Here is a 72,089-nt window from a genome sequence, read left to right as displayed (position 1 = left end):
TGAGTGTTGTTGATGGGGTTGTCTGCGTTGGGAAGCTGTTGGTTGGAGACACAGCCCAACAGGAGGAGGATGATTTAAAGGGGGTAGAAGAAGAGATCGATGAGGGAGATGAGCTGTCAGATGAGGAAGAGGAGGCACCATTTCCTTGCCAGGAGACAGAGGGTCAAACAGAGGGTGTTCCTGTTGACCTATGCCCAAAGGAGACAAGTCCAACCAAAGCCACCTCCTCTCCCAAGAACATTCCAGCCACATCATCTTATCAGCCTATTCGCCGCAGTAGCCGTCTAGCCAGCTCTTCCAAAGGAGTGCCTCCGGTCTACAGGGTCGAGGATTCAGATTCAGACAAAGATGGTGAAACCCAATCTGCTGCTCCCTCACCAGACGGTTCAGTGCAGCTCCTGATGGCTAAAGTGGATCAACTGCAGCTGGACGATGTGGTTCTGTTGTCAGCTGTTACTTCTTTGCAGGAGCTTATTCACAAGATGCCGCAGGACCAGGCAGAGTTCTTCAACGACATGACAGAACGTCTTGCTGACATGATCATAGAGGAGGTGGCAAATGATGATAATGCTGCTCCTGGATCACCCCAAGCCTGACCCTGCTTCTTATGCTACCTTACCCCACCCCATATATTTTGCTCTCTGATAAACAATTACTTTCTTTTGGTCCTTGAACAATTTTTTTTGGATGTTTTGAATGCGCCAAGTTTATGACTAATGATCATTAGTGCGCTTTTCCTACGTTCTGATAGTTGACCCACACTGACATATAGACTTATTGCTTGTGTTGTGCTCTATGTTGCTATTATCTTGTTTTGCTTGCAGGGGTGCGGTCAAACTCGTTGATCGACTTGAGCTGCAAACTGCTTCTCGGTCTGTTGGGGTAACATAATTCTCTATTTCTTTCTTCTCTGTCTTGTGAAATCGTTTTTCAACTACCCTTTTTGATAATTCCAAAGGGGGAAGATATTGGGGGACAACTTGTGTTTCAAATAGTTGTATCTATACATAAGTTCGAAACCTCAGAAAGTGTTCCATCTGTTCCTAATTGAGGTTTGAGGTATGATTGTCAGCAGCACCTTGTTTCATTCCTTAGTCATTATCTGCATATTTTACTCTTATCAAGTTGTAAGGTTGTCATCATCAAAAAGGGGGAAATTGTTGATTCCTGAGTTTTGACGATGACAAACTTAAGCTATACTCACAACTGGTTATTTAAGGAATGTCACAGGTTTATATGAAACGATCAGCACACTTAGCAACAATAAGAATACAACGCTAACCAGCTGAGAAACCATGAAGAGAAGCAGTTCAAAACAAGGATTAAGATTGAATCATGGGCCAAGGAGTATGAAGCCCAGCAAGTCAATTAGAGTCCAGAAAGGTATAAGATCAGTAGAAACAAATACAGCTTAGTATGGGAACAGAATATTTCATAGAGTCCTAAATCAGTTTTATTTTATAAAAGATAAGTGTCGATTTACAAAACTGATTTTACTATTTTACTTAAGGTTAAACTCTTAAACGTTTTAAGTTAATTCACAACTCTCAAATCCGTAAGGATTGAGTACGTTTATCTAAACGCGTTTTAAAGATGTTATTTGCGAAAATATATCTTTTGAAAAGAGTCCTAAATTGGGTTGAATTAGAATCTAGGGTAAACTCTTTGTTTCCTATATATACACCTTAAGTTCTCTGTGAAAGTTTTTTATCAGACTTATTTACATTAACCGGAAGCTTTCAGGTATTACCCTTAAAGTCTTAATCTTTAAAGAGTTTGTTCCTGTTCCCATATAGAGCAGTATTTGTTACGTGGTCTTATATCTAGTATTTAGTATTAAGTTTAATATTACTTTGTTTTCAGTTTAAAGTGTTGAGATATTGTATGTTAAACCTGAGTCAGGCTTACTTGAGCAAGAGAGAAGATCTCACAAGAGATATGTGAGGAGAAGCAGTTGAGGGACTGTTTCTGTAAGGGAAGGAACAATGAGGGGTTGTTCCTGGTTATCTGTAGTCAGAGGAGACTAACAGATTGTGGCCCGAGTAGATTAGGCTTGTAAAGAAACTGAGTTGTTTTGCCTAATTAGTGAATGTGTTTAAGTCCCCAAAGGGGCCGTGGTTTTTTTCCTCTCTATTGGGCCTAGAGAGTTTTCCACGCTAAATCTCGCTTGCATATTTTACTGTTTCTGTTCCTAGTAGTTTAATTTTTATAAAACCGTAAAATATCAATTCACCCCCCCTCTTGAGGAACTCTGTGAAACTAACAGTCTTATTCACAGTGGCCATTTGGCACATTTGGAAAGCACGTAACATGGCAGTTTTTTATCTGAAAATGGTCAAGCCCTTTTCTGTTTATAATGCTTTTTTCGTAGATTATAGGGAAACTAATTGTCTCATGCAGGGAAAGGGAGCAGAAAATTGGTTGCAGAAAAGTCCAGCCTGGAGACCACCAGCAGCTAGATCCCTCAAACTTAATATTGATGGTAGTTGGAAAGGCAAAGATGAGGCAGGTGGATGTGGAGTTTTCAGGAGCGAAACGGGCAGTTGGTATATTGGTTTTGCCAGCAAGTACAATGCAGTAACTCCTCTTGCAGCAGAACTCTATGCAATGAGAGAGGGACTTCAAATGGCGGTTGATTATGGAGTAAAGTATCTAGAAGTGGAAACAGATGCAGAAATTCTTGTTAAGCTGCTCGGATCAGTGAATGAGCAATACCATCATGAGCTAGGGCCTGTTCTTAAGGATGTTGCGTGTTTGATGACAAGGTTTACTACTTTCACAATCTCACATCTTCCCCGTATTTACAACAAGTTAGCACACTCCTTGGGGCATTATGCAATTACAATGGCTGTTGGCCATAAAGTTTTTCTCAACCCACCTCCTTTTACGGATCTGGTTTACCAAGGGGAGCTGAAGCAAGTGAAAGACAGATTGAAACAGATAGGTGAATCTTCTAGTTCAGCAGCGACCAAGCAACATGTCATAGACTTGGAGATTCCACCACCTCCAGAAGATGCAAATGCTACAACAGTTACAACTGAGATCATGTTTGTCACAATTCCCACTAGGGTGACAACACAGATGGTGAATGCAAATCAAGGAAAACCAGTGCAGCAGCAACAATCTGCAAGTGGTACTGAGTAGTTGTGGGGTAGGATATCTCTCCTATTTTGGATGCAAACACATGGTTATAATTGTTGGGGTAGGAGGGGATCAGGGTATTTTGGTTTGTTTTTGGGTAGGAAATTGGTTAGTTTGTCAAATGCGGGATGCAAGTTTTTGGGCAATATCCCATTGTATTTTGGTGTACAGTTTCTAACGCTTTTGTGATTCTAATAGAATATCTTCTACTTTGCGTTAAAAAAATAAAATAAATGACACATGGTCCTTTAAAGCATATAAAAATAAAGAGCATCAAAAACCATAAAGACAACAAGGATTAAGGAAAAAAATTACCAAACCCTTTAACACATGGCAACACCAAAGACTAGTGGAGTACATGGAAAATGATGAATCATTCAGCCTACTTTAAACAACTTTTTACGATCTAAACCAAATTTCAAGTTATTTCACAAGTATATAAGAGCGTATAAATTAATATTATCAAATTAGAAAAATGGCAATCTGACTTAAAACTTAACAAACATATATGGCATGTGGGTGTTAATAGAAACAAATAAAAGCAACCATATAGCATGTTCTCTATTTTTTAAACACAACCCCAAACTTATTCTCCATGGTCACACCTTTATGCCCAAAACTCCTCATCAACTTCTCACCACCATAAATAAAAGGCCCAGCTAATTCATGAACTCGAACAAGAAATCCCAGCAACATTAAACCTAAAAACAACCAAATATAAGAGTACAAGGTTGATATAAAAAGGTCAAACTTCTGAAACATTTCATACTACTATGTTTCACAAAATCCATCGGGGTACAAGGATCTACAAAAAGTACCGATTCCACACAATATACAAGCAAGAATTTTCATCATGAATATAAAGATACTCCTTTCGTCCCAAATTAATTATTTAGTCACATTAATAGCTAGTTCATCTATTAATTATAGCAGAGGTAATAAATATTCCGAATCCGATCGGAAAACAATACAAGCTAGATTAAATGATGAAAAATAAAACCTTTAGATTTATGAAAACTGAAAGAAGTTTCAACTTCCAGAGTGTACTAAAAGAAGACCTTGTTAGTGGAAGAAGTAGGACATCCAGAGCCAAAGTAGACCCAAGTATACAAGTATACTAACACCAAACCAACTGCTTATATGACATTATTGTTCATTCCCAACTGCAGATCCTTTTTCAAAGCATTTTTAGGAACATGGAAATTCTACAAGCACAACAAATAATACCAACTTTGTGTCGATTTTCGGCTGCTGATTTTGCGTCATCACGACAATCCGTTAACGATACCACCTATATGGGCACATATTATGTAAATATGAATAAAAGTAAAACATGGTGCAACATCCGGGCCACACACTGGTTTTATTATGTAAGACTTATAAAAAAAAAAAGGTCTCTTAAGGTCCAAAATAACCCAACCCATTAGAGTTTTGACTTTCCCAATCACCACATAATAACCAACCACCTACCTCCGTGTCACATGCCTCTGCGTCACTCGCAAACACCTGCTTTTGCGCCAAAACCGACACCATATCCGCGATGGCGAGCTGTTACAAATCCGTCGCGATCTTCGCTGCTGATTCTGCCCAGCCGTTGAGAGTAGCAACCACCAAGCCTCAAGCCACAAAACCTTTGTCTAGCCGCCGCTACTGCAACCACCCCACCGCCGTGAGTGGGTTGACAAAGGAGAGATAAAAATAACAAAAACCCGAAAACTTAATTATTACTAATTGTTGTAATAATTGGGTTTTCAAGACAAAATACTAGAATAAGAATAAGAATGTGTTTAGAAAATCGTTGCGCCGTGGTAAACTAACCACTGCCTTGAAAACGAGATTCGGTGCAACCGGGGTGCACAATTGTATTCACCGATTCGTTCCCTAAGGTTTACACAACCCTCATCACACAAAGGCACTTTTGGGTGATGAGATGGAGCCACATAAACTTATGCCCAAAAGAATAAGAAGGGGAAGCTTGAAGAGATATGAATAATCATGACTTAATCATGAACTAAAAGTTTTCCATCCAAAACAAGAGGAAATGAGAAGGAGAGGAAGATATCAATCTTTTTTTGTCACAACAACTCAGAAAATGAAGAGTACTTATAGGATTTTTGGAGGAGACAAAACAACCCAAATAAATCAAAGGTTTCAAAGGAATTCAATGATATTAATCAACCATAAACCCATGATTATAAAGGCCGGGTTAATAACCCCATAATCAAGAGAAATAATGGACCAACTTAATCACCATAATCAGAATGATAATTGTCCATAAACCATACTTAAAAGGTTATCATAAAGGAGGAATCCAAAGAGAAGAACAAAAACGGACAACACAAAGAACCGATCTCGAAACCTGCCGGTTTTCCAAAACCGGCAGGTTTTCGGTGCACTTCAAGAAATGCCTTTAAAGTCCGTTTTTCAACTTACGCTCGAAACCTGCCGGTTTTGGAAAACCTGGCTGGCAGGTTTTGAGAAACCTGCCGGTTTGCCAAAACCTGGCAGGCAGGTTTTGAGCGCTTTTCCATCTTTATATTCCAACAATCCCCCACTAAAGATGAGAAAAGATACCAAATGAAAGAGAAAGATATTGGGCATAAGAGGAGCTTAATACATAACACTTGGTGTTACTTAAAGTAAATTGAAACCAAATGCTTAGTGAAGTGAATTATGACTTACAAACCCAAGGGTGGACGAACCTTGAAACTCTCAAGTTCTTGATCAAAGAGTGGACTAACCTTGAAACTCTAAGATTTAAGTCACGTCCTCACAACACATACCTTACTCCAAAAATTATGTGGACTCCGCAAAGTGTACGCATTTTAAGCCATGCGTTTACCTTAGATCTCATGGAAGCTCTAGGAAACCGTCCAAGTTTCCATAGAAGATGGCGAGTCTTCACAACCACGTAGGTGAATCCTCAAGTGCTTCTCAAAATAGCACTTAGTCAATAGGGTTAAAATATGTTCACTTTTAGTGAACCATCAAGAGCTACCACGTAGCTATATCAACCCCCACAAGACCATAGATTCATTAAGAACATAATATAATGTTCAACCTCTCAAATAATTTTAGTTGGTGAATCCACAAGTTGAATGCGTCCATTTCAATATGTTAGATTCATTAAGAGTTTATACAACTAACCCTCATACAAACGGTGGTTCTCTTTAAAGTGCATCTCAACTAGCACTCTACCATTAAGAGTTCAAAGATTCAACCTCATTCAAGCATTACAACACATGCCATAGGGATAAGCAAGTAATGCTTATTACTTTACTCAAATGGGCATGAAGCCTATCCCCCTCGACATTTCAACCATCAAGGATCATTACATGTTCCAATTCAATCTTCGTACCATAGTGCATAGCGTACCTTGCATTAAGATTTCCCGTTAGAAAGTATAACCATAAGCAAGGACATTTAAATGGTATATGCTCACTCAAAAGCACACATGGTAAAGAAATCATAAGATGCTTTGTTCTTGGTTCAACTAACACCAATTAAATTTGATGGGACAATTTTGTAAAACTCAATTTCACAAAAGTTCTTCATAAAATATGATCCTCAAATCAACATAGCCACTTTAGTGAAAGTACTTCATCAATATCAAACTTCTATAATTTGCATCGAAAACTTCAAAGTGACATACTTTGAAAACATAGCAAATAAATACCATTCGACCTTATCCATGGTACCTTTAAAATGAAGCAAACCCTCGTTCACTAAAAAATTTGTGAAATTAAAAACAACTCAATTATTTCACAGAAAATTCACAAATAATAGCTATGTCAAAATACCAACAATACATATCATTATCATAGTGGAAAACATATTAGCGTACACAACCTAAATCATGTTTTAGGTCCTTTTAAAGGTTGATGCTAAAAATTACATTCCACACATACCCACAAATGATATGATTTTATATTTCCACAAATCTTCTCAAAAATTAAGAAAATGACTTACTATGAAAACCAACCATTTGTTTTCATATATTACTCAAAACCATTTACTTAAATAACACTTTCAACTTTCAACTTTCAAGGGAGAAGACATAGAATTCAATGAAGGTTTGAAACTCAATATTCAACATGTGATGTAAAAATAACTTGAGCACATCACCCACATATCGAGTAAAAATACCCAACATAGTTATCACATTGGAAAACTAAGAATTGAAATTCTCCACCCAAGTCATTAATCTAAACAACTACGAGAATTCAAATTCTACACAATCAATATGCATCAAGATATTGATAAGGTACATGTACCATTACAAAGGTGGTAACCTCAACACACATAATGAATTCCATAAACACATAATTCTTATCCTCAAGCATGGGAACTCATCACTCATGGTTTTACCACTTAGAACAATCACTTTACATACCTATGATAAAAGAGCATGCAATATAGGAATGAAAATTACACTGCTCAAAAATCTAAGTGATATAAAACTTGTTCCCAAAATAATAAGAATAAGAAAATCTCACTCCCTTACGTTGATAAGGTTCTCCCAATTCAAGTATAGCCTTGAAACTCCTAATAACCATCCGGTGAATAGTCATCAAACCCTTTCAAGAAAACATCTAGATATTCATATTCCTTAGGTAGGTTGCGAAACTCACAAGTAAGCTTACCTTACTCCCAAAAGATTCCCCTCAAAGGTTAACGACAAAAGGTCTCCATTGACAAATCACGGAATTAAGGTCTTACTCATAGGAATTGAAAACACAACATAAATTCAAGGCATACATAAAAACGTCCTTTAGCATAACGGGCAATTCTCATGCCTTGAAAACTCTAACTTCAAGTCTCTTCTAAATTCAACTTGTTCACTACTAACAAAAGAATTAGAAGAAAATAGAACAATCAAGCAAGAGACACTTTAAACCCAACATGCATAGCCAAACAATTAATTGCATCATGCACAAACATGCTAAAAGAAGAATTACCGTCAAAATGAGAATACTCAAAAAAATACATACCAAAACTCATCAATAAGATGAACATCCCAAGAAGTCATGGAATTACATGCATAATAAAAAGAGTACATTCAAATAATACAAGGACCAAGAAAACAAGTCCAACATTGAAATATTAGGCACTTCCCATATAGTGGACTTAAAAGTCTCTTTTACATGACACCTAAAAATTTCGAATCTCGAATATTTGGACTTACAACCACTTTCCAAAAAACACCGGGGTCTAAAGGTTTCCCAAGAGAAACTCTCAAAGATACATGAGCATACAAAAACAACCCCCACATGGAAATAATAAGCCCAAACATTAAGATCATAAAATGATCACTCAACAAGGTTAAACTATGAGAAATGCCATAATAAAATTATGTACTCAACAATTCCCATAAAACCATTTTAAGATCAACAAACCCTTAAAACTCAAGTCTCAAAACTTTTGGCCAACTTTAATGAAATTCCAACACCAACACAAATAAAAAGGCTATTTAGTCTCAACCATAGAAAATTCATTAAACAACACCATACCAATCATGACAAGATTAATGGTCAAATTCCCAAAAGTGTAGTGACTCGAATAATCAGGTATACATCCAAGGAAAATATTATACGTAAAAACTCACTCAACATATTCCAAGGAAAAGAGTTAACATAGTTTGCTTCCACAAACTCAAACACTTATGTTCTAGGGGGTCATCACAAGCTTATGATAACTTGCTCCAATGGGTACACAAAAAACTCCAAGGAATTAAATATGCATATTTCCAACAATGCATAAGAAACCATTAATTATGAAGTTACATACCCCATATTCATGGTAATAAACAAGAACTTGGAATCATACGTATACACCAATATTACTATGACAAGTTAGCGCTTGAAATGACAACGTACAAGGCTAATAATCTAATCACTATTAGAATAAAACTACTTACTAAATACCCTTAGTAAAGCAAGTACACAAAGTCACAAGCCCAAAATTCCTCTACCAAGGAAAATATGACAATGCACAAATAATTCACATTAGTCTTTAAAAGCCTAAAAACATAACTCTAATAAAACTAAGGTCTCCTCATGAAATTAAACATGCATGAAACCAAAGTAAACTATAGAGTGCAATAACATGTTCATACATCATAAATAATTCAAATACTCTACTTTCTAGTAATCATTCCAACAAACATTATTTGACAATATAAAAATCAATTTTAATATTGTCATCTTCACAAAATATAATTTGTTGAAATGACTATTAGAAATGAACATGTTAGAATAATATCTTATTAAAAGAAGTAGTTTAGAATGAACCTCCCTTGATATTAAATCAAGTATGTGTATTGTAAGACATTCCAAAATCTTCAATCAATCCTCCATCACGATATCATGACCACCATTCATCAATCATCTTCTTCCAAGACGTTACTTTTGACTTTCCGTATCCAGAAAAATCAGGTTCGTTGTTGAAGTTGTAACTGACGATCGAGAACATCCAATGACAATCCGACCGTTTAAAATCAAGCCCAAGATGTCCCGGATATTGTGTCAAAATTTCAGGACAATCGGACCACGGATAACCCTCGATCCGGATCTATCTTTGAGACTGCTCCCAGAAAAACGTGAATGAAAAACATCGTTGGAAACCCTCTAAATTCCCTTTATCTTTCACTCAAACTCACAAATATAAATTTCCTCAAAAATCATAAGAAGTATTTAGCCATTGAAATATATCTCGTTTTCAAATTGTTGTAATAATTGGGTTTTCAAGGCAAAATACTAGAATAAGAATAAGAATGTGTTTAGGAAATCGTTGCGCCGTGGTAAACTAACCACTGCCTTGAAAACGAGATTCGGTGCAACCGGGGTGCACAATTGTATTCACCGATTCGTTCCCTAAGGTTTACACAACCCTCATCACACAAAGACACTTTTGGGTGATGAGATGGAGCCACATAAACTTATGCCCAAAAGAATAAGAAGGGGAAGCTTGAAGAGATATGAATAATCATGACTTAATCATGAACTAAAAGTTTTCCATCCAAAACAAGAGGAAATGAGAAGGAGAGGAAGATATCAATCTTTTTTTGTCACAACAACTCAGAAAATGAAGAGTACTTATAGGATTTTTGGGAGAGACAAAACAACCCAAATAAATCAAAGGTTTCAAAGGAATTCAATGATATTAATCAACCATAAACCCATGATTATGAAGGCCGGGTTAATAACCCCCATAATCAAGAGAAATAATGGACCAACTTAATCACCATAATCAGAATGATAATTGTCCATAAACCATACTTAAAAGGTTATCATAAAGGAGGAATCCAAAGAGAAGAACAAAAACGGACAACACAAAGAACCGATCTCGAAACCTGCCGGTTTCCCAAAACCGGCAGGTTTTCGGTGCACTTCAAGAAATGCCTTTAAAGTCCGTTTTTCAACTTACGCTCGAAACCTGCCGGTTTTGGAAAACCTGGCTGGCAGGTTTTGAGAAACCTGCCGGTTTGCCAAAACCTGGCAGGCAGGTTTTGAGCGCTTTTCCATCTTTATATTCCAACACTAATTATATTTTGACACAATTGTGGAAATTAGTTTGTTTTTCACAAAAATAAAATAAAAATTTGAAATTTTCATATTTTCTTAAATTATTTAATTAATTTTGAGGTTAAAAAAATAGAGGCAAAAAATAATAATTTGTGTGGCTTGATGCCCACGTTAAAACTTCATTATTTTAATAACCTAGAAAAGAATTAAGGGGCTGTTTGGTTGGAGAACGAGAAAGGAAAAGAGAAAGAGAATGAGAATCAAGGAGAACGAAATGAAAACCCTTTGTTTAAGAATGGTGTTTGATTTGTCCATTCTTCTCCCCTCTCTCCTAAGTAAAATAATAAGTAATAAATAATAAATAAAAATAATAATTAAAAATTATTAATAAATAATAATAATAATTTTTTTCTATTTTTTATTATTATTAATGTTATTATTTATTATATATCACTTATCATTCACAATTTATTATAAAAAGATGGAAACGGGAATGACAAACTTTAAGGGTGCTAGGGTATCATTGTAAAAGGATTTGGGAAAAAATGAAAAGAAAACAAAAGAAATGACAAAAACCACCAAACAAACAACAACAAATGGAATAAACCCCATCAACTAAACACCCCCTAAAATGGGTTTTGGGTCCTTTAGAGTTTAAAATAACTCTACAAGGTAGAGTTTGAGCATATCAACCATTGATTGAGAAATTAATGGTTCATTTATTATATTTCCAAAATCCCCCCTATTAGAATTTTATTAAAACTCTAGAGGATCCGAACTTTCTAAAATGTACTTCATATGTCAACTACAGCAAAAAAATCCCTTAAAAGAAGTTTAGAAATAGAATTGTGCAGGTCCGGGAGGCCTACACAAGCGAGTTCTGCAAAAGTAAGCAGCGTCTCAACTTGGCTAGCCTATACCCCCTCCAAAAATTATTGCGCACCAATTTATATTGATAGACGCTGCGGTCGGTTCACACCGCCCGCTTTGTTTTCCTTGCTCATTAGTTTAAGGCAGTTTGTTTCATTAGTCAAAACTCCTATTTATACAACCCCAGGCCCAAACCAATATCCTCTTACTTTTTGACCGATATGGGACAAATAAAACACAAAACTTTCGATATTTCTTTCCAACCAAACCAAAAACAAATGACTTAAAACTTAAAAGTAAAGAAATGGAGACACAACAACAATACCAGTCATGGAAATTGATATTTTCATTTAAAAATGCAACAATTGTAATTTGTTTTTTTTTTTTGTTTTTTTTTTATTCCAAAGCAGAGAGAAGCTCCAAATGAAAGAAAAAATTACAAAATCCAAACCTACAAAACAAATTAAAGAGGAGCTTGACGTGGCAAAGAACCAATTGACTGTTGGTTCAGTGGTGATTGAGGCTGAACTTGGTAGGGAGGACCTGTGTTCGATCCCCCGCAACAACAATTGGGAGGGGAATGAAACCTATCCACTCAGAACTCGCCCCGAATCCGGATTAGCCCTAAGGGTGAACCGGATGGTACACCAAAAAAAAAAAAAAAAACAAATTAAAGAGGAGCTTGACGTGGCAAAGCCACACCCCTAATGTCCTCATCTAGAATACGTGTAAGTTCTAACGGAATAGTATCTAAAATAACGAGCCTGCTTTCTTGAAAGACGCCATAATTTGCAAGTCAATCTGCCGCCCTATTACCTTTACGATAAATATGTTCTACCTTGACTTCCCATTGGGGTTCTCTGATCTTGGCTCGACAGAAATTGAGTTCATGTGCACAATCCCCCCTACCTTCCTCATCTGATTTCAGGAACTGCACGCAAGAAAGGTTATCTAGATTTATTTCTAGTTTTGTAACATTGAGATCACTAGCCAGTTCGAGCCCTCTAGCTAACGCAAGCACCTCCGCCTTATATGCTATGCAATGGCCAAAATATGCACAGTATGTTGTCACCAGAGTGCCCCTGTGGTCTCGAATTACTGCTCTTCCCCCAGCTGGCCCAGGAGTACCTTTAGATGAGCCATCACAATTTAGAGTGTACCACCCAATATTAGGGGATTTCCAGCGAACGTATTTCTGAACTTTAGCAACTCTTTGATTGGCACCTGCCTCTTCTTCTTCCTGTATGCAACGTCTAGCTTCATCAAAACGTATTTGTAAGAATGCCCCAACATCTAAGGGTAGGTTGAAGTTTATGTCATATACAAATCCATTCCTCCACTTCCAGAGCCACCAAATCACAATACCAAAGTAGGTAGCCCACGCTTCTCCCTCCTCGCTTCCACCACCCTTGCAGTTGTCAGTGATCCAGTCCTTTAAGGTTGCTTGGTGGAAGGAATTATGCACTGCTGGTCCGCCAATTTTGTTCCATATGACTCTTGCTGTCGGGCAATCTCGGAGTATATGCAATGTGGTTTCTTCCTCTTCTCCACATACATAGCATCTAGGGTCATCAGTCATATGTCGTTTGAATCTCGGAGTATATGTATTGTAATTTGTTAATTTGTTGAATTTGGTTACTGCTCTTTTCTTGCTTCAGGGACTTTTTACTCCCGAATCTTCTTCTCGTAGATTTCTTCAAGATCATCCTAAGTCAGGTAAACCAATTAAACTATCTTAGCAAGCAATTTTCCACATCAAAGATCCAATCTTCAGTTTTAGATCAATTAGCAAATATGTACACAGCCACAAACTTTGCTCGAATCCGTATCAGTTGAAGTCCAATAGGTTCTGGATGCCCTCAAAATAGAAGTGCAAAGTGATTTTGTAAAAGCTTTTGTAGTTTATGGGTTATGATGGTTGATTTCCTAAAATTTAGAAAATCTGATTTATAAGAGTTTTCTTTTGCTGTAGGCTGTAGCTGTTGATGAGTGTTGAAGTGAGCAGCATTTTGTATTTTGATCAATTTTATTTCTCAATTTACTTTGGAATGATAAAAGAGATTGCAGATCATCTGTTGATTGATTTTATTATTTCATGAATGAATTTGTTGGAAAACGTTACTTTTTAACTTTGATTGTTGCACATGAATGAATTTGTTGGGTTTTCATGAATGACTTTTTCTTGAATTGGGTTTCAGCTGGCAGCTGCACATTACGGAGGTTGTTTTTTCGCATATCAGATATGTGTGGAAACCTACATATCAACTAAAAGACAAATAGCTAAAAGACAAAAAAGGAAGTATCATTCATGTTAAAAAAGTACCATTCTGTAAAAAAAAAAAGTACCATTCCGTAAAAAAAAAAGCATCATTTTTGTTTAAAAAAGTACCATTTAATTTCTTTTTTGTCCTTTTCCCTATTTTGTCTTTTGTTCTGATATGTATTTGCCCATACATATCTGATATGCGCTTGTACTTCCTCGCACATTGCGTGCTTCCTGTGATATAGTAGCCTCGTGATTCAGGCTTTATTGTTCTTTTAATACAATTAAGCTTAGTTATGCCAAGGAATCCGAGGAGCTTCGGAGAGCTATGCAACCGTTGGATCTGATTCGAAGAGTATGCTCAGTATACTTGTGTTTTGAAGAGTTCTCCAATTAGTCTTTTGATGCATTTTGTTTAAATTTTGTCTAAGGTTTCAAGTGTGGTGTTAGTCAAGGTTGGGATTAAATGGCAGTTATATTGTTATAAGATAGGAGTTGGGGCAACCAGCAGTCATATTTCATATATTGATGTTGATGTTCTTGGAAATCTGATGCAAGTATGGGATTTGATTCACTTGTGTCTTGTCATTGTGCATTATTGCATTTATGATAAGATTTATTTGAAATGAGATTTCTTTATTTGAGACGGCAGTATGATATTACCTGAGTAATTACCCTAAACTTCTGTCGTGAATGTAATCTCCTTCGTGAAATCGAGCTAGAATGATATACAGAGCCAGAGACAGTTCAACATACAGAGACAAAGCAGACTGCTGCAGTCAATCTGTCTAAGAGGTTAACCAATGTCCGCACTTTTACTGATGCAGCTAGCATAAAAGGTAGCTTTAAGAATCTATCTTTTCCTCGTTCTATTGTTCTTGTTTAAGACATGTCTAATTTATATGCTGACAAATGCTTACAGACCAAAATTTATTACAGTTTCTTAGTTGGACCATAAAAATTGACCTGTTAACAATTTTGTTGGGACAACAAGTAGAAACTGTTAGGTTATGATACATATGACAATACATAAATCATGCGGAAACAACCATTAAGCCAGGAATACATATTATTTACACATAATCATATAGCATAATTTAGATGCATACTCTTTGTTGCGTGCCTTCCCTAGCTGCGCCCGAACCGAACAAGAACAAGTCTTTAGGACTCCAAGTGTCGTCCCTCCGTAGATAGTCCACAGCACGTCCGGATCCGCCTTAAGATTGACCAACTAGAATCGCCCTTAAGGTGCTAGAATTTTCGGCACTATTGAGCAAGGAATGTGGCTGAATTTTTCTCTTAAAACTCACTTTGAATACTTGAATTAATCTCTTAAAATATGTGACCCTAGGCACGTATTTATAGAGTTATGGATAGGGATTTGGAATCCTAGTAGGATACGAATTAATTAAATTTAGAATCCTATAAGAACTCTAATTAATTAATTTATCCTTTTAGGAATAGGAATTTAATCATATACTAATTCTAATAGTTTTAGGAATCGTGCATGAACACAAACTCACACACACACACGGCAGCCACGAGAGCCGCCCATGCGTGCGTGCGAGCAGCAGCCCACGCAGCGAGGCCCATGGCCTTAGGCGCGCGCTGGGCCTGCCTTGCGGTGGGCCTGGGCGCTGCCTTGGCTGGGCGCGCGTTTGGCTTGCTGGGCGATGGCCCGACTTCGTGCTGGGCCTTCGTCCGGCAGGCCTCGTCCGATGCTAATTCGTACGATACGCTTCCGATTAAATTCCCGGTTCCGGAATTCATTTCCGATACGAACAATATTTAATATTTCCGATTCCGGAATCAATTTCCGTTTCGAACAAATATTTAATATTTCCGTTTCCGGAATTATTTTCCGATTCCGATAATATTTCCGATTCTGACAATATTTCCGTTTCCGGCAATATTTCCGATTCTGGTAATATTTCCATTTCCGATAATATTTTCCGATACGTACCATGTTTCCGTTTCCGGCAACATCTACGACTTGGATAATATTTATATTTCCGATACGATCCATATTTCCGTTTCCGGCAATATCATCGTTTCCGGAGTATTCATTTCTTGCCTGTGACGATCTCAGCTCCCACTGAAACCAAGATCCGTCGATTCCGAATATCCATAGATGGAGTATCTAATGCCATTAAATACTTGATCCGTTTACGTACTATTTGTGTGACCCTACGGGTTCAGTCAAGAGTAAGCTGTGGATTAATATTATTAATTCCACTTGAACTGAAGCGGCCTCTAGCTAGGCATTCAGCTCACTTGATCTCACTGAATTATTAACTTGTTAATTAATACTGAACCGCATTTATTAGACTTAACATAGAATGCATACTTGGACCAAGGGCATTATTTCCTTCAGTCTCCCACTTGTCCTTAGGGACAAGTGTGCATTTCTTAATTCCTTTGTCGCTCGATGCTTGCTCTTGAACATAAGGTAAGAGTTGTCATCCTTATTATGTCTAGAGGTGTTCCTCGGTTTCAGAGTTCAACTGATCAAATAAACAGATAATCATAGCCTATGATTCATCCGAGCACGGCCATGCATTTCACAGTTTCTAGCTCTCCGAGTGGCCTTGTACAACTTTTAAGCATCTCATCCCGATTTATGGGAGGACAATCCCAATCTTGCGATCTTGAGATTAGACTTCGTTTGATAGGTGATTACCTGAGCGTTGCCTTTATAGCCTCCTTTTACGGTGCGACGGTTGGTCAACGTCAAAGCAACCAGTTCTCAAACAAGTAATCTCAAATCACTCAGGTATTGAGGATTTAGTGTCTAATAATTTAATGAAATTTACTTATGACAGATTTTCATCTCTTACAGTAAAGTTTCATAGGTCTTGTCCGATACTAGTCTTCCCAAAGTAAGTATCTATGCAAATGATTATGACATTGTCATGTCCACATAGTTCAAGAAACAGAACTACTAGTCATCTTGCATTCTAGTCGTCTAACGTTTTCTATGCGTCCAATTTTATAGAAAACTCCGACTAGGGACCATTTTCAACCTTTGACATTCAAGTTCACTTGATAGACATTTCTTAGTCACAGGACTGGTCCTGACAGTCTATCTTGAATATATCGTCAAATTGAAGGGACTCATCATTTAATAAACCACAAATTAAATGGAAAAATGAATTCTTTTCATTTATTGTGAATGATTAACCAATAATGTTTTACAAATATTTAAACTCTAAAACTTCAAAACATTAAACAGAGACATCAAAGCCATTCTCCAATATGCTTGATTCCCATAGCTGCAGTGTGCGAGTTGTGCTTCGCCTGCGGCAGAGGTTTAATTAATGGATCTGATATGTTGTCATCAGTTCCAATTTTGCTTATCTCGACTTTTTTTCTTTCAACGAACTCTCGTAGAAGGTGAAATCTACGAAGTACATGCTTGACTCTCTGGTGGTGTCTAGGCTCTTTTGCCTGTGCAATAGCTCCGTTATTGTCACAATACAGGGCTATTGGTCCTTTAATGGAGGGGACTACACCAAGTTCACCTATGAACTTCCTTAGCCATATAGCTTCCTTTGCTGCTTCATGTGCAGCAATGTACTCCGCTTCAGTTGTAGAATCCGCAATGGTGCTTTGCTTAGCACTTTTCCAGCTTACTGCTCCTCCGTTGAGGCAGAAGACAAACCCAGACTGTGATCTGAAATCATCTTTGTCGGTTTGGAAACTTGCGTCCGTATAGCCTTTAACAATTAATTCATCATCTCCACCATAGACCAGGAAGTCATCTTTGTGCCTTTTCAGGTACTTCAGAATGTTCTTGGCAGCAGTCCAATGCGCCTCTCCTGGGTCTGACTGGTATCTGCTCGTAGCACTGAGTGCGTACGCAACATCCGGGCGTGTACATATCATAGCATACATTATTGAACCAATCAATGATGCATATGGAATCCCATTCATTCGTCTACGCTCATCAAGTGTTTTTGGGCACTGAGTCTTGCTTAGAGTCATTGATTGGGTAGGTAGCCTCGCTTGGAGTCCGCCATCTTGAACCTATCAAGCACCTTATTGATATAAGTGCTTTGACTAAGTCCAATCATCCTTTTAGATCTATCTCTGTAAATCTTGATACCCAATATGTACTGTGCTTCTCCTAGATCCTTCATCGAAAAACATTTCCCAAGCCAAATCTTGACAGAATTCAACATAGGAATGTCATTTCCGATAAGCAATATGTCGTCGACATATAATACTAGGAAAGCAATTTTGCTCCCACTGACCTTCTTGTATACACAAGATTCGTCCGCGTTCTTGATGAAACCAAAGTCTTTGACTGCTTCATCAAAACGTATATTCCAGCTCCTGGATGCCTGCTTCAATCCGTAGATTGATTTCTTTAGCTTGCATACCTTTTTAGCATTCTTTGGATCCTCAAAACCTTCAGGCTGTGTCATAAACACAGTTTCTGTTAAAACGCCGTTTAAGAAAGCAGTTTTGACATCCATCTGCCATATTTCGTAATCGTAATATGCAGCGATTGCTAACATTATCCGAATACACTTTAGCATTGCAACTGGTGAAAAGGTTTCATCGTAGTCCACACCGTGGACTTGCCTGTAACCTTTTGCAACCAATCTAGCTTTGAAAATTTCAAGTTTCCCATCCTTGTCCTTTTTCAGTTTGAAAACCCATTTGCTTCCAATGGCTTGGTAGCCATCTGGCAAATCGACCAAATCCCATACTTGGTTTTCAGACATGGAGTCTAATTCAGATTGCATGGCTTCTTGCCATTGCTTGGAGCTAGGGCTCGTCATAGCATGTTTGTAAGTCGCAGGTTCATCACTTTCAAGTAATAGAACGTCATAGCTCTCGTTCGTCAAAATACCTAAGTACCTTTCCGGTTGAGATCTATATCTTTGCGATCTACGCGGGGTAACATTTCTAGATTGACCATGATTCTCACCAGATTCTTCTAAAGATCTCTGAGTTTCATCCTGAATGTCATCTTGAGCATTCTCTAGAGTTTGTTGTTCGACTCGAATTTCTTGGAGGTCTACTTTTCTCCCACTTGTCATTTTGGAAATGTGATCTTTCTCCAAAAAGACATCATCTCGAGCAACAAACACCTTGTTCTCAGATGTATTGTAGAAGTAATACCCCTTTGTTTCCTTTGGATAGCCCACAAGGATACATTTGTCAGATTTTGGATGAAGTTTGTCTGAAATTAATCGTTTGACGTATACTTCACATCCCCAAATCTTAAGAAAAGACACATTTGGAGGCTTTCTAAACCATAATTCGTATGGAGTCTTTTCGACAGCTTTAGACGGAGCTCTATTTATAGTGAGTGCAGCTGTATTTAGTGCATGTCCCCAAAATTCTAATGGAAGTTCGGCCTGACCCATCATTGACCTGACCATGTCTAGCAAGGTTCTGTTCCTCCGTTCCGACACACCGTTCCATTGTGGTGTTCCAGGAGGAGTCAATTCTGATAGAATTCCACATTCTTTCAGATGGTCATCAAATTCATAGCTCAGATATTCACCGCCTCTATCAGACCGCAGTGCCTTAATCTTCTTGCCTAATTGATTCTCTACTTCACTCCGAAATTCCTTGAATTTGTCAAAGGATTCAGACTTATGCTTCATTAGGTAGACATAACCATACCTACTGAAGTCATCAGTGAAAGTGATAAAGTAGCTGAAACCACCTCTAGCATTTGTACTCATTGGTCCACATACATCTATATGGATTAAACCCAATAGTTCATTTGCTCTTTCTTTAGAGAAAGGTTGCTTTGTCATTTTGCCAAGTAAACATGATTCGCATTTACCATAATCCTCTAAGTCAAATGGTTCTAGAATTCCTTCCTTTTGAAGTCTTTCTAAGCGTTTCAAGTTTATATGGCCTAATCGACAATGCCACAGATAGGTGAGATCTGAATCATCCTTTTTGGCCTTTTTGGTATTTATGTTATATACTTGTTTGTCGTGATCTAATAAATAAAGTCCATTGACTAATCTAGCAGATCCATAAAACATCTCTTTAAAATAAAACGAACAACTATTGTCTTTTATTAAAAAGGAAAATCCCTTAGCATCTAAGCAAGAAACTGAAATGATGTTTTTAGTAAGACTTGGAACATGGAAACATTCTTCCAGTTCCAAAACTAGCCCGGAGGGCAACGACAAATAGTAAGTTCCTACAGCTAATGCAGCAATCCGTGCTCCATTTCCCACTCGTAGGTCGACTTCACCCTTGCTTAACTTTCTACTTCTTCTTAGTCCCTGTGGATTGGAACATAAGTGTGAGCCACAACCTGTATCTAATACCCAAGAAGTTGAATTAGCAAGTATACAGTCTATAACGAAAATACCTGAAGATGGAACGACTGTTCCGTTCTTCTGATCTTCCTTTAGCTTCAAGCAATCTCTCTTCCAATGCCCCTTCTTCTTGCAGTAGAAGCATTCGGATTCAGAAGTGGGTTGACTGACCTTCCTCTTTACAGATTTGGCGCCAGTTTGCTTAGTTGGGCTGGCCTTGTTGCCACCTTTCTTAGCATTCCTCTTCTTTCCAGATTTCTTGAACTTGCCCCCACGCACCATAAGCACATCCTGCTTATCACTTTTGAGCGTCTTTTCAGCGGTCTTCAGCATACCGTGAAGCTCAGTGAGCGTTTTGTCCAGACTATTCATATTGTAGTTCAGTTTGAACTGATCATACCCACTATGAAGAGAATGGAGGATGGTGTCTATAGCCATTTCCTGAGAAAACTGCTGATCCAGCCGACTCATATTCTCAATGAGTCCAATCATTTTGAGAACATGTGGACTTACGGGCTCGCCTTTCTTAAGCTTGGTCTCAAGAATTTGCCTATGAGTCTCGAATCTTTCGACTCGAGCCAGATCTTGGAACATGTTCTTCAACTCACTGATGATTGTGAAAGCATCTGAGTTGATGAACGTTTTCTGCAGATCCGCACTCATGGTGGCGAGCATTAGACATTTCACATCCTTGTTGGCATCAATCCAACGATTGAGGGCTGCCTGAGTGACCCCGTCGCCTGCGGCTTCGGGCATCGCCTCATCTAGGACATACTCATTTTCTTCCTGCATAAGAACTATTTGCAAGTTCCTTTGCCAGTCAAGGAAGTTTTTCCCGTTCAACTTCTCCTTTTCGAGAATTGATCGAATGTTGAATGAATTGTTGTTTGCCATATTAAAAACTACAATTGAAAAGAATAAACAAATAAATAATCATTCACAGTTTCTCTTAATAAACTTAAATTCTAGCATACATGCATAATTCAATGTTTATTAAGCATTTTATTCAAGTTATGTGTTCCGGCAGGTGTGAATAAAATGATTCCAAGATCCTAAAATCATTGAAGAACTAAGCACAGTTTGTTGACTTAATCCTAAAACATCTTAGGTAAGCAAAAGCCTTTTTCTAATAGTCTAGAAACTATTCTTGGTTGATAGGTACGTCTAAGAACTTATTAGGTAAACCTATCGATTTTGCCACGACATAAAAGGACTCCTTACTTATATCGTTGAGTTTCACCAAAACTAACATGTACTCACAATTATTTGTGTACCTTGCCCCTTTAGGACCAATAAGTAACACCTCGCTGAGCGAAAACTATTACTAGATTGATGTAAAGGATATCCAAGCAAGTGTATATTTTGGCATGGCACCTTTTAACTCAATTTTTAAGTTTGGAACTTAAGGCTCTTACTATGTTGGTTAGATTTTAAGTGAACTAAAATCCTTAATCATGCAACATAATCAAGCTTTTGATCTCATGCATTTTAAGACATATTTAAAAGCAATAAATAACTTAAAACATGCATAAGATAAATGTGATCTAGTATGGCCCGACTTCATCTTGAAGCTTTGACTTCAAAGTCTGTCTTGAAAATCTCCGTGGGAGGCACCATTTTCTTCAAATAGGATAAGCTATAACTAATTACAACTATTTGATGGTACGCAGACCATATTTGAATTGAAAAATAACTTTGGTACTTTAGACCAATTACATTCAAATTAATGGTACGCAGACCATATTTTCTATCCTATTTGGGCCATACTAGTCACTTCATAACCTGCAAAACAGTACATATACAATATATACCATTCACCCATTCATTATCATGAATGGCCCACATAGCTGGTTAGTAAAACACATTATGCATCACGTAAACATTTGCAGCAATTAATCAAGGGCACCAATAATCTACCAATTATTCAGTCCTTATTAATTCTAATCAAGTTGTTTTAACCTTAAGGATTTGTAGACCTAATCAAGAGTTTTATGACTAAAAGGGCTCCCACTCAAACCAATAAATTCATATGCTTTACTAATTTTAAACATAAAAATGTATTTCAAGTCTAACCGGAAACATACAAATTTAATTAAAATTTAAAGCTCATATAAATTTATAATTGAATCCAAAAGTTTAATTTAATTTCAGTCGTATTTAAATTAATTCATGATTTTAATTTTAGTAAAATAATTAGAATAAATAAAATTTATTATAATTACAATATTCAAAATTAAAATCCTAGAAAATAATTTAAATTATTAATTTTAAAATTAATTAAAATTACGTAAACTGAAAAATTTCAAATTAAACATTCAAAACGATCTAATCGTAACGCAAACACCCTACGCATCGCACGCCCATGGGCCGCACGCACACAGCCATCGCTGGCCATGTGCGCGCAGCCCATGCGCTCGTCGCATAGCTGCTGCATCTACCATCGCAAGCCATCGCACGCTTTGGTGCTCGCTGCGCGCGCTCCATCGCTCGCTGTGCGCGCGAGCCATTGCTCGCTGTGCGCGCGACATCGCTCGCTGTGCGCGCGAGCCATTGCTCGCTGTGCGCGCGACATCGCTCGCTGTGCGCGCGAGCCATTGCTCGCTATGCGCGCGAGCCATCGCGCGCGATCAACGCTGGGCGCAGCGCTCGTGGCACGCGAGCTTGCGCTCGCTGCGCGCGAGGCTGCGCGCTCTTGCGCGAGGCAGTGCGCGTCGTGGCGCAGCTCGCTTGCTGCCCACACGCGACTGCCATGGCTCGCCTTTCGCCCATGCCCATTCGTCCATAGCTCGTGGCCCACGACACAAGGCAGGGCTGCTGCCTTGTGCTCGTGCACCATGCCTTGCTCATTGCATTCGTGCCGCACGGGCGACGAGCTCCCTTGCTCGTCGTCGCATGCCCGCACTATACAACACCCCTTAAGGGTAACACGAAGCGTCCATTGCTTTGTGCGTGCAAGTTATATGAAGGATCGCATAAAAATTTAAAATTTATATTTAAAATTAATGACAAATTAATAAATAATATTAATTTCATAATTTTAGGGCGAAAAATCGAAAATTTATTATTCAATTGATTTCCGATTGTCTTGGATTCAAGTCTAGGTCATAAAAATTTAAAATTTATCATAAATTTACAATTTTTATGGTGGTTTTTAATCATAGGTTTCTAATTAAATTATAATTAATTATGAAAATCAAATTAATTCTAAATTATTCTAATTTTCAACAAATTAATCATAATTACAAATTAGATTGCATAATTAACAAGGCTAGGCATTCAAACTTGTTAAACATATACAGTAGGTCAATCAAAAATTCAAGATTTATCAACAAGAATCGCAAATATTTAATTTAACATCTTAAATTTACGAAATTTTGCATTCGAAAAACTAAAACCTTCGAAAAGTCATAGTTAGGCTTCGAATTTGAGAATTCTGGGTTCGGCAGAAAAATACTAATTTTGTCAAAATTTTAGAATGCCTTTAACATGCAGAATTGACACAAAAATCACTCGATTTGGATGAGTAACGAAGAAACTGCCGAAAAACTGCGTACGTATAATTAAATAAACGCAATTTGCAATTAATTAACAATTACGAAAATTAATCACCCCTTTTAATTCATGCAAATTTGTAATATTTAACCATGTTCATGCAATTTAGATTATGAAAATAATAAGGGGCTCGTGATACCACTGTTAGGTTATGATACATATGACAATACATAAATCATGCGGAAACAACCATTAAGCCAGGAATACATATTATTTACACATAATCATATAGCATAATTTAGATGCATACTCTTTGTTGCGTGCCTTCCCTAGCTGCGCCCGAACCGAACAAGAACAAGTCTTTAGGACTCCAAGTGTCGTCCCTCCGTAGATAGTCCACAGCACGTCCGGATCCGCCTTAAGATTGACCAACTAGAATCGCCCTTAAGGTACTAGAATTTTCGGCACTATTGAGCAAGGAATGTGGCTGAATTTTTCTCTTAAAACTCACTTTGAATACTTGAATTAATCTCTTAAAATATGTGACCCTAGGCACGTATTTATAGAGTTATGGAAAGGGATTTGGAATCCTAGTAGGATACGAATTAATTAAATTTAGAATCCTATAAGAACTCTAATTAATTAATTTATCCTTTTAGGAATAGGAATTTAATCATATACTAATTCTAATAGTTTTAGGAATCGTGCATGAACACAAACTCACACACACACACGGCAGCCACGAGGGCCGCCCATGCGTGCGTGCGAGCAGCAGCCCACGCAGCGAGGCCCATGGCCTTAGGCGCGCGCTGGGCCTGCCTTGCGGTGGGCCTGGGCGCTGCCTTGGCTGGGCGCGCGTTTGGCTTGCTGGGCGATGGCCCGACTTCGTGCTGGGCCTTCGTCCGGCAGGCCTCGTCCGATGCTAATTCGTACGATACGCTTCCGATTAAATTCCCGGTTCCGGAATTCATTTCCGATACGAACAATATTTAATATTTCCGATTCCGGAATCAATTTCCGTTTCGAACAAATATTTAATATTTCCGTTTCCGGAATTATTTTCCGATTCCGATAATATTTCCGATTCTGACAATATTTCCGTTTCCGGCAATATTTCCGATTCTGGTAATATTTCCATTTCCGATAATATTTTCCGATACGTACCATGTTTCCGTTTCCGGCAACATCTACGACTTGGATAATATTTATATTTCCGATACGATCCATATTTCCGTTTCCGGCAACATCATCGTTTCCGGAGTATTCATTTCTTGCCTGTGACGATCTCAGCTCCCACTGAAACCAAGATCCGTCGATTCCGAATATCCATAGATGGAGTATCTAATGCCATTAAATACTTGATCCGTTTACGTACTATTTGTGTGACCCTACGGGTTCAGTCAAGAGTAAGCTGTGGATTAATATTATTAATTCCACTTGAACTGAAGCGGCCTCTAGCTAGGCATTCAGCTCACTTGATCTCACTGAATTATTAACTTGTTAATTAATACTGAACCGCATTTATTAGACTTAACATAGAATGCATACTTGGACCAAGGGCATTATTTCCTTCAGAAACAAGAAACAAAGAGACTGAACAAACCCTGATCCCTAGCAGAATAAGCTTGATCATTAATGTCATGCCAAATATTTGCTCTTACTTCTTTTCTGTGAACCATCCACAACAGTTGTATGAACTGGTTACTGGTATTCCAGCTAGCAAAAACCCGAGTTGATAAAGATACCCTGCTATTAGCTATGAATGTTGCATCCGCTTTTTATGCTCCAGAGCCCTCCGCTTCTCTTGTCAAGAAATTGATCAATAAGTGTAGTCTCATTCTTAGGTATAAGTAACAGATCCCATTTTGGAGACTATCATGACTATGAATCCATATTGAATTGATTATCTAATCCTACACCGAGCTATTAGGCCCGTCCTCCTTGCTGAAATACGGAACTTTTAATAAGTTATTAATCCAATCCCCAATTAGGGTAGCATTTTTCTCAGTGATATTAATAGCAAGAGACGAACCTCCACAATAAGTAATTAAGTAGTGTTCGTCCTCAGCCAACATGGACTGTTATAAGTCTCCAAATAAACAGTTTCCACTTAGTTAGAAACAAACACAGTTTCAAAGCATATTTGCTCAAAGAGACCCAAGAATTCCATTTGCTAGAACCAATCTTCCTGCTGGGGACAAGGCCAAGTATTTCCTCTCTTTTTGAAATTATCAATCACTACATTGAGTAACCTTCAACTCCGACCAAATAACTTCTAAGGCTGTCTGAACACGGGGTTCCAATTTCCACGAGTCATTTCAAATTTTGAGTAGCTACATATTTTAGTTAATTTTGAATAGCTACATATCAAATGGTTCATGGTTGGTTTAAAACAGCGGAGTCCAGTTGATCCACATTAAAAAGTAAGCTATTACAAAAGGTGCAACAGCTGGTAGTCAAAAGCTTTATGCAACTATTTCCTATCTACTTAGTGCCTCTGTAATCTTCTACCTTAGGCAGTGTATGATGTTTCAGTGTTTCATTCACTTTTGCAGCTGCTACCTTTGGAACTATGAGCATTGTGTAAAACTTCTGATTAAGCAGTTCAACTTATAACAACAGTTATAAGTTTTTTTTATTGTTAATAATTTTATGCTTGGCAAATGAAGTTTTATAGCAACAGATACTTTTTGCTTGTATTTACTGTTTATGAAGTTCAAATGAAGTTTTATAGCAACAGATACTTTTTTCTTGTATTTACTGTTTATGCAGTTCAAATGACTTTTTTATGTATCGAGTTTTTGCTTCAGAAATTTGTGTGAGAAAAAGATAAAACCTGTGTTTTGTAGCGACACTAATGTACTCTATTTATGTAGCTTTGGAAGAATGGCGGAAGCGAAAGATGGAGTGTGCCAGACAACGGGAAATGGGAAGAAATGCAACAGCTGCCCCTTAAGCAATATGAATATTACTTCCTTCAAACTGGTTTTATAAACTTCTTAATAACTGACTTATAGAATTTGGATGATTAGTATTCTTTGAGAACACGACTAAGGCCCTGTTCTATTCACCTTATTTCCACTTATTTCAGGAAAAATAAGTTCAGACAAGTTCAGATAAGTTCAGTTAAGTTCAGATAAGATAAGTTCAGGAAAAATAAGTGGAAATCAGGTGAATAGAACGCAGGAAAAGCAGTGTAAAGAAAATCAAATTTACACATCATGCATGTTTTCGACTGACTTTTGAGTACAACATTGTAAGTTGTAATGAATATTTTTGTCTAATACATCTATTCAATGTTCAGTCTACTTTCATCTAACTTTTGTTCAAATGAATCGGACTTCGAGATAACAGTGCATCCATGTTGTATATCACTGAAGAAGGCATGAGGAATTGAGGATAGGAAATGTTGTAGAATCTTGTTTCTAATTGCTCTTTGGCATTCAAGGATGCAAATGAGAAAGAGGACAATTAGGGGAACTCCGCCCAGTAAATCTCCCCGAGGGAAGCATATCAAGAGGAAATATTGAAAGAAACGTGACAAAAAAAAGAGAAGCAAAATCAATGGAAACGGTTGTGAAGAGACGGAAACAATGCAAGTTAACAGAAGTTCAACGACATTGAATTTAAAATTGAATGAATTCTTCCCAAATCCTTTTCCCATCCTTCAATCTGGAGATGCTTTTGTGTGCTTCAATCAAAATTTAGGAGCAAAAACCTAAATTTCATATCTTTCAAATTTTCTGGTCGACATTACGCGTAATCTCCATTGTTATAGCAAATTTGCGTGGAAATTAGTAAGTTGGAGCCAATATCACCTCAAGTCTGAAGAATCGGTTGTTATTCATCATAATTTCAGGTAGCACATTGTTTTTTTTTGGAAGGATCCTTTACATAAATGTTGACATAGTAATAAGCTCTTTAATTTTCTGTTAATTGGATATAATTTTAGTAAATTGAAATGATATTGCATGATAGTTGAATTAAGTGTATAGATTGGAATTGCATGGAAACATGGATGAAGTATCAAATATTGCAAAAAAGAAACTTCATGTCCTGAAAGGTGAACAAAAAAAAAAAGAGTTAGTTTTCAAACTTTGGATTTACTTTAATCTTTTAACCCAAGGACCTAACATTTTAAAGTACTCTAGTTAAATTTAATCAAAAATAGGGAATGAGGTCCCAAATGGTGGGAAAAAAAGGATATGAGCCCTAAATGGTGGAGGTTGTCTACATCGCTGGTAACCAGCGAAATAAGGACCCCATACCCACTTTAAAAAATAAAAATTTTGGAAACATGGCCCACCTTCAAATAAATGTGTAAAAGTGTTGTGAACTTGTTATATACTGTCATTTCTAATATAAATATTGTCATTGTTGTATATATACTGTCATTGTTGTATTAAAATACTGTCACAATCACCCAAAAAAAGGAAATTATGTACGGAGTATACAACTGTAATGAAATATAAAAAGTAAAGAGACCATTTAAATGAATGGATAAAAGTGTTGCATATTAAATGAATGGGTAAAAGTATGTATACAAGTGTTATATAAGTTTTGTCATCGTTTGCATAAATACTGTCATTGTTGTATTAAAATACTGTCATTATTGTACTAATTACTGTCATTGTTGCTCATATGTAGTACTTTGTTTGACTTTTCAACTCATGAGATGAAATTACCATTTTACCCCGGGTATGGAATAATTGTGCCGCTGGTTACCAGCAATGTAGCCTCCCTCCTAAATGGTGATACTAGTAGAAAAACCTCAAGTGCTTTGAGCCAAATGCTTGGATTTTAGAGAAACCCCAAACACTTGATTGAACCTAAAAAAAACTACGAAGTATTAAGTACGGAGTAAAAGCTTGGGGGTTTTTAATTCACCCAAATACAAGAATACAAATTTTACAAGTGATTGGGGTAGATAGTAAACCCCAAGCACTTAACCTATCTTTTCACTGAGGGTTTCTAAATCTCAAGTGACTTGTGTCCAAATACAATCATCTTGAGTACCAACACATAATATGTCAGTACCAAAATGTAAAATTGCTTAGAAATACCACCAATATAAGTCATATGTGTTATTATTGGTATTCACATAATTTGTATTGGTACTAACAAATTCTGTATTGGTACTCCAAATTCTGTATTGGTACTCACTTGTGTCCATATTAGACACAAGTGACTTGTGACAAAAACTTCCTCTCTTTTCCCCTCAAAAAAAAAAAAAAACTTCCTCTCTTTTCACTACATCACCTAGGTTTATTACCTACATCACCTTCTCACCTGCGTTTCTTCCCCAAACACCACCCACCCCAAAAGAACCACCGTGTCGTGGCTGCCATATCCCTCCCCACTCGCGTTCCTCCCCCTGCGTGACTGAAGCAGTCTCCTACTGCCGGAAGCCCCCGTGTTTCTCTGACTCGCCCACTTCTGGAAGACGCCCTACAACCGCCTCATCTCCTCTCCTCTACTGCGCACTGCCGCCGTCTCTGGCTCTCCTCCCACCGGCCACCGCTAGGTTATTTCTGCAATTATGTTATTTTGTTCTGTTTATTTGTTCTGTAAATTTTATTATTTTCCATTTTGTTTCCTCACCATTTTTGTTAATTTTGTTCTGTGAATTTGATAATCATCCCTCAAAAGTATCAATTAGTGAATTAACCACCAGTTAATTTTGTTAACCACCGTTGATTTTACTAAAAAGTTTGCAATTTTGGTTTCTTTTTTTCTTGTTTGGCCTGTGACTGATTTGAAGGGTTGTGCACAGTTATTCTAGGATAACTATCTTGCTTATCATAACTGCTTTATGATGTTGTTTGCAAGTAGAAACTGTTGGAGAATTAAATTGTGTGCTTGGTTTCCAGTGAATTCAAAATGCCTCTAGTTATTCTAGGCCTGTCAATGTTGATTGAAATAATAAAAACAAGTAGGAGGATAAAGCTACTGTCAGATCGGAGAGCATACAAAGAAATAAGATTTCTTGCTTGTAATTTATGGATACTTTTGGAAATTAGAGGAATAAATAGGCAACTAAATTGCCTTTGATGCTTACTGTGTCGCTTGTCTTTTGTGTCTGAACCGGCATCTTAGTGTATTAGAAGATTTAAACCTGTCTACAAGCTGCTTTGAATAGCCTATATATTCATTTAAAAACAAAAAATATTCTGATAATTAGGATTCTTGTCATTCTAAACAAAATAAGGCGTCAGACTGTCAGATTAATCTATAGGTGACCATTTTTGGTGTACTCTTTGTGCCTCTTCCGCGTTGCCACAAAGCAGACTTATATGTGATGCCCAATGAATAACATAGAGGGTTTGAACTTTAAAGGGGAGGCACCAAGGCTGCAGTAGCGCTGCAGGCAGAGTAGTATATTAAATATGCATGTTGTATGCTGCAATTTAATTCATATTCTAAAACAAAATGGCAAGACCAAATCAAATTCTAGACTTAATCTTAAAGTTTTGGGATGGCATTATGGAAGTGCATAATCTCCGGCATAGCTCATTGAGGCGGGGTACTTTCTAAAGTAATAGGTAAGGTACTTTAAGCCATGTTTGGTTCAACTTACTATATTTTGTTTAACTGTTTTATTCTAGCTTATCAGAATTTTTATCCAAAATTATTTGCACTTATCTAAATTTATTTTGTCTGAATTAAGTAGAACAAGTTCCCGAAAAAAAAAATATGTTAAATAATGTGCTAATATTTATGATTGATTTTGTAGCGATACGATTCAACTTGGAGCTAGTGAGGAGTGCATCGATCGAAATTAGTAGCCCCCGTTGATATTGGTATGTATTTCTAACATTTCATTCTTTCTCTTTCTATTTAGTCTAGGTACAATATTTGAATATACGTGGTATTGTTAGTTATTTGATGGAAATGATCTAGTTAAGCTGTTATATATAATAGAAATTAATGCATCATCATCATATATGCCTAGATATCTGTTCAAGACTAACTTATTAAGAGTAAGTCTTGAATAGTCCTATAAACCATTATAGTCAAAATGTGTCCTATAACGATCAAACGATCCTTAAATGTGCATAACTTGACCAAGGTAGATGAAAATGAGTCTTAGCAACCTAATACTAAGTATATTAATGTAAAGGGATTGGAATACCTATTTAATTTCATTAGTTGAGAGTTGGGAGCGAAAACAACTATTATAGTCAAAATATGTCTTATAACTATCAAACGAGCCTTAAATGTGCATAACTTGACCAAAGTAGATAAACATGAGTCTTAAAAACCTAATACTAAGTATATTAAACATGTAAAGGGTTTAGAATACCTATTTAGCTTCATTAGTTGAGAATTGGGAGCAAAAACGACCATTTAAATCAAAATATGACATATAACGATAAAGAGAGTCTTAAATTGCATAAGTTGACAAAAGTAGATGGGAATGAGTCTTAGAAACCTAATACTAGGTATATTAAACGTGTAAAGAGTTTAAAATACCAATTTAGCTTCATTAGTTGATAGTTGGGAGGGAAAACAACCATTATAGTCAAAATATGTCATGTAACGATAAACCGAGCCTTAAATGTGCATAAGTTGACCAAAGTAGATGATAATGAGTCTTATAAACCTACTTCTAAGTAAATTAAACATGTAAAGAGTTTAGAATACCTATTTAGCTTCATTAGCTGAGAGTTGGGAGCGAAAACAACTTTTAGTGTCAAAATATGTCATTTAATGATCAAACGATCCTTAAATGTGCAAAACTCAACCAAAGTAGATGATAATGAGTCTTATAAACCTAATACTAAGTAGATTAAACAAGTCAAGGGATTAGAATACCTATTTAGGTCCATTTGTTAAGAGTTGGAAGCGAAAACGACCATTTAAGTCAAGATATGTCCCTATAACGATCTAACTAGCCTTAAAATTGCATAACTTAACAAAGTAGATGAGATCGAGTCTTAACAACCTAATACTAAGTATATTAAACATGTAAATGGATTAGAATACGTATTTAGCTTCATTAGTTGATAGTTGGGAGCGAAAACAACCATTATCTTAAAAATATGTCATAAAACGATAAAACGAGCCTTAAATGTGCATACGGTGACCAAAGTAGATGATAATGAGTCTTATCAAACTAATACTAAGTATATTAAACATGTAGAGGGTTTATAATACCTATTTAGCTCTATAAGTTGAGAGTTGGGAGCGAAAACAACTATTATAGTCAAAATATGTCCTATAACGATCAAACTAACCTTAAATGTGCATAACTTGACCAAAGTAGCTGAGAATGATTCTTAGATACATAAAGAATAAGTTTATTAAACATATACAGGGTTTAAAATACCTATTTAGCTTCATGAGTTGAGAGTTGGGAGCGAAAACAACTATTATAGTCAAAATATGTTCTATAACGATCAAACAAGCCTTAAATGTGCATAACTTGACCACATTAGATGAGAATGAGTCTCAAAATCCTAATACTAAGTATATTAAACATGTAAAGAGATTAGAATACCTATTTAGGTTCATTAGCTAAGAGTTGGAAGCGAAAACGGCCATTTAAGTCAAAATATGACATATAACGATCAAACGAGCCTTAAATGTGCATAAGTTGACCAAAGTAGCTGAGAATGACTCTTAGAAATATAAAAACAAGTGTATTAAACATGTAGAGGGTTTATAATACCTATGTATCTTCATTAGTTGATAGTTGGGAGCGAAAACAACCATTATAGTCAAAACATGTCATATAATGATAAAACGAGCCTTAAATGTGCAAAAATTGACCAAAGTAGATGAAAATGAGTCTTATCAACCTAATAATAAGTATATTAAACATGTAAAGGGTTTAGAATACCTTACTAGCTTCATTTGTTGAGAGTTGGGAGCGAAAACAACTATTGTAGTCAAAATATGTCATATAAGGATCTTTAAATGTGTATAAATTGATCACATTAGATGAGAATGAGTCTTAGCAACCTAATAATAATTATATTAAACATGTTAAGGGATTATAATACCTATTTAGGTTCATTAGTTAAGAGTTGGAAGCGAAAACGACCATTTAAGTCAAAATATGACATATAATGATCAAATGAGCCTTAAATGTGCATAAGTTGACCAAAGTAGCTGAGAATAAGTCTTAGAAACATAAACATAAGTGTACTAAACATGTTTAGGGTTTATAATACCTATTTAGGTTCATTAGTTGAGAGTTGGGAGCGAAAATAACTATTATAGTCAAAATATGTCTTATAATGATCAAACGAGCCTTAAATTTAGATGAGAATGGGTCTTAGAAACATAATAATAAGTATATTAAACATTTAAAGGGATTAGAATACCTATTTAGTTTCAATAGTTGAGAGTTGGGAGCAAAAACGACCATCTAAATCAAAATATGACATATAACGACCAAACAAGCCTTAAATTGCATACGTTAACTAAACTAGATGTTAATTAGTCTTAGAAACCTAATACTAGGTATATTATACGTGTAAAAAGTTTAAAATACTTATTTAACTTCATTAGTTGAGAGTTGGGAGCGAAAACCGCCATTTTAGTTAAAATATGACATATAACGATCAAACGAGCCTTAAATTGCATAAGTTGACCAAAGTAGATGATAACGAGTCTTAGAAACCTAATACTGGGTATATTAAACATGTAGAGAGTTTAAAGTACCTATTTAGCTTCATTAGTTGAGAGTTGGGAGCGAAAACAACCATTATAGTCAAAATATGTCATATAACGATAAAACGAGCCTTAAATGTGCATAACTTGAACAAAGTAGATGAGAATAAGTCTTAGAAACCTAATACTAAGTATATTAAACATGTAAAGGTATTAAAATAACTATTTAGGTTCATTAGTTGAGAGTTGGGAGCGAAAACAATTATTATAGTCAAAATATGTCCTGTAACTATCTAACGAGCCTTAAATGTGCATAACTTGACCAAAGTAGATGAGAATGAGTCTTAAAAACATAAAAATAAGTGTGTAAACTTTTAGAGTGTTTAGAATACCTATTTAGGTTCATTGGTTAAAAAAAATGCATTTGGAATTACATTGATTATATAAATGCAATTGGAATTTCATATATAAAAGCAAGTTGCATATTTGCATCTATTTAGTTTGTCTACAAAGTGTAATTGGAAATTTGGAACTAAACAGTAAGTTAGTAAATAGAGGTTCTTCCGGTCTTCCCCTTCCCTTCAATCTCATCCTAAACGTTTAATCTAACAACAACCAACAAATTAACAAGAAACCTATTTCAAGTTCAATTCTACCACTCTACAAGGAATTAAGTGGTGACTAAGTAAGGAACCCTAACTATCATTCTGAATTTTTGAGAAACTAACTATTTTAAGTTTAATTTAAGAAGGAATTAAGTACCTGCGAGGCTGCGATGGAGTTAGAGATGTTGAGTCGTCCGAATGGGTGAGTGACCGGCGGTGGTGGGTCACTCGGCACTCCGACAATGGTTGGTAGTTAGGCGGCGGCGAAGGGAGAGAACGGAGGTTTGATTTGTTTAGGTTTCTGACTGCAATTCATGGGTTTGAAATTGCAATTGCAATTGAATAAATAAAAACCATAATTAATCTCATAAATAAAGGAATAAAGCCAAGCTCTTCAACAAATCAGTAAAAACCCAAATTAAAAATACTTGATAAAATGAGAAAATTCAGTAAAAAATATAATTACATTGACAAAAAGGATTAACTGTGGAAATGGAATGAAGCGTGAATCGCCAAATTGTTACACCTACCTTAGATTTCTGTTGCATGTTCAGTCTATTGATCCCAAAGATGGAAATATGGGTGATTAGATATTAATTTATCAAAAGACAGCGGCACTGTCTGCGGCAATGGCGACGCCCAGTGACGCGGCGCCGGTGAGAGGCAGATGAGCGACGTCAGAAAGGAAGTACAGGGGACTGAAGTACGGGGAGGAAAGTTGAGCAATTTTGTTTTAATTTTTTTATTTTGAAATCCTAAACCCAATAACTTTTTATTTCGTATCTCCTTCACTGCTCATTCATTTAAAATTCAATTTTTTATTAAACTTAATATTTATTCATTTAATTTCAAATTTTATTAATTTTAATCTCAAACTTTATTCATTTAATTAACTTTTTTCATTTCTTGTTTTATTTCCAACTTTTATTTATTTATTTCTCTTATCGATGTAATTACGACAATTATCATGGTAATTATTTGCAATATTCACAAAACACATTTATTGATTTTCAGTTCCCGTTGATTTGTATTTCATATGATGATCATATGAGTTATATTTAATTGATTCCAATTGAGCTCCATTTGTTTTGACGTAAACACTTTCTCGGGAAATGATATTCTCATTTTTCTCTGTTTGTTCAGTTAAGGGTGGCAAATAATTTTTCTAAAGAGTTAAGCTAATATACGGGGTCCAGCCTTTTGAGATTTTTGATAATCGTTACTGATTGTAAAATTTGTCATGTTCAAATTGTAATCACCCCAACTCAATTGTGCAGAAGTGGCTGCCGCCGCTTAAGCCGACAATTTACCTTCACTACTTTGGTGACTCCGACCGTTTCTTCTTTTCTCTCTCATCATTCTTGCTTCACAAAGATGGACTCCATGGTTTTCACTTCATCTTATGTAACTAAATCATGCTTTCTAAAGGTTAGTATGATTCTTGTTCATTTTTTTGTGGGTCTGTTTGTATTGTTAAAATTTTCAAAAATTGAGTAAATTTTAATAGCTTTTGGAAAAGAATGGCAGAGCAAAGCAAAGGGTGGAAATGTCAAATTTTATGTTCGTAGCTCAATTGCTTCAGCCCCAATGAACTTGCAATTTTCCGAGAAGAATAATGTGCAGAAAAGTGTACGAATTGGTGTTCTTGGTGCTAGTGGTTATACTGGTTCAGAGGTATAGTTTCTTCATGAAATTTATGTTTAATTGCCTTGCCTCATTTATTGCAAAAATTTGTGAGTATTTTGTAAAAAAATATATGCTTGATTGATTCAATGGCAAAAGGAATTTCGCTAGTGTAAAGTTTGACAGTGCATACATTTTATTGTAAATTATGAAATCTATGTTATTTGTGAATCTCTAAAATGATAAAGGAGCATTAATGGGTACTTGTTATGTTAATTGGACTTGTCACAGCCATCTTGTGTTTGCATGACTTCGGCTGAAAATAAAGTGTCCAATTGTTATAACAACTTCTGATTTGATTGTCGAGTATGTAACATTGTAACTCGAGTACTTGAGGTGAATTGAAGAGTCGGAAACAACATAGGGTACTTGTTTAATAAGTTATCTTTTTTATGCATTATGTTTTATGGTTACTTTGCATTAAGATTGAAATACCTCTTATGTTTTTAGGTGCTTGGTGAAGCTTTTTTTAATTTTTTTTTATTGATGTTGAGATTAATTTTCTCTTTGATTTAATGTTTTCCGCTTTCTGTTCTTCCTTCTTTTAGATTGTTCGTCTGCTCGCCAATCACCCATATTTTGGTATTGCTTTGATGACTGCGGATCGAAAGGCTGGGCAATCAATTGCTTCAGTATTCCCACATCTGGTCACCCAAGTATGACATAACTGTACTTTTGTTTCTCTCTTGCAAGTTTGTGCTTTTGCTTTAGTTTTTAATGAACCTGCCAATGAAGATGGATATCTTCTTGTTTGCAGAACTTGCCGAATTTGGTTGCTGTCAACGATGCTGACTTTTCAAATGTTGATGCCGTGTTTTGTTGTTTGCCCCATGGTACAACCCAGGTATTTCTCTACCTTACATGTTAAGCTTTGCATAATACCATCCTACATGTGGAATGAAGTCAATCGGTGTTACACAAAAGCTATAGGCGTCCCTATGAAGGCATCTCTTTTCTCTCAGTTATATTTGCTAATCATGCAACAACTGTAGACAATTGAATTATCAAGTTTGCGTTTCATAATATTTTTCTTTAGTGTGACATTATAAACATGTAACATCCCCATTCTTTTTGTTCAGGATATAATTAAAGCTCTTCCTGGCTCGCTAAAAGTTGTTGATCTTTCCGCGGTATGTGTCCAATGCAGCTTACTAAGACTTGATTTTATCTAGTTTCCATGATAAAAAATTTATTTATTTATTTTAACGTGAGAATTTAACTGCTTGAAATTAATATGAATGGTTGTGCAGGACTTCCGACTGCGAGATATTGCTGAGTATGAGGAATGGTATGGTCAGCCTCATAGAGCACCAGAATTACAGGTAAGTCAATTATGGTGTCTATGGAAGATTTTTTTGTACCATATTTTTAGTCATTATCATGTCCTGGTCAATCTATGATGTTTTGCGGTATGATAATCAAGTCATAAGAAATTGTCTTAGTAAATAAATGTTGTGTACTATGGAGTCCGAGACACAAACAATTTTTTTTGACTTCGATTGTAGAACTTCTTATGACATCTCCACAGTTACCTGGTTCGTGGTTCATTTTGGTACGGGGTACGGGTTCGGGTTTGCGGTTCGCAGGTAGCTGATTTTAGGTTCGCGAGAGAAGTATGATTTTTTTTAGTTACATTTTAAAGTACGAAGTATAATATGCGATAAAAATAATAATACTATTAAAGTTGATAAGGAAAATTCATTGGGGCTAATTACACAATCCTTAGCAAAGTCACATGAAAACTGAAAAGGTAGAAGTTAATTGGCCAAAAGAAACTTAATAAAATAATGGGACACCACACCCATGACCCATGTGCAATGCACAACAATAGTAAAGACAAAAGGGATAATAATAAGACAAAAAGTATTATAATAAAACAAAGAGTGTAAAACAAAGTAAAAAATAAAAACAAAAAGTACAATCCATCATCTCCATTCTTCATCATCGACATCTAGAGTTCCAGTCTCTCCCATGGTGCTTAGATTCAGCAAGAAGAAAGAACAACAAAAAACAACAATTGACTATCGCAATCAACGCGTATATCCTTCTCAAACAAAAGCCCCAATATATTTTATTTTCTATCGCCTTCCCGGACCTTCAATCGTTAAAACTAGGGTTTTGGTTTGGTTCGTGAAAAATTGCGAATTGGATCGCTGGCAAACCGCGAATTGTTACAGGCGAACCGGTTCGCGGTTTGCGGGGGTTAGGGGCGAACCAGGTAACACTGGTGCTAACACATCTAGTGTATGAATTCCCCTTCTGGAAGCAATGGCATGAAAAAGCCTGAATATGTTAGTAATGATAGAACTTTGTTAGTCATGCATTCTATCATGTACTTTTTATTGTTTCACATGCAAGATGTCTTCAGTATCCCAAGAATTTGGTTTAAAATTTGAAGCCATTTTTCTCTCCGCTTTCCTTTAAAATTTGTTGGTTTTCTTGCTCCTAGAAAGAAGCCGTATATGGTTTAACGGAAATATTAAGGCAAGAGATTCAGAATGCTCGGCTAGTTGCCAACCCTGGTTGTTACCCAACAACGATTCAACTGCCTCTTGTTCCCTTGTTAAAGGTAAGTTTTTTCTATTTCTTCCCTTGTCAAGGTTAGTTTTTTCTATTTCTTCCCTTGTCAAGGTTAGTTTTTCCTATTTCTGCTTCAAATGATTTACTTTTACCTTTTCAAGAAATTGGCTCCTGTATATATTTGTAGATTGTAAGTGAGATTTAAGTAATAAGGGACTTTGAGTTGTAATTTTGTGTAACATCACTTATTTATTTCAGCTTCAGGCTAGTAATTTAAATGTCGAAGATTGACATGTTTTGAAATAGTATGCAGCATGTTTGCATCTAGGTGGGGCATATGGTTCAAAGGTTAGATTTTAAGAATTTACAAATTATCATTGTAATACACTAATACGTAATGCTTCAAACATGTTATGTGAGAGATTCATGTTTTTTCTGACATTAATTTCAGTGAAGGTTATTTGGAGTTTTTTCTGGATCCCCCCTCCCAGGATAGTTAAGTGGTGAAAGTGAATAGTTGAGACGACTGTGCAGACACTCTATCCATTTTTGGAACTCTTAGGAGATGGAAACTGAATAAATTTTATATTCACATCCCCTAAATTCAAGGAGCTATGGGTGAGGTTTTGGTCAATTCGTGGACTATGGGCAATCGTGCACCAAAAGAACATGTGTGCATAGGAAAAAGAACATATTATTACACTTTTTTGTTTTTAAAAAATAATATATTATTTCACTTTTCACGTAAGTCAATGTTCTTTTAGCCATGTACTTGTGTTCTTAAGGTGCACCATGGTCCACCATATAAATTACGGGTTTTGGTAGATGAAGATCGAAGAAGAGATTATTAGAATTGTCTATTAGTCTACCCGACTTAGTCTCCAAAGCAAGAGCAAGGAGGCCTATTGAGTATTAACCCATCTTTATTTTGGACACTATCATTTCAATCAGTTCCATTTTCTGATTGAACCTCGAGGGCAGTGGAATCGATGTCCTTCTGAACCTTCAAATCATGTATTTACTTGTTTCACCTTTTTGTTTTGCAGGCTAATCTTATAGAGTACAGTAACATAATTATTGACGCAAAATCTGGTGTGAGTGGGGCAGGTTTGTCTAATGCATGGAATCAACTTTTGTACTTCGGTACTTCCACATTATTTCTAGCAGATGTAGCACCAATTTCTTTATGAGTGGTTCATGTTGTAGGACGTGGTGCAAAGGAGTCTAATCTATATACCGAAGTAGCTGAAGGAATTCATGCGTATGGCGTTACAAGACATCGTCACGGTCAGTAATTCAAGACTATCACATTTTAGTTCTATATTAAGTGTGAGATATCCTAAAACGTTTTTGTTGGAGAGACGATTTTTTTTTTTTTACATCCTTCTTTTAAACTAACTATAATCTAGGTCTTCGGATGATGAATCTTTCGGTTTCACTGTTATCCAACTGTTTTGCTATGAGTTAAACTTAGACATCAAATATGGCAAAATTAAATAAGAAGAAGATGTTTTGATTTATAAACCGAAATGTAATGATATTCATGCTTTCGAGAGGCTTGATTCTTTCCAAAGTGAACTCTTAAAAGCTCAATACAACACTTATCAATATTCAACCGTAGGATCGTTTCTAATCTAACCACCGAGATTTATTGTACTGTCAATGGCATTTTCGGATCTCGAAAGTTGCGAAAATTGGAACATACTTTAATAAATATAGAACATGCTTGAATACATTTTAGAACATGCTTGAATAAATTTAGAACATGCTTGAATAAATTTAGAACATGTTTGAATGGATTTAGAACATGGTTAAATAAATTTAGAACATGGTTGAATACATTTAGAAAATACTTAGTAATTTTAGAGCATACTTAATTAATTTAGAACATGAGCTTGAAAATTTATTCAAAATAATTTATTCAAGCTCATGTTCTAAATTTATTCAACCATGTTCTAAATTTATTCAACCATGTTCTAAATCCATTCAAACATGTTCTAAATTTATTCAAGCAGGTTCTCATGTTCTAAATTCAGAACATGGTTGAATAAATTTAGAACATTGTTGAATAAATTTATTGAAATTTTTGAATAAATTTAGAACATGGTTGAACAAATTTAGAACGTCGTTGAATAAATTTATAACATGCTTGAATAAATTTAGAACATGAGCTTGAAAATTTAGAACATGTATATATGTATATGGGTTGACTAGGTTCTCATGTTGAATAATTTGAGAACATGGTTAAGCAAATTTAAAACATACTTAACATGCTTGAATTAATTTAGAACATGAGCTTGAAAATTTAGAACATGTATATATATGTATATGTGTTGATTAGGTTCTCATGTTCTAAAAAAAAAAGGTTCTCATGTTCCAAATTTTTGTGATTATGTTCAAAATTTAAAGTGCTCTCGTATAAGTAGGTGTTCTCCCATATATAGAGGAAGGTTCGTGTGAGAAGCATTGGTGATCGTCCGATTAACTTAATCTAACGGACAACATTAGTCCCGTGCTATTAACTTCAACACGGTAATTTTAAAGCATAAGATCCCACGTGACCTGCAGTTCTTGTTTCAGTTTTCTGTCTCCCTCTATCTTCCCTCTGTTTTCCTTGTGAGTTGTGCACTCTAAAATGGTGAGCCTGACGTACTGCTCAAACATGGCGTTTGCGGTCCACCTATCTCTTTCCCTTCTCCCCTCATCTTCCACTTTTTTTCTTTGTAATGTATCTACAATGCAAACTTCATTGTATCTATAATGAATTGCCAATGTATCTATATTGAATCTTCAATGTACTTGAGCTTCACTCCAACGAGAATTACACTGTGAATATCTAAATAATAAATATCTAAATAATAAAACAGTACCCGGTATTTCTATTTCAATTGAAGAAAAAAAACCTTTCTTTTTGTTTGGTGGAAAAATTATCATAAATCTGAAATTACTACCTTGATCTATAAAATAATGGAGAATCTTAAATTCAGCTTTAATGGATAACTTCTTTGTTGGAAGATAATTACACAATCAATTATAATCAATCACGATTATATGCATAATTTATCAAATACCACCATGAAAGAAGGAAGCAGGACCTTGAGGACGAATCTTCATCTTCATCCTCGTGTTTTCTGGGTTTTCTTCTCCGTTATACTTTCTAACTGTCCCTAGATTAACTTCTAGGGATTGCATATAAGATACTGTATTCCCTAAATTGCACTTCTTGATTAGTGGAGCATTGATGTTTATGAAAGCTTAATTTTATTGGGTTTTGGGATTTTGATTTTCTTTCGGTAAGGGTGTATGAAGATTGAGTTGTATATTTGTTGTTTCCCCCATTTTTTAAAAGAAAAATAGTGATGTATTTGCTATGTATCGTTGATGTATGCAATGCACTTACAATGTATTTGTACCTTATTTTCAATGTATTTGTACTTCTCACGCTTCTCACGGTAAGAGTACTTCTCACCGGATCCTAACCCTATATATATATATATATATATATATATATATATATATATATATATACATATATATATACTTCGTATATAACCCTTCTTCCCTAACCAACTCCCTAACTTACTCCCGAAGCTACCCATAACTAACCTATAAGATACTCTCCAAAAAACCCCTCTCCCTAATATTAATTCATAGCATTTTTTCTTTTTATTATTTTCCTTTACTATAACTATATTGTCTCGTAAAAAATAATAGATTACAGTTCTGTTTGTTTATGCAGTTCTTTATACCATTTTCTTGTAACTACCTAAAACTCTGAAAGTTTGTTTAGGATTTATGATGTATTTTTTTTTAATAAATAAATAGTTTTATTACGCCGTTAAGCTGTGTGTACTTATTTTCAGTTCCTGAAATAGAACAAGGGCTGTCAGATGTCGCGGGGTCAAAAGTAACTGTCAGCTTCACTCCACACTTGATGCCGATGGTAGTGGTTGCTTCAGTGTTGTAATATTCTAAAATCAAACTTTCTTGCATGGAAATGTAAGCTTTGCTTGTCTACAGAGTCGGGGTATGCAATCAACCATATACGTTCAGATGGCTTCAGGGGTGACAGTTGATGATCTCTATGAACAGTTAAAGGCGTTCTCTGAGGTACTCCTAGACATTAATCTGATATAATTAAAATGCTTTTCAACTATTCACTTAACTTTCATTTTCAGATCTTCAATACTTGATGATTCTCCTCCTTTTCTGCCCTTCTGTTTATTTGTATGTGCTGTTTGTTACTTTTTTTTTTGGTCTGCTTATCGTAAATATTTTATTTTCTTGCAGAATGAAGAGTTTGTTTTTTTGTTGGAGAAAGGCGTTGTTCCACACACCCGAAATGTCCGTGGATCTAACTATTGTTATATGAATGTCTTTCCTGACAGAATATCAGGGAGAGCAATTATCATATCAGTTGTAAGTTTCCACACTAGAAATTGTTTAGTTGTTTCCTTCTTTGCAAAAATAGATTCCTATTGGTTTATTTGAAGTTATTTTATGGGAATATTTAGTTCATTTTTCACGTAGTACTCAGGTAAATTCTTTTCCTTAAAATCTTCCAAAAGTGAGATTTTGATATTGGCAAAATCATTATTATCTTGTCTCTATGCTGTAAACTTCCTTGCATCTCCTCCAATAGTGTGTAAATTTTCTAAACTTGTCCTGCAGATTGATAATCTTGTAAAGGGAGCATCAGGTCAAGCTGTACAAAATCTCAACTTAATGATGGGATACCCGGAGAATACAGGGCTACTCTATCAGCCTCTCTTTCCTTAAGGGTATTACTCCTGTTCAGTGTTACCTAATTCTCTAATCACCCCACGAACCGCGAACCAAATAAACGAATTATTACCTGAAAATGGTACAATTTTGGTCTAATTTAGCAAATTAGGTAGCGAATTGCGTACCCGTACCCAGTCTCATACTAGCGAATCAGGTAACAGTGCTCCTGTTACATATGGTGTCTTAAATCTCAATATCCAGCATGTCACATAGTCCACATGCACTAGACAAACTGGTTGAGTTCTGATAGAATTATGTTTGAGCATATTTCTCGCTCAGATAGTTGCTTGTATTTTTAGGTAAGCCTAATGTCATTTCATCATTTGCATCAAAGCTTTCAAACTCATTTGATTTTCATCTAATGTCGACAATAAACGAAGCATTGAGCAACGACTTGGTATGGTAGCTGAGAACTTGTAAACATACTGATTAATCATTTAATGTGGCAGCCTAGCAGGTACACTGTCAATCGGCCATGGATTGCGAATTGTGCTGATATTAATTATTCAGTGATGGTGATGATCTCTTGTACCATGCAACAAAATCCATCTATTCTCTCATCCGTAAAAGCTTTGTTTACTTTCTGTATCGTGTAGTTTTGAGACACACTGTATCCTGTTTAAGATGAGGTTGCCGTTTATCTTTTGGCTGCTATACTGCACTCCCCCAAAACGGACTATGGATTATGTTACACTGCACAATTTCTATATGAAGTTAAGCACATTTGTTTTGGTGCGAATTTATATTGATGTTGTGAAATGTATCAGGTAGAGAGGAGGATTCTTTGCCCAAATATCAAATTGTTTGGGCCTTTTTCTATTCTCATTCGGAATTTGATATTTCTACATGAGCACGAGATTAAGGTATAAGACAACCACCCATATAGCCAAATCATTCCTTGGCATAAAAAATGTTACAGGAAGAGGCAACCTCTTCCTGTAATGTTGATGATCCAGAGTTTCATGGTGTAACTTAAGTGATTAATCTTAAGGAAACAGGAAGATAAAAAATGGAAAGTTGTTTATATCATTTCATAAGTTTGTACAAATGTGATGTTAGAGTATTTATAAGCTAATCAAGCTGTTTACAATCAGAGTATGGAAAATTGTTTATTTAATTTCTTAAATTTGTACAAATTTGATCTTAGAGTATTTATAAGGTAATCAAGTTGTTTACAATCAAAGGATCCAAAGGATAGCAAAACAGAATTGTAAAATTCAGTTACAAGTTTCTAACATGTTTGCTAAAAGTAACAAACTAAGTCAATGATGACTTATGTTGACTGTTCTATATTGACTCTTAACATGCCAGCCCCCATACAAAGGACTAGTCTCAAGTCTCTGCAAATAATCAAGGGATAGGGAAAGCTAGAAATCTAGTTTCAAAATGCTTCTGCCATTTTCTTAACTGGCTTCATGATTGTCATTTTCATGGAACCAGTTACTGGACATGAGCCTTGTTTCCAGTATAACCTCAGGTTGGAATATGTGTAGCAAATGGTAAAGTTCCATGGAACATTTTTAGTTGTGAGACATTAAATACATTATGTATTTGACTGTGGCTAGGTAGTTTAAGTTTGTAAGCCACCTTGCCAATTTTAGCTTATATCTTTTTTTTTGATAATTGTAGCTTTATTGTATTAATAATGCAGGGTGCAAATTATACAAAAAGCCAGAAGGCCATTACATGGTTGAGGCAGTTATAACCAAGCTAAAAATTCATCATGTCTAGTGAGGCCTTGCTTCGCCATGGCATCTGCAATCATATTTGAGGCTCTACCCTTGTGAACGATGGTGATTTCTAGCCCTCTTAGTCGCATGTTTCTGATGAAATTTATGTGAAAATTCAGGTTCCATGGTCCTCCATATTCAGCATTGCACCATGATACGGCATTAGCTGAGTCAGATTCAATGATTGTATGTGAGTTTTTTGATGCGGGGGCTTGCTAGGGTGATTGAGATGGCCCTGTGAATTGCCAATACTTCTGCACTATTGATCTCCATGACTGGAATGGGCAAAGAAAATAAGCAAATGAAGTTGCCGTTGTGGTCACGAAGTACTCCACCAATTGCAGACCTTGAGGAGTTTTGCATAGCTGAGGCATCTACATTCCATTTAAGGCAGTTTTGAAGAGGAGCAATCCATGATGCTCGTGAAACTGGAATAACTCGTGTGATTTTATTGCAGAGTTGTCCACCCCATAAGAGACAAGAAGGGTTTCTTTGAACATCAGTTGGGGAGTAAGGGAACTGATCTTTCCAACCTGTGATCCACCATCCTAGGCGAAGAAGCACCATCTCATGAAGGTGGGAGATGGAGTTTGCGGCATTATTGAAGATGCGGGAGTTCCTTTCCTTCCATATTGTCCATGTAATGATGAAGAAGGCTGCCAGCCATACTTTTTTGAAGAAGGGACTATTATGGGGGGTACTCCATTGATCAAAAGCTTCCCTAATGTGGAGGGGGAGGGACCATTTGAGGTTCCATATGTCGAGCCAAAGTGTCCATAGCTGGTTGGAGAATTGGCAGTGGAGTAGGAGGTGATTGTGGTCTTCGATGTCTGAATTGCATAGGACACAAATACTTTCTGAGGGTGGTATTATTCCCATTCTTACCAGTTTACTCTTGGTGTTGATTTTACCAAGCAATGTTGTCCATACGAAGAGTTCAATTCGGTGTGGGACTAGGCCGCGTCATAGTCCTTTGATTGCATCACAGTGAGGTGTGGTAGATGATTTAGCTAGCTGAAGCGCAAAGGATTTAGTCGAAAAACGACCATTTTTGTCATGAACCCATACAAGTGAGTCCTTGCGAGCAAATGAGGGGCAGGCACGCTGTAGAAGGAGTAGCAACTCTTTCTTTTCCTCTTCGTCTCTAATGCGTAGCACACGGGTCCATGAGAAAGACCAGACCCATTTTAGTCCGTCCCAGTGAGAATATGATGCAATTGAACCATTTGGTTCGACCGCCAGGAGGAATAGGCTGCGAAATTTCCTTTTGAGGGGTATGTTTTCAATCCATACATCGTGCCAAAAGAGGGTGGAGGAGCCATCCCCAATGTTTACTCGGACACCATTCATCATTATTTGTTTCGCCGTGGAGTGCCGGAGAAGGGATGCACAAATGAATTTCCATGGGCCTCCTGATTTCGGGATTGAGAGATCTCTCAAGGTGAGATTTTGAGGGTATTTGTACTTTTCCTGAATCAAATTCCTCCATAAAGATGATGGGCTTTTGAAGTAATTCCAAACCCATTTGAATAACAGAGATAAGTTTCTATGCAGTAAACTACCAATATTTAGGCCTCCCATGTTTTTGGGGAGTTCTAAAATACTCCAGGCCACCAATGCAATTGTGTTTTTGTCCATGTTGCCACTCCACAGAAATTTTCTTTGCAGTTTTATCATATTATCAATGACTGTCTTCGGGACCGGGAAGATAGACATATAATATAGGGGGAGGCTTATATCTGAAAGAGATCAAAGTATTTTGGAGTCAGTTTCTGGTTACTCATAGACTGATCTGAGGTCTGTCTATAGGGTTAAATTGAGAAGAACCCAATCACCAATACTGAAACTCCTATCAGATATGTGCTTGTCCCCTTGAGTCTTCATCCTTGCTTGTGCTCTTGGTAAATGAAACTTAATGAGTGTAAGCGTACTTTCTCTCCTCACAAGGCTTCTGTCCACAACTTCAATGGTGGATTCACCAGTTAGGGTAGATGCAGTGGTGGTGGTTGATTATACACCACTTCATAAGGGCGAGCTGAATGGATGAGTGCAAGTGGGTGTTATACCGCCATTGAGAGGCAACCCCATACACCACTCTTTAGGTTTCTCTCCCCAAATGCATCTAAGATAAGTCTCTTTAAGCATCTATAGACCACATGAGTTTGACCATATGTCTATGGATGGTAAACAGAAGGCTAGGGATGTCAATGGCGCGGGAGTGGATGCGGATGTAGGTCCGTCCATCCCATCCCCACCTAAAATCTTCATCCCCGTTCCCGCCCCACCACCCATGGCGGGTACAAAATTCATCCCCATCCCAGCCTCAACAGGTATAAACTAAAATCCATCCATGTCCCACTACCCACCTGGGTATCCATCCCCATCTCACCCCCGTGCCATACCTGCGCCAATACCCTCCTAATTTTTCTTATTCAACAAACATTTTCCATATATACGGAGTAATGAAAAATTAACGTTAAAAAAACACCTTATGACCTACTCCCTCCGTCCCGGAATACTTGACCTGTTTTCCTTATCGGGCCGTCCCTTAATACTTGACCTGTTTCTAAAAATGTAAATATTCTAACAATATTATATTATTTCTCACTCTACCCCTATTAACCCACCTACCCCCTACTCCATACAAAAAATAATTAAAAATTCAACCCCTACTCTCCCCCAACCCCACCTCTTAACCCACCTCCCACTAACTACATTAAAATAATACCCCACTATCAACTACTACCTATTAAATTAAATAAGTCAATTCAAGTCCCTTAAACTCTGTGCCGGTCAAACCGGGTCGAGTATTCCGGGACGGAGGAAGTAAACTAACATATATAATCGAGAAAAAAGTACTTCCCGTAACAATCCAAACAAAAAAACTTGAAACCCTCACCTAAATTCATATTATCACCTACATACAAATAAATTAATACTCGCCTCATCACCCATGAAGAGTATGAAGCGGGTGAGTGGGGATGGAGCGGAGCGGATGGGGATGGGGCGGGTGGGGCAGGCGGGGATAGGGCGGGTTCAACATAAAATCCACACTCTCCCCATCACCCATGACGGGTACGACTTTTATACCCATCCATTTCCCATCACCCGCCAAACCTATGCCCATCCCCGCCTATTTGTGGCGGATACGGGGCGGGTCTCCCCCCACGAAACCCGCCCCACTGACATCCCTACAGAAGGCAATATGAACTTAGTTCCATGTAGAGAGAAAAGTCCTTTCCAGAATTGACTTGGGAAGAGAGCATCTGTGTCGTTGTTACTGGAGTTAGAGTTTCTCAAGAGGAGAGTTATTACTGGAGTCAGTATTATGGAGATTTTGAGATGAGAAATTATTTTTTATGGAAATCTTGTTATTGAGATTATTTTAAGAATATTGGTTTATATTTATTTTGGGAATATTATATTATATTTATGGAATATTATTAAGGATTATTTTATTTGTGGGCCCATAACCCACAGGTCCCAGGATTATTTTATGCATGGTTCCGCTGCTAATGATCAGTAAAGTACGGTATATCGCCGGTAATTAAGGAGCTTCTTGTATTTAAAGTGATCCACGTATCTACTCCAATTAATGATACTATTGTTGCGTACCATTATGGACGAAGATCCGGCTAAGATATAAACTTCTTCAGGAATGAAAAAAAACCGATCGACTTTCATTTGTTATTTTGGTCCAAATTCTTTGACTCCTCGATATTCAATCAAATCCTCTTTCTTAACGATTGAATGCATCGAAAAGTCGGGGCGTTACAATACAACTCCATACAAAATCAAATAATCAAATAATTAAAAAATAAATCTAAAATAAAATTCAATCCAAAATCAAACACTAATCTAAAATAAAATTATGTCTATAATCAAATACTAATCCAATATTAGAGCGTCACGTAGGAAATCTAATGATTTCGGCCAATGAAAAGTAAGATTTCTAAATTGAGTGCACCTAAATAATTAGGTGCCATGTAGATATTTTAATTAACTAATTACTAATATATACAACTCCATCCAAAATCAAACACTCTAATAATTAAAAAAATTATTTAAAATGAAATGAAATTCAATTTAAAACCAAACACTAACCTAATCTAAAAATATTGCATTTATAATAGGAGTTTTATATTAACCTAACAATTTAATAGAATCCGTGAATCGCACGGGCTAAAATGTAGTTATTTAAAAATTAGAGCTTTTTAACGTAAATGAAAAATTATTAGATCAAGTAAATAAAATTAGGTAGTAATTCAATCGTATAAATAGGCCCGGCCATCATGTAATTTTATCCCCGGAGACGGCCATGGATTCTAGCTAACTGGTTGTGTATAACAAAACCAATTAAAGCTACGGAACTCCGTACGTACGACTCGATGACACTACATGTTACGTTGCGTTATAAATATTTCAATCCGTGGATTATGGACCGTGGTACACATAGAGCATGGTGCACCAAAAGAATATATGTGCATAAGTAAAAGAGCAAAATAATATAGTCCTTCCAAATATTGTTGCTAACTTAAGTCTGTTGTTTCTAAGCGAAATCAATTGAGGTTGGCATGAGTGGTTAATGGTCTCTTGCTCCTTAACTAAGGAGGTCTCGACGGTGAAAGAAAAAAAAGAAAAAAAAAAAAAAGCGAAACCAAAAAGCGATATATAGCATTAATATCATAAATTTTATTTATTATCTATATATCATAAATTTTATTTATTAATCATGCTTACATCTATGATCGACTAAACAAACGAAAAATAACGAATGCAACAAGTCTGCAATCAATCTTATTATTTATTAGGAATTAAAAAACTATGTAATTAAATCTAATTATTATATTATACTTAAAACGGCATGTGTTTAATAAGATCAACAGCATTAGTAGCAAGTTCAGCAAGTGGTTCCATAGCCTCTTGAGCTCTTCTAATCTCTTTCCCAGTAGCACTCGAAGTCTCAAGATGACCCACGCAAGTATTCAGAGCGTTAAGCACAGAAGTTACGCTGTTGGCCATGCTTTGTCTCTTCAACACCTTCACAGCCTTTCCTCCGCCACCCAAGTGGGTCATCAACTCATATGCATCCAACAAGTGTGTGACCGAGGCAGCAATTGTAGTACCACAACGATGAAGAGACTTCACTTCGTTAGTCCATTCTTCTGGGTGTTCAGATAGGTTTACGAAACTACTTGACACAGATTGGACCTTAGCTATGGTGGCCTGGATGGCCACACGGGTGGCACTTTTGGGGTTGCCGTTGATGTCTGCGGCGTTGGGGAGGAGGGTATCCAAGCAAAGGGTGTCGTAAGTGGCGTCGTTGCAAGTCTTTTGGATGTAAGCGGTGGCGGCCGGAGAGTCTGCTGCTAAGGTAAGGGGAGAGATTGAGAGGAACAAAAGTATTGTCGCGGCTAACAGACTGAATAATTGACGAGCCATTGTTTTTGTTTGTTTTCTCAACGCAAACAGAATTGTTTTGGTGGGAATAATTGGTTGCATGAACCCATATATATATAATATAGTTTCTGATGGGGTATGGATTTTAGAGGAATTGGAATTCTAAAGTTACTCAATAACTTAATACATAAGTTGAATATTGCACGTTGTGTACGAGCTGAACTCTTTTTATCGGGAGTTTTGATTACAGATTGATTTGTCCGAGTTGTTGAAACAAAGGAAAATTCAATTAAAAGATTTAATTACACTTGAATTATTGTTTGCTTGCGATTAAGGGGAGAGGTTTAGAGACACAAAACCTCTATGTACCTACAATGTGTAAACAGCGCATAATTATACTTCTATGAAAATTAATTACTTTATACTTATACTAGCTTTAAGCTTGTTTTTTTTATGTGAATGAGCCACACGGACAATATAAATTACAAATGGGGTGGGGGATTCGAACCTGAGACCTATTGTACACAGACCCCCAGTCTTAACCACTAGGCCAAAACATCATTGGTATACTAGATTTAAGCTTGTGCACTGCACAGGTTAATTTATAACTAGATTTAAAACCCGTGCGATACACGGATTAAATTCATTTTTTTTATGAGATTGTTTTTCAACTTTAAGCAATAATTAGAATAATGATTGTTTTTATAATCATTGACAATGAGTATGACAGCGCCGCAGTGCGAGTCTACAATGACGACTACCGTTCATTATATAAGCCAATGGCTGTATAAAAGTTCAAAGATTATCCATATACGGAGTATATATTAAAGTTGAAAAACAAACCATCTTAAACTCAATCGGTGAAACCTCTACTTTCTTCCTAATAATCTCATTTCTCAAACGATCCTTTCTCGTATGCCCACACATCCAACGTAACATGCGCATCTTCGCCACATTCATCTTGTGTACGTGACAATGTTTTAATGCCCAGCATTCCGTGCCGTATACCAAAGCCAGTCGAATTGCCGTGCGGTAAAATTTTCCCTTCAATCTTTGGGGCATACATGAATCACATAGGAACCCGTGGCACCTTTCCACTTCAACCAACCTGCTTTGATTATATGGGTCACATCGCCATCCAATTCTCCATCCTTTGGATAATAGATTCTAAATAACGGAACATTTCAGATCCTTGGACAGTTTTCACATCTAAGGTAATCGCCCCTGTCTCTCTATCTTGGACTCTACTAAACTTACACTCCATATATTCCGTCTTGTTTCTACTCAGCCTAAAACCTCGAGATTCCAAAGTTTGTCTCCATAACTCAAACTTATTTTCAACTCCTTTTTTTGTTTCATCCATCAACACAATATCATCTGCAACCATCATGCACTAGGGTATACCATCTTGGATTGACCTCGTCAATTCGTCCATGACTATAGCAAAAAGAAACGGGCTAAGTGCGGAACCTTGATGCACTCTAATCGTAATGGGGAATTCTTCAGTCTTACCAACACTAGTTCTCACACTCGTACTAACTCCTTCATACATGTCCTTGATGATATCAATATACTTTCTCGGAATTCTTTTCCTACTTAATTCCCACCAAAGAATTTCCCTTGGTACCTTATCATACGCCTTCTCCAAATCAATGAAAACCATATGTAAATTCTTCTTCTTATCCCCATAATTCTGCATTAGTTGCCTTATAAGATGAATGACCTCCATAATCGATCTCCCAGGCATAAATCCAAACCGATTCTCCAAAAATTTCAAAGTTTATATGCATGACGATAAACTTACAGTGTTTTATCACTTAAATAGTTATACTAGCTCTATGCGGCTATTGTTTTTTTTTTCAAAGTAAATTTTCCATATGTGGTTGATTACTCTATGCGTCACGTATTGCTATGTGACATTTATTTTTTAACTCAAATAAATCTCAAATCTGAAACATTATCTTTTTATTTTTTTTAATAAAACTGAAATATTAGTTATATTTGATGACGTGGAAATTTTATGTGGGCATTCGAAGTCTCTTAAAAAAATTCCCTTTATATATCTATCTCTATTATATAAGTGAAAAGGTGATGTTATTTTAGTAAATTCATTTTTGGTGTCCGTCTTGGATTATTAAAATAATCTACACACTTATAGAATAGGGAATTTTTTTTTGGTGTTAGTACCCGGTTTACCCTTAGACCATGTGCATCCTTGACCTTCGGTCAAATGACAAATAATTTCTCTCTCATACTTCTCCTTCTTTCACCTCATATTCCACTAACTTGACATACTACTTACTTAAATCTCTCATTTTTCTTCTACAATCTTGACTCAAGGTCATTTGTTTCTCTTACCTACTTTTTTACTTTTACATATACTACACTTTAAATACATCTACAAACACAATTATTAATTTTAACAAACAAATAAATATGAAATTAAATTAATATTACATATAAATAAAAATGTAACGTATAACTTTAAACACACTACAACATAAACGAGAATATGCAACGCCGCATAACCGTTGCAATTGGCCAAATAACCGTTGCATTAGACGTATTGCAACGGTCCCCTAACCGTTGCAGTTGCTGCCGTTGCTTTAGATATATTGCAACGGTTTACTACAGCTAATGCAACGGTTCATTGACAAGCAAGGTAGACCGTTGCATCAGCTCTATGACAACGCCCCTTTAACCCTATTGCAACGGCTAAAACATTTTTACAAGAACCGTTGCTTTACATGTATTGTAATGGTCATAAACACCTAATGCAACAGTCATTGACAATTACCGCCATTTACTTTTGACCGTTGCCATAGATTTAGGGACAACTGTTTTTGGAAAATGCAACGGGTGTACTACATTATTAGAGCTCGTATCATTTTGTAAATGGAATATTGCCTGCAATTGTAATTTGGACAAATACCTAAAATAACAAAATCCAAGAGGATGAAATTTACATTTTCAATGAGACCATATATATATATACTTTTCCAATCACATGAATATCTACAAATGATATTAATTATAATTAAGTACTTTGCTAGTACTTATATAAGTATTCCAAAAGATAAAACGTATCACACGTTCCCAAAAAATAATAACGTATTACAAGTTTCTTACGTAGCTAAGATCACACATACATACATCAAAACGGCCAACTAATTACAAATGTGAGATACATGCACCACCAAAAAAGTTATACTTCCTCCATATCTAATTCAATTCATTTGTTCTTCAACAACCTGTAGATTAAAATATAAGGAAAGTAATGAGCAAGATTCAAAAGTCTCAAATAATAGAACATAAACCTTTCCATTAAATATCAAAAAGGGTCATAACAGAACACATATTTCCATTATTTTGACCTCAATTATGAGGAGTTGTTTTCTTGCTACTCTTTTTCTTTTTCTTTTTTGTAAAATAGCAAATTTTATTACCAAAATCCAAACAAAGAACCAACAACCAGGACTAGGGTGCACAAACCGCAACCCAAAACAAAACAAAAAAACAAAGCACCAACTGCAGCCGAGGCACCCACAGCCTGCAATAGCACACACAACCTGCACACAATAGAGCAGCAACAAGCCCTCACACCAGAAAACCAACAGACCAGCAGCAACAAACATACAAGCAACTGCACTAACAAGACTGAAGGAGACAGAAGCAGCAACACCAACTCTACAATAAAACTGATTGTAAACCATTGCAGACCAACCATATGCAACAAACCAGCCTACTGAACAATGCAGGTTGGTTTCTTGGTACTCTTTTGACCTAGTAGCACAATTATTTTTGTTTGATATTTAGTTGTTGCATAGTTCAACTAACCCCTATTTTAGTAACAATGCAGTGAAGGTTTAGGGTGAATTTTTTATTGGGACGAAGAAAATGTATCTGTACACTACTGAATTCTGGTGTTAGAGAAAGTGTTGAGGGAAGCTGGACGATCCCCTAGTCATTCTAGAGGTCTGTATGTTTCTTTCTCTCTATGATTATATTGTAAAAAAGTTTAACATATGATTATTTCAGGAACCTTTTTTATGCCACGATGAATCTAATATGTTATTTTCTCATTATAACTCGATACAGAGTTCAAATTTAAATCGGGATTGTGAATTTTTCTTATCTGAACACTACGTTAGAATATGTACCCCAAAAGAATTTGCAACCTTTCAGCAGCCAATTTTACCAAATGGAAAAGTTGTGGTATCACTATCAGCAAGTGTCCAAGAGGAAAAGGTCTAACAGACTAGGTGACTGCCAAATTTGGTTTTGTATAAACATTTGATAACTGAAATTTCTGTTTAGGTTTGACCTGATTCGGTGAAGCATCTTAGTGTTTTTCTTAATTATAATAGGCACCCTAAACTAAAGTTAACATCTAACTCAGGTGTACTATGTATATCAATGGTATAAATTACTTCTCTGTTGCAAGTTGACCAACGTTAATATATAAATGCCTCCAACCCCGAAACCATCACAGCTAACTCGATGAAATAGAAATTTACACCTTCACCCTATCACAGTCAGCATAACTGCTGTCAAACAACTGCTAAGGGGTAAATTGGGGAGATGAACTATAGTAACTAGTAACTGAAAGCTGGCCATTAAAAACTGAAAGTTGCAACAGTATAAATTGGAGAAGGTGACAAGAGAAAGGAAAAGGAAGACACAGGGGTAGGGGTAGCCATCAACAAGATCAACTACAAGACCGAGGACTGCCAGATCCAAGGAGGACAAAAGGAGCCACCATGGGGGAGAGAAAAGAGAGGCGATTCATGGAGAATCTAAATTCAAATAGATTTACTGTATTGCAGCCCCGCATCTATGTTTTCATGGAGGGGGAGTTAGTGGTTTCCAGTTAACATTTCTGATAAGAAGAAATTTTATATAAGCCCAGATTTTGTAGAACCGGATGATTCCTATTTGATAGTTTTAATACCTCTAGGCAGCCTACTGGAGATTAGCCTAATAATGATTTGTAAATAATAGACATGATCCTTTTAAATCAAAATTTCCTATTAAACATAACGAGAGGCAACACAAGAATCAACACAAGTGTCAATAGCTAATTATTACGAATGTTAACTATCTCATCATGAATGGTTAGGCTATGAAGGAACCAGAACCAGAATCTAACCAGAGAAAGATATGGGAAAAAGTTTACCTGATTTTCTAGTTGTGTCCCAGCAGAAGACTGTTCCCCACTTCGCTCTTCGTTAACTTGTGACCTATCACTAGTTGACTCCCTTGGAATAGATCCAGTAGAGGATCCAGGAACCACGAGATTCATTCCAGGATTAGCTTCTTGAAATTGTTTAATTAACATTGCTTGGATGCTTTGTAGGAACTCTTCAGGAATTGTATATCCTGAAGCTTTGCCTCTATTCTTTAAATCACTCTTGGTCACAGCTTTCCCAAAAAGACGTACACGTCCATTGTGCTCGGCTTTTTTTATCACTTCGTAGTAGGGATCTGCATTTTTCTGTCCTTCATGTTCTTGAGACAGTAACGCCTCCATTTGTACCTGGCCATGAAGCATTATAAGTTTACACATAGCATAGCTATTCACGGAAGTAAGGATATAATAAGATAAACTCACAATATTATCTTTCGTTTTCTCGAAACTTGTTTTGTATGTCTTCTTAGGATTTCTTGACCTGGATGCTTTGTAGACCTTTTCTTGGGAAGGTTCTTGCTTATTCGGGTCCTCTTGTTGCTATTAAAATATTGATATGATATTAGATGCTTATATAGTTCAATGAATTCGACCATGTCAACATAGAAGTAGATAACATAACTGCCAACTTAAGATTTTAGTGAAAATGAGTTACAAAAATACTTGCCAATTTATGACGTAACAAGGCATATGATTTGGGACCCATTGTGTGCATATCCTGGAGCATTTGACGATTCCTTTTGTTGGTCTCACTTTCTTCCTACGAAATTGGTTATTTTCCCCCTTAACTCATGTTATATGCAAGAAAGTATGCAACTGAACTGAGAGTTTAAATGAAAAGCAGAAATAATATAATGACTAATGACATGCTTACCAAAATAAAATTAGTAGAAGGAAAATGAAAAGCCTTACAGTACCTTAGTCGTCGTTAAATTCCAGTAGTTCAAGAGATCTTCGAAATGTGTTTTTGGAATGGTTTTCGGAGCGTTTTCCAGTCTTTCTTCGTCAGTATCAAATGCATAGTAATATTTCTGTTTCATTCTACTTTTATGGACACGCCACGTATAGTTAACAGTTTCCATTACCCACTTTCTTCCTTCTTCAGGTACCAAGTATTTCTCCTAAACCAGAAAAATATATGCATAAGTAGTAGAATTTCAGCCGAACTGCTTAGTAGGGATAGATGATTATTTCAGTGAGAAACAAACCTTGACATATTCCCATATGTTATCATGTGTGGGAAGACTTGGCCAATTAACAAAATTAAGAGGGGCTAACTCTGAATTTTTAGCCACAGTTCCCAAAAATCGAGTAAATTCTTCAACAATTTCATCATCAGGCCCTACTGGCTTCCCAAACTTATTCAGAATAAGGTAAGGGCGTTCGTCCATTGTACGGGCATGTACCTTCACCAATTTTGTCGGCCCACGACGCTTCTTGATTGTAGGAGCTAATATAAGGATAAAAGGAAGTAGTATCAATGTAAAAGTTACAAGGATATGGGCGCTTCTTATTTACAATGCAGTAGCTACTATACTAATCAGGGCATATACATATAATACATATATATAAACTGAATCATACCTTCGATGGGGATTTCATTTGTTTGTTGAGATTCATTTTCACGTAAAGTTGCGGTCCTACCATCCATTACTACATTTTTAGCATCCCTAAGTTGTGGTACAATTTCAAGCCCTTGTTCATTTGTAGTAGTGGATGTAACCTCACATTCATATGCCACTTCATGGTTGGAAGGAATTTCTAATTCATAGTCGCGAATCACATTTCCTGATTGTTTTTTCCGTAACTCACGGAATGCAGACAATGACCCTGGACGACAATATGCCTTTTGTTGCTGCTTCTTCTGTAACCGGACTGACTGTTTATCAGGTTGGTTGTTTCTGTGTTGCTGACCTTTCTGTTGAACCTTACTCATTGGATGGACTGCATTATGATCATCAGTGTTTTGCAAGTTCTTTCCAAAAGTCAGTGTGCGCTGTTGCCTTTCGGCACATTGTTCTCCAGAGAGTTGCAATTCTGGAGGTTGCCTTTCTGGAAGTTGCTCCGCGTGATGATTTTCTGAAGGTTGTGCTTCTGTTTTGTGCTTGATAAATGCAGCCATAGGACCAGACTTTTCTCTATAGACCTGCAAATACCAATAATGATTCATCAACTGATTTATCAAATCTCAAATTAGTGCAAGTTGGAGTGTTAAGTGCAGTAGGATTAATACGTGGAGTGCGATAAACTAGTGATGGCTGCCATGAACAAGAACTATGTTGACATGGATGAGTATCCTGTGCTGTCACCACTGAGCTCCAGGTCTGCACTTTAATCTAGGATCAAGTCCTGTCTCCACAGTCAAAGTCATGAATATTTCAGATGCTTAACAATCATTTTAGAACTCAAATAAGGATAACCAATCAACTTTAACTCGAATATTTCAAAGTCATGAATATTTCAGATGCTTAACAACCATGTTAAAGTTAGCTGATGGAAGCTTTTTAGTCAAAGCCAAAGATCTATTGTTCTGCTGGGTAGGCTTGTACTTTAGAAGCGAAGATTGAAAAATCTTTTCAACTAAGATCACTATTCTCATTAATTAGTTGAGTGAGTTGAGTCTAGACTTGTCTTAAGATGCATAGAATCGAGGAAATCTAGGGGAGACATTAGGCCATAGAAAATAAATACATTTTTGGAAAAAGAAACCGAGTTTAACAAATGAAACTATTTATCTCTGATGCTTGTGAATACGTTATAAGTACTATTCTTCACATATGATTGAAAATAAATTATTACTGAAAATCCTATGGAATTTTATGATTTATACTCGCGGGATTGTATTCAGCTTTCCTTCTCTGAACATTCCCGGATTACTTCTGCAGATTTCTCACTAAGAAAGTGACTACTTCACTGAGGATCTCAGTTGCTTCAAGTCCATAAAGCTCAACATCCCAGTTATGCAGTGTGCCAGTGTCTTATACTATATTCACAGAATCACATGTTATGTTTATTCTTTACCAATCTATCTGCATTAGCTTATCATGGTAGTACTCCTAATAAGCAATAAGCTTTCTTAAGATTTTCCTATGGTTCCCAACTAGTCCTATCTCATTTGTATTCAACATTGTTAATTTAACGCAGTGAAACACAAGTTCAACATTGTTCCTAAACATGTAATTAATCATACGACTAACAAGCTGAGTTCGAGCCCTATACTTCTGCATCTGCTTGTCCTTGGATTAAATTTTGACTAAAGGATAGTTCACAAGGAGGCACAAATGGTATACATGCACTGACTCTGTAAGCAGAATAGGTGTGTGACATGACTGATTGTTGATATTTTGCATTTTAACAAAAAAAAAAAAGATAATTTTAAAATCAGTTAACTCACGGACCTTGCGTGCAATATTTCTGGTAACCACCTCAGTAAAATGTGGCAGCTGTAAAGAGGGTGACCTTCCATTATTTTTAGCAGTCACACGAACCTGCAAAAAAGGTACACATCGACCTATATTCTTAACAATAATAGCACGTAGAGAAATAAAGATAGTACATACAGAAAACTTAACATATTGCAGCTCCTAACATATGACATACAATTTTGCATTTATATGATACTGACCTTGGAGTTTCTTTTTACATTCCCATAACCGAATTCATCCTCACTACCCTCATTCTCCGGCATGTACTCATCATCGCCATCTTCTGAAAGCCCTTGGTTATCATCCCATGTGTTAATTGGGACAATAGTATTAGCGAATGCCTTGGATTTATCATATATCTGGGTTGCCAAACTTCCTCTTCCTTGAGCTGCCATGAACTCTGCATTGCGTTTCAACTTCTCTAGTCTTTGCCTTTCGTAATCCGGTAACACATTCTTGTGGAGGATAGATTTAGCTTTAATCCCCTTCATCCGCAATTGTAGAAAAACATTATACAAATAAAAATCATTATATATTAAAAGGACAACTTCCTCTTAAAATTCAATCCCAAACATTATACGCTGTTTTCTCCTGATTTCTTCTTTCAATTTTCCTAAAATTCAATCCCAACATTTTGAAAATCAATAATCATCATTCCATATATATAATCACATTCGAAACAAGTCGTAAATAATAATAAATCAGAATGAAGCAGCTATATATGGAGGAGAAAGATAAGATAAGGATGCATCTTGAAAGGGTAAAACGATGGCAGAATCTCATGGAAACAGTACTACATGTTAGACCGTATGGTGGCATCAGGATGACAGATCAAGTGGTGGTTCTCGAAGCTATGGATTAATGCATTCTGGAAATTATCAACGGAAATGGGGTCTCGCAGTCAGCAGCAATTCATAAGGTTCATACATCACAAGTCATAACACAAGAAGCAACAATCTACGGGAAGGCTAAGAATAACCATTTATAACGTTGATTAATGCATACAATGATACGAAATACAGTTGTGAAATTAAGGTAACTTTAACAAAGAAAAAGTCAGAAAACAACTCAGCTACGCATCAATATAGATAAGTAGTCACGACATTACCAATTTGGCACTTTGATTCCTTATTCTCCCTTTGATTTCATAAAATCAACAACAGTGCAACTGAAATTACTTCCACTGAAAACAAACAAGAGTTAAGTAGAAAACCCAACAACTACATCAGAACCCGACCCAACAACAGCGCAACCCATCAGACACAGACCCAGGCCCAACAACTATAACCAACCAGCTGCAAAACACACTCAACTTAGCGGCAGCAACACGTGCAAGAACAACACATTCTGCAGAAGCAACAGAACCCAACAGTATCTTATAACTGAAATAAAACCAACAGCAGAAATATGCAAAAGCTAATTTGAAGTAATAATGCAACAAAATTCAGCAGAAACCAATGACATCCAAAGAAACAACGAAATTATGAATATAACACCAATTTCACTGTGTATCAAAGATTTACAGTAATCAGTATCAACAATTGCTCCTCAACACAGTACAACATGATGTTCCCTACTTCCCTAAACTAGTAATCAACAACAACCATCATTGATTTCGACTTTCAACACTACTCCCTCTACATCATTCACCAAATTCTCTTCATTTACAGCTAACACATCTAACAACAGACTTAGGGCACATAAAAACTTAGCAAAACAGAAAAAACAAATACTCGAAAAGTCGAATTGATCTAAATCAAACCAAAATTCAGATTCTCCAAGACATATAAGGTATCAATTCTCAGTAACAGATAAATTGTGCTTAAACAAGTAAATCAAGAACCTCCATCATCAAGCAAGTGCAAGAAAAACTCGAGCATTTACATCATCAAAAAAAAAACATGTTATTCAACAACCTACCATCAGAAAGTTCCGTGGGCAGGTTGTGGACAGCATAATACCAACCATTCTTGGTTGGATCTTCTACATAAAAAACTTGACGTGCTTGAGATGCCAAGATAAATGGTTCTCCTCCACAAATTGTCTTATTCTTGTTAACCATTGTAAAGTCATCATTCGTTTCTGAGTGATACCACACACATCTAAACAAGACGACACTGAATTGACCATGATAAGATAGCTCAATGATTTCTTCTAGCGAACCGTAATAAGCAACATCTCCCATAATAGGATTCTGATCTTTGCTACTAGAAAAACTAGGTGTAAGAGCTGTTAAAGTAACTCCATGGTTTTGAGATACAGAATTTGCATCGCGCTTCATGGTGTGGAAGTGATAGCCATTAACAGAGTAGCCGGTGTACCTTTTTCCGACATATGAAGGCCCTTTTGATAACCATTTAACATGGTCAGGTACTACCTCACCCTGTTCAAGCCTATAAGTAACTTTCTCCTTGAACCAATCCATGAATTCCTTGCTATGATTTTGAGCACTATCCCATTTTCTTTTCCTATGAGAACTTATAGATGTCATGTGATCACTGTGGGAAAAAAAATATCTTAGTACTAGTAGTCTATGATGATAGTTATGTAATATAAAAAATATAAAAAAATGATTTTATTAGAAGCTATTTTACCTGATGTATTCCTCAATTTCCTCACAACTAGAATTGAATAAGACATATTGATGCGCTTGAGCCCAAGTAGCATGATCAATCATAACCACACCCTGGTTCTTCGTGGTCCTTCCTTTTCCCCTAGTAGGTCGGCCAATATTAGAAAAGAGTGGTTGTGACATACTAGGCTTCACAATATCTGAAGGAGTGTTTGATTGATTTATGTATCTATCACAAAATCTAAGACACTCTTTGGCCCAATATGCTTCTGCCATTGAGCCCTCAGGGCAAGCTTTGTTCCGAACATCATCCTTTAATTCATGAAGATACCTCTCAATTGCGTACATACACCTGCTACAAACAGGACCACCCAGCCTAATTTCTTCCACCAAATGAACAGGTAAATGGACCATCACGGTAAAAAATGAAGGAGGAAAAATTGTTTCTAGTTGACAAAGAGATTCAACTATCTCATGATGGAGATTATCAAGATCTCGAGGGTTAATAGCTTTATTCCATATGCCTTTGAAATAATGACATAACCTTATTAAAGGAGTTGCAACATCTTTAGGTAATGTTGTTTTCAAAGCAATTGGAAGCAAGTAATGCATACAAAAATGAGCATCGTGGCTCTTATAGCCCATGATCTTCCCTTCATTAACTTGCACGCAACGAGAAATATTAGAAGCATAAACTTGTGGTATCTTTGCATTCTTAATAATCTGGCAAAACAAACGCTTCTTTTCTAGTGTCAACCAGAATCGCGATCTCGGGATTTCTTCATCATCGCCTTCTCCAATAGGTTGAAGCTCCGACATAATTTTGAGAACTTTCAAATCACGACGAGCACTCACATGATCCTTGGTCTTCTTAGGAATGTCTAACAATGTTCCGATGATGTTATCAAATATATTCTTTTCTATATGCATAACATCAAGATTATGGCGATTAGTGCAATGCTTCCAATAAGGCAAGTTAAAAAGTATTGGCAACTTTCTCCATGGAACTTCTTCATCTGGCTTTTTCTTTTGCTTCTTTCCAAATTCATTTGGAAAGTCTCGTAGTAGCTCCTCAATATCAGTTCCTTTCAATCTAAGAGGTGCAGTTCTCTCCTCAATTACACCGTTGAAATTTCTCTTATCATGGCGCCAAGGGTGGGCTGGATCTAGAAATATGCGATTTTCCTGGTAGCAAAATTTACGGCTATGGTCCAACCATCGTGATTGTGTGTCATAATGACAGCAAGGACATGCTTTTCCTCCTTTAGTGCTCCAACCAGACAACATTGCATAACCCGGAAAATCAGAAACAGTAGATATCAAAGCTGCATGCATGTCAAACCTTTTATTTGTGGAAGCATCATATGTTTCCAACCCAAACTCCCACAAATCTTTTAGATCTTTGATTAGTGGTTGTAGATAGATGTCAATATCATTGCCGGGGGATAGAGGGTCGGGAATAAGTAATGCTAACATTAAAAACTCAGACTTCATGAGCAACCATGGAGGCAAGTTGTAATTGATCAAGATGACTGGCTAAGTACTATGTACAATGCTCATCGTGTGAAATGGATTAAATCCATCTGTGGCTAACCCTAGCCTCACATTACGAGGTTCTGCAGTAAACTTTGGGTACAACTTATCAAATTCCTTCCAAGCTTCACCATCCACTGGATGTTGTAAAAGCCCATCTTCTTCACGTCCATCTGCATGCCATTTCATGTACCTCGCGGTTTCTTGGCACATAAATAACCTCTGCAACCTCTTCTTGATTGGAAAGTACCTTAGGATTTTGGCTGGAATTTTATGGGGCTTTTCATCTACATTGTCTTTATCACTTGATTTCCACCTCGGAGTATTACAAACATGACAACTTATTGCATTTGCATTTTCCTCCCAATACAACATGCAATCATTGGGGCATGCATCTATCTTAGTATAATTCATCCCTAAAACTTTTAACCCACTTTTCGCCTCTTTAAAAGAAGATGGCAACTTTGTATCATCGGGCAACGCTTCCTTAAAAAGTTCTAAAAAAGCATCAAACCCAGCGTTGCACAGCTTATAATCACACTTGAGAATAAATAGCCGGATTGTAAAGGAAAGTTTAGAAAATCTTTTACAACCGGGATACAACTCTTGTTGACCTTCTTCAATTAGTTTCAAAAACTTCTTTGCATCTTCATTTGGCCCCTCTCTTAAAGAATCATTCAACAACCCCTCTATGCCATCGTTTATATTAGGAGATACATCAGGATCAACTGTCACATTTTCTATTTCGTTGTCCCCCCCTACTATGTCAAATCTAGGCACAAAACCGTTACAAATTATATGTTCTTTAATAACATTGGTATCATGCCAATAACGATAATGACAAATTTCACAAGGGCAACAAATTTGATTTCCTTGTGACTTGGATGCAAAAGTGTTTTCAATGTACTCATCAACTCCTCGTTCATATTCATCACTCCATCTAGCAAATGTCCACCACTTTTTATTTCCTTTATCCATACTCTAATTAAAAGACATGGCAACAAAACAAATACTCCATTAAATTATGCAAATAAGAAAACAAATTAAATACAAACAAAATTTGTAACTAATCACACCATCTTACAATATATATATATATATATATATATATATATATATATATATATATATATATATATATATATATATATATATATATATATATATATATATATATACACAACATGTTAAAGCAACACTAAAGGAACTCATATTTGTTTACCTTTCTTTTCATGGTAAGTTTATTAGCTTTTAACTAAAGAGACCAAGTACTGATGTTAAAGCTAAGAATTAGAACTAATCATCTTTTTGTGTAGATGAATCTTAAACCCTAATCTTACCAAACTAAAGGAGTGTCACTTTTAAGGTTCTAATCATTTTTGAATTAAATTTGTTCATTGTCAATTATTGATAACATTCTTTTTGACTTGTGTGCCATTTTGATGATTGTAAATCGCCAAGCTACACTCATAGCTAAATTAATGATATACAAAAATATACAGTATTAGAAATAGTATTCTAGATACTTAATTTCTTTGTGTAGGTTCTTAATTTCTTAATGATTAGAACTTAATCTAAGGTTAGGGTCTAAGTGCAAGAGGAGTACATGAATAAACAATAAACATGTTATGATTTACGAGTATTTTTTTTCATATAGATAAAAAGAGCTGCTCTACTAAGCCGAAATTTCAATATGTTTAAACCCAATTGAGACTAGCAGGTCAAAAAGCAATTTCAATTACTGCTGAAGTTTTATTCAGCAGAATTCCCAGTAATACTTGAACTGAACCTTCAGACATATGCTAGTTGCTTAACTTAACACCTATATAGATAGTGATATTCCATACTACAGTATACAATTATCATATTTAGCACTTTAATGATTTCTTTTCACAAAAAGTAAAGAAGTTTAATAACTACAAATTACATTATATCCTTGTAGAAATTAAGGGATGTAGGTTTGTGCGAATTGATTCATTCTAAAACTCAGACAAATTAAAATTTTCCCGGATCTACAAAAGATCTCAAAAAAGAGCTGGGATAACGACAACAAAAGGAATCACAACAACAACAAAAAAAATAGCAGTTCTTTTGCTGGGATAACGACATCAAAAGGAATCACAGTAGCAGTTCTTTTGCATTAGCAGTACAGTAGCAGTTCTTTTGCATTAGCAGTGCAGTAGCAGTTCTAATTTTCCCGGATTAGACATTATGCATCACAACAACAAAAAATTAAAACAACAGATAACGAATAAAAGATTATGTTTCCCACTTCCAAGGAGCAACACAACAACACAGAGAAACAGGGAAGGCCAACAGCAAGCTGTTAGGTTATGATACATATGACAATACATAAATCATGCGGAAAAACCATAAAGCCAGGAAAGCATATTATTTACACATAATCATTTAGCATAGTTTAGATGCATACACTTTGTTGCGTGCCTTCCCTAGCTGCGCCCGAACCGAACAAGAACAAGTCTTTAGGACTCCAAGTGTCGTCCCTCCGTAGATAGTCCACAGCACGTCCGGATCCGCCTTAAGCTTGACCAACTAGGATCGCCCTTAAGGTACTTAGAATTTTCGGTTAGTATAGGCAATTATATGACTGAATTTTTGCTCTCAAAAATCACTTTGAATACTTGAATACTCTATTCAAAATAATGACCCTAGGCCTTTATTTATAGAGGTATGGAAAGGGAATCGTAATCCTATTAGGATACGAATTAATTAAACTAGAATCCTAATAGAATTCTTATTTAATTAATTCATCCTTTTAGGTTTAGGAATTTAATCATATGTCGAAACCTGATTGCTTTAGGATTCGTATAGCACACAAACACGCACGCACGCACAGCAGCCCACGAGGGGCGCCATGCGCGCGCGCGCAGCCCGCGAGCTCGCAGCCCACTGCCACAAGCCCACACGCTGCCGCAGCCTTGGCGCGCGCTGGGCCTGCCTTGCGGTGGGCCTGGCGCAGCCTTGGCTGGTGCGTTTGTGGCGCGCTGGCTTGCTGGGCGATGGCCCGGCTTCGTGCTGGGCCTCCGTCTGGCAGGCCTCGTCCGATGCTAATTCGTACGATACGCTTCCGATTAATTTCCCGATTCCGGAATTCATTTCCGATACGAACAATATTTAATATTTCCGATTCCGGAATTAATTTCCGTTTCGAACAAATATTTAATATTTCCGTTTCCGGAATTATTTTCCGATTCCGATAATATTTCCGATTCTGACAATATTTCCGTTTCCGGCAATATTTCCGATTCCGGCAATATTTCCATTTCCGATAATATTTTCCGATACGTACCATGTTTCCGTTTCCGGCAACATCTACGACTTGGATAATATTTATATTTCCGATACGATCCATATTTCCGTTTCCGGCAATATCATCGTTTCCGGAGCATTCATTTCTTGCCTGTGACGATCTCAGCTCCCACTGAAACCAAGATCCGTCGATTCCGAATATCCATAGATGGAGTATTTAATGCCATTAAATACTTGATCCGTTTACGTACTATTTGTGTGACCCTACGGGTTCAGTCAAGAGTAAGTTGTGGATTAATATCATTAATTCCACTTGAATTGAAGCGGCCTCTAGCTAGGCATTCAGCTCACTTGATCTCACTGAATTATTAACTTGTTAATTAATACTGAACCGCACTTATTAGACTTAACATAGAATGCATACTTGGACCAAGGGCATTATTTCCTTCAGTCTCCCACTTGTCCTTAGGGACAAGTGTGCATTTCCTAATTCCTTTGTCGCTCGATGCTTGCTCTTGAACATAAGGTAAGAGTTGTCATCCTTATTATGTCCAGAGGTGTTTCTCGGTTTCAGAGTTCAGCTGATCAAATAAACAGATAATCATAGCCTATGATTCATCCGAGCACGACCTTGCATTTCACAGTTTCTAGCTCTCCGAGTGGCCTTGTACAACTTTTAAGCATCTCATCCCGATTTGTGGGAGGACAATCCAAATCTTGCGATCTTGAGATTAGACTTCGTTTGATAGGTGATTACCTGAGCGTTGCCTTTATAGCCTCCTTTTACGGTGCGACGGTTGGTCAACGTCAAAGTAACCAGTTCTCAAACAAGTAATCTCAAATCACTCAGGTATTGAGGATTTAGTGTCTAATAATTTTAATGAAATTTACTTATGACAGACTTTCATCTCTTACAGTAAAGTTTCATAGGTCTTGTCCGATACTAGTCTTCCCAAAGTAAGTATCTATGCAAATGATTATGACATTGCCATGTCCACATAGTTCAAGAAACAGAACTACTAGTCATCTTGCATTCTAGTCGTCTAACGTTTTCTATGAATCCATCTTTATAGAAAACTCTGACCAGGGACCATTTTCAACTTTTGACATTCAAGTTCACTTGATAGACATTTCTTAGTCACAGGACTGGTCCTGACAGTCTATCTTGAATATATCGTCAAATTTGAAGGGACTCATCATTTAATACTAAACCAAGATTAAATGGAATATGAAAATACATTTCATATATGATAAATGTTCAACCCCAATGTTTTACAACCATGGGCCTCAAACCCATCTTTAAAACAGTTCATGGAATTCAAAGCTATGCTTGATTTCCAGTGCCACAATGTGAGTGTTGTTTCTCACTTGTTGCATAGGTTTAGTTATCATGCTTTGCCAATCTTAATATCCTTTTCATCGAATGTTCTTCGAGATAGATGATAAGATCTTTTGAGTATGTTTATTTTGTGATCTAGTCTTTCTTGCTACAATAGTGGTTCTACGCATTTTGCAATGAAGAACTATTAAGTCAACAGACATGTGATCTACCCAAGTTCAGTGAAGAACTCTTTAACTTAAACAACCCTGTTTCATTGCTTCTTAGGCAATAATTACTTTTACTTCAACTGTATAGGTTGCTAGTGATGCGTTGTTTGGATTTGCTTATCCAAGCAGTTCACAAATATGTGGAAGACTTTCCAGCTGCATCTTAGAACATAGAAATTAATATTTAATTTCCCACGCAACAACTCATGGTCTCCAATCCATGTTGCCATTTCAAAACACGATGCTCTATAGCTCGTCCTTATCAATGGTTAACTCCAAAGGGTCTTGCTTGATCCTTTGCCAGTGTTTATGCGTGTAGCATCAATATTTAGCATATCTTTATTTCCTTGAATCAAGAACTATTCCTATGTACCTTTTCAAGTACCATAAGTATTCTTGATCTCAATCTAGTTGATCTTCACTTAGATCAATAGAGATTGGTATATGTTCGTCATGCCTAAAGTCATACGATACGTTTTTGGCGATCCTCATATTATATCATACATGATAAATTCTTTTGCAGAATAATTCCCAATTGAATTCTATTCATGTAACTTTAGCTCATCTAGTTTCAGTAGATACTAAATCCAGCTAAATTCTTTGACATATAATATAGGTTAAGAATCTTACTTAGATCCTTGGATGTTTAACTTAGTAAATTCTTATACATAGTTCAAACATTCTTTACTTAGATTTATTCACATGGGTCGAATATCTCCAATGGAGTCTTTCGTGTTTGATTTAGTAAATGCCATTACTTAATCCAAAACATTAATATAAGATCTTTGCAAATAGATCTTAATACCCAGTATGTACTAAGTTTCGCCTTGGTCCATCATTGATGAATAATTTCAAATCTAAATCATTATCATTTGAATGTTATTTCACAATAGAGAGATATGTGTGTGATACACATAGGACCAATTAATTTTTATGTACTCCCACTAAACTTCTTATATATCTATAAGAATTATGTGCATTTTATGAAATTAAAATACTTATTAGCTTCACTAAAATACATTTCTAATTCCCAATTTGCTTGCTTAAATCTGTACTTAGATTTTATAAGCTAGCTTTCTTTTTCAATCATTTATTTGGATCCACAAATCCTATGACATACCATGTACATAGTTTATTCCATCATTTGGTTGAGGAATACGTTTTGTCATCCAATTGCCATATGTACCAATATGCAATCATTGCTTGATTTATAGACTTGTGTATTACGATTATGCATGAGGTTTCAACACAATCCATGCCATGAATTTGCTTGTAACCTTTAGCAACTAATCTAGCTTTGTGTGTGAACACAATTCCATGTTTGATGGTTTTTATCCTTAAAACAAACTTGCAACCAATAGGTGTGAAACTATTCTTGCAAATCAACAAAATTTCAATTTTGTCATCAAAACATTGAGTATGTTTTATGGCCTTTAACCAATTAAACATATAGTCTATATATGGCCTCTAACCATTTTAGGGAATCTATATTTCGTCATAGCTTTCTTACAAGTCACAAACTCATTAATCTATATGATAATAGTTTGACTGCAAGTTGTAGGTTTCTTCACTATTTAATAGAAGAATCTCATAGTTTCATTGACCTGATCTCTATGTTTCTTCACTATCTAATAGAAGAATCTCATAGTTTCAGTGACTCCTACTTGGGTATAGAACATCAAACAATAGAATATCAATAGCCACTTGAAAGTCCTTTGAATATTCTGTTCTCCTTGAAGCACTTGTAAAGTCTTCTAAGAGATGTCTATTCTTTAAAGCCACTTGTAAAGTCCTTACAGAATAAGTTCGGATTTTCTGAAGCACTTCGAAAAGCCTCTGGAATGTCCGTTTATGTTTGTTGTTCGCCTCGAAGACTTTCGAGGTCTATTTTCTCCCACTTGTCATTTTGGAAACGAAACTCCAAAAGGACATTATTTCGAGCAAACAAACATTATGTTCTCAAAAATTCGTGGTAGAAACAATACCCTTGTGTCTCATTTGAATAAATCATAATGAAACATATATCTATACTTGGGCCTTAGTTTGTCGAATGACAAACACTAAGCTCCCACTGAGTTTTGCAACTCTCTAGATATATTTTATGAAAAGTTATTCTGAAATTACTTTTCAATAGCTTTGACGAATTTGGTTTAGTTTGGTGGTAGTTGAGCATTTTGTTTTAGAAATTATAGGAAAAGTCTTTATGATTCATCATTAATCGAATCAAGTACTAATTGACTTCGATTATTCCAACTAAGATATGCCATATCTTATGGACCTAGATTGTGAAATTACAACACACAATCATTGATGATCATATTTGGTCTCAAGTAATCATCAACATGATCTAACCTAGATCTTTATGATTTCTTGCCAAGTGGATTTTATACTTCTGAATCTTTGAACTAGCCAAACAGATTCAACTTATATCACATTTGAGTAAATAAACCTATATTCACTCAAATCCATGTGAAATAATAAAGTCATAAAATCTTTCTTTAGCTTTGAACTCTATTGTCTAGGCGTTCTAACAATAGTTCATATCTTTTGTTACTTTCAACAAGTAAGACTAGTTGTCTTAAAATGATCTAGAAATCAATCAACTTTCAAAAGTCCATCAAAAAAGAGCTTTTGAATGTTAACTTGTTGATATGGTCTAAGCAACAATGCCAAAGATTAGTGGAACTCAAATCAAGGGGTTGATTTGAACCTAGTAAAGTTCTTTAAAGAGTTGTTTGTTTTAATCAAGCATATTGACTCAACCTGTAATTGACCATTTCATTCAAATAAACAAACAAACATTGTTTTTGTTTTTCTTGAATGTGAGTCTTTCTGTGTTTGAAAACAGAAATTTAGGTATGTTGATTATGGAACAAAATAGCCATTAAGTTCCAGCCTTTGAAAGGACTTAAAACAAACTAGATGACCCTACAACTAATGTAGCATTGCCATGCTTCATTTCCCACTTGTAGGTCATTAGTGTATCCTAGCTTCCATTGTTTGAGTTATTACCGAAGTAAGAACCTCAAGCGGTATATGATACTAAGGAAGTTTGATTGCTAGGTCACTTCTCTTTAAACATAAACTTATAGGTAGAAACGGAATCGTAAATTCCTTTCATTTGTTCCTCGTTTTCCTATTTCTTGTACCCTTTCTTATAGTCTTAAGAATTGAATTCTTTAGTGTTGACTTTTATACTTTGTTAGACATGTCCAATGTCACTCCAACAAGGTTCTTACCATTTAATTTATGTTGAATATTCTGTTTCAACTAGATGATCTTACCAGAAGCTTCTAAAGTTTTCTAAGCATCGATCTATTAGCATCGATCTATTCGAATGTCTAGGGACTAGACTCATTCGAGAATTAAATGGACAAAGATATTAGGTTGTTAACCATTGGTAAAGCTGAGTGTTTAAACTTAATGCTTTATGATCTCAAAACTACATTGTATTTTGAATTCACAAGCATCAATCGGTTTGCCATTCGATTTTGATACTCGAAAACAACCATAAAAGTCATTAAAAGAAACGTACTTTTAAATTGCTCATTTTCTCTCATTTCCGCGAATCGTTCTTGGATTCATTACCAATCAAGGAAATTTACTGTTACCTTTCTAAAAGGATTTATTGCAGTGCAAGATATTTAATTATAAACAATAATTAAAACATTCATTGAAGTATGCAAAGTCTAAACATTTATCATGAATAATAACTTGAAAATGAAAGCAATCATGCAATTTAAACAAGTTATTAGCATTTTATTCGAATTTAATGTTCCGGCAGGTGTGAATAAAATGATTCCAAGACCCTAAAATCATTGAAGAATTAAGCACAGTTTGTCGACTCAATCCTAAAACATCTTAGGTAAGCAAAAACCTTTTGCTAATAGTCTAGAAACTATTCTTGGTTGATAGGTACGTCTAAGAACTTATTAGGTAAACCTATCGATTTTGCCACGACATAAAAGGACTCCTTACTTATATCGTTGAGTTTCACCAAAACTAACATGTACTCACAATTATTTGTGTACCTTGCCCCTTTAGGACCAATAAGTAACACCTCGCTGAGCGAAAACTATTACTAGATTGATGTAAAGGATATCCAAGCAAGTGTATATTTTGGCATGGCACCTTATAACTCAATTTTTAAGTTTGGAACTTAAGGCTCTTACTATGTTGGTTAGATTTTAAGTGAACTAAAATCCTTAATCATGCAACATAATCAAGCTTTGATCTCATGCATTTTAAGACATATTTAAAAGCAATAAATAACCTAAAACATGCATAAGATAAATGTGATCTAGTATGGCCCGACTTCATCTTGAAGCTTTAACTTCAAAGTCCGTCTTAAAATCTCCGTGGGAGGCACCATTTTCTTCAAATAGGATAAGCTATAATTAAAACTAATTACAACTATTTGATGGTACGCAGACCATTTTTGAATTGAAAAACAACTTTGGTACTTTAGACCAATTACATTCAAATTAATGGTACGCAGACCATATTTTCTATCCTATTTGGGCCATACTAGTCACTTCATAACCGGCAAAACAGTACATATACAATATATACCATTCACCCATTCATTATCATGAATGGCCCACATAGCTGGTTAGTAAAACACATT

The 72,089-nt window shown here is 36.1% G+C and overlaps 3 protein-coding genes and 1 non-coding gene across 5 annotated transcripts; 1 reads left to right on the top strand and 3 right to left on the bottom strand.

Annotated features, from left to right (window-relative positions):
* Positions 1–11,522: 11,522 nt before the first annotated feature.
* On the bottom strand, positions 11,523–11,681 carry LOC130466370 (U12 minor spliceosomal RNA). Its single transcript, XR_008926603.1, has one exon. It is a non-coding gene; the product is annotated as a U12 minor spliceosomal RNA (small nuclear RNA).
* Positions 11,682–28,826: 17,145 nt separating this feature from the next.
* LOC110781885 (probable N-acetyl-gamma-glutamyl-phosphate reductase, chloroplastic) lies at positions 28,827–43,539 on the top strand. Of its 2 annotated transcripts, XM_021985939.2 has the most exons (17): positions 28,827–29,109; positions 30,076–30,127; positions 30,319–30,385; positions 35,086–35,236; positions 35,336–35,482; positions 36,040–36,147; positions 36,249–36,335; positions 36,571–36,621; positions 36,742–36,813; positions 37,941–38,060; positions 39,058–39,118; positions 39,218–39,298; positions 41,875–41,954; positions 42,032–42,121; positions 42,302–42,430; positions 42,683–42,792; positions 43,246–43,539. In XM_021985939.2, exons 4-16 carry the CDS (start codon positions 35,183–35,185, stop codon positions 42,788–42,790), a joined length of 1,188 nt encoding a protein of 395 aa, XP_021841631.1. In that variant the 5' UTR covers positions 28,827–29,109; positions 30,076–30,127; positions 30,319–30,385; positions 35,086–35,182; the 3' UTR covers positions 42,791–42,792; positions 43,246–43,539. The 2 variants fall into 2 exon arrangements, with proteins under 2 accessions (XP_021841631.1, XP_021841630.1); XM_021985938.2 differs by lacking the exon at positions 30,076–30,127.
* A 1,164-nt stretch (positions 43,540–44,703) lies between these two features.
* Positions 44,704–45,405, bottom strand: LOC130465608 (uncharacterized). Its single transcript, XM_056834439.1, has one exon. The coding sequence runs from the start codon at positions 45,403–45,405 to the stop codon at positions 44,704–44,706; it is 702 nt and encodes a 233-aa protein (XP_056690417.1).
* A 3,975-nt stretch (positions 45,406–49,380) lies between these two features.
* LOC110781815 (pectinesterase inhibitor 11-like) lies at positions 49,381–49,968 on the bottom strand. Its single transcript, XM_021985865.2, has one exon. It carries the CDS (start codon positions 49,966–49,968, stop codon positions 49,381–49,383), a length of 588 nt encoding a protein of 195 aa, XP_021841557.1.
* Positions 49,969–72,089: the final 22,121 nt, after the last annotated feature.

This window comes from Spinacia oleracea, chromosome 1 (genome assembly GCF_020520425.1).
Source record: "Spinacia oleracea cultivar Varoflay chromosome 1, BTI_SOV_V1, whole genome shotgun sequence".
Taxonomy (NCBI): domain Eukaryota; kingdom Viridiplantae; phylum Streptophyta; class Magnoliopsida; order Caryophyllales; family Amaranthaceae; genus Spinacia; species Spinacia oleracea.
Note: the sequence above shows the minus strand (reverse complement) of the source record. Positions and strands in the feature narration are given on the sequence as shown.

Coding starts and splice junctions, on each gene's coding strand:
- LOC110781815 (XM_021985865.2), bottom strand. CDS start 49,968: ATGGCTCGTCAATTATTCAGTCTGTTAGCCGCGACAATACTTTTGTTC.
- LOC130465608 (XM_056834439.1), bottom strand. CDS start 45,405: ATGGGAATAATACCACCCTCAGAAAGTATTTGTGTCCTATGCAATTCA.
- LOC110781885 (XM_021985938.2), top strand. CDS start 35,183: ATGGACTCCATGGTTTTCACTTCATCTTATGTAACTAAATCATGCTTT. Junction 39,119..39,217: donor ATCTGGTGTGAGTGGGGCAG/GTTTGTCTAATG, acceptor TTCATGTTGTAG/GACGTGGTGCAAAGGAGTCT. Junction 42,122..42,301: donor AGTTAAAGGCGTTCTCTGAG/GTACTCCTAGAC, acceptor ATTTTCTTGCAG/AATGAAGAGTTTGTTTTTTT.